At 49.4% G+C, this 60,706-nt stretch overlaps 1 protein-coding gene across 2 annotated transcripts; it reads left to right on the forward strand.

Moving 5' to 3' along the window:
* Positions 1 to 241: 241 nt before the first annotated feature.
* On the forward strand, positions 242 to 38,906 carry NTN4 (netrin 4). Of its 2 annotated transcripts, none has more exons than XM_035551744.2 (10): positions 242 to 402; positions 3,355 to 3,884; positions 16,717 to 16,989; positions 24,726 to 24,852; positions 25,769 to 25,957; positions 29,676 to 29,892; positions 30,509 to 30,624; positions 31,499 to 31,567; positions 33,390 to 33,560; positions 37,235 to 38,906. In XM_035551744.2, exons 1-10 carry the CDS (start codon positions 285 to 287, stop codon positions 37,369 to 37,371), a joined length of 1,947 nt encoding a protein of 648 aa, XP_035407637.1. In that variant the 5' UTR covers positions 242 to 284; the 3' UTR covers positions 37,372 to 38,906. The 2 variants fall into 2 exon arrangements, with proteins under 2 accessions (XP_035407637.1, XP_035407638.1); XM_035551745.2 differs by having other exon boundaries at positions 243 to 402; positions 30,512 to 30,624.
* Positions 38,907 to 60,706: the final 21,800 nt, after the last annotated feature.

Genomic DNA, 60,706 nt, shown 5'->3' on the forward strand with positions numbered 1-60,706 from the left:
CGCTCCGCGGGGGCGGGCAGGGCCGGGGCGCTGCCGAGCCCCCCCCCCCCCCCCCCCCGCGGCTGGGCCGGGATGGGATCGGACGGGATCGGACGGGATCGGACGGGCGCGGGGCGGAGCGGCGCGGGGCGGAGCGGGGCGGCGGCGGCGGGGCGCGGGGCGGCGGCGGGCGGCGGAGCGCGGCGGGCGGCGGCGGGGCCGCGCGGGGCCCCCGCTGATGCCGCGCAGGGCCCGGAGCGCCGCGGGGCGGCGGGGCGGGCGGCGCCGCGGCCGGGGGCTCGGAGATGGGGCTCGGGACGCGGCGGCTGCTGCTGCTGGTGGTGCTGGTGGTGCTGGTGGTGCTGGTGGTGCTGGCGCCGGTCCTGCCGGCGGTGCTGGTGCCGGGCGGCGCTGCTGCTGCAGGTGGGTCGCGACCCCCCGGGAAAGCCCCGTCGGAAAGGAGGGGAATGGGGAGAGGGGAGAGGGACCCCGGGGGAGAGGGGTCCCCGCCTGGCAGGATCCCCTGCCGCTCGGACGGGGAGATTGGGTGCAGGTTTGTGCTGCGATCCCTGGGGTGTCGGCAAGCCGAGCACCAGTACTCTTCCTCACAAGGAGAAACCCAGCTGGGAAGCGGGCGCTTGGTCGGGCTCGGGGCGCAAGTGGAACATCACAAGGCAAGTGTTGCTAAAATGCTTAAGCGGGAAGCATATGATTTTCCGTGGATGTTTTACAGGTGAGTCATGGTATTCGCTGCGTGCTCTTGCTCCTTACGGAAGATCCCAGTCCAGCAGCACGCACAGGACAGAGAACGGGGTATTTAGTTGGGCAGATGCTTTTAGTGCAAGTAAGGAAAAGCACTGCGCCGGGGCTGTGGCAGAGCAGTCATGAGCTCGTGGCTCACAACGTGGAAACCTTTACGCTCTCATCTGTCTTTCTGCCAATTCCTCTTGCATGCAGCACTAAACTGGAAAGCTGTCACTTTCCATAGCATGCGGTGCTCTGCGTCCGTCACGCGACTCTAATTCAAGTGAAAACAAACACCCTTTAGAGGGGGTTTCCTTTCCCCCCTTCCTGCCCCGGTGATGAGCAGCAGGGTCTGCGTGCCAGCAGCCTTCCCCAAATCCTGCTGAAGCCGAGGTCCCTGGCCCCAAATCTGGCCGCAGGTGAGGAAGGGACCCTCCCTCTGTGCCTGGCCCGAAGGCGGCTCCAGTCAGTGACCGGGGCCGGAGGGTACCAGGAGCTGAATGCTGCTGGGGGCAGCCGAGTACCTTCAGCTCCCAGCGTCTTGCATGGGAATTCGGTAGCCAGCCCCCCTGGCACAGCCTTGCCCCTGCCCTGGGGACAGCCACCACAGGGACAGCCACCCACAGGGACAGCCACCCTGAGCCCTGGCACCACCAGGGGCCCCAGGGACCCTCCCACTAGCCAGGTCCTCCCCACTGCCTCCTCGGGACAGTAATTGGTGCTTGTCGAACTCAAGCAATAACCTGGACCTGGCTCAGGGTGCTGGCTGAGCCCTGCTGTGTTTGCCTCTTCCCGAGCCCACCTTACGATCCCACGGCTCGGGGAACCGCAGCAAAAGCTCACCTATTTGTTTAGCGGCTAGCTGTGCTGCGTTACGTGTAGCCAAAGAATCTAGGAAAGCAGCCAAACACATAAATTAGGCCAACTTGCGGCAAGCCTGATAACATGATAATAGCACACACTTGCCTAACCCTCCGGAGAGCTGTGTAGGTTAGTTAGTGTTTACACGAGGCTTTGAAAAGTGTCTTCGGGAGATGTAAGGGACATTACGTGAATTTTACAGTTACGCTTGTGTACTTTTCTGGAGTAGGTGTGTGCTGCACAGTTAATACAGATCATCTCAGATACACTTCTACACGTGGCGCTTCTGTCTCTGTAGGAAGCTAACTTCACTGAGCCTTTTCTGCTCACTAAAAACTTCCCGAGACTTTTTACCTGGTGAAGTCCAGAGACTGTAATCAGGATTGCTTTGTGATGGGTGCATAACAAGCAGCGGTCCACATCTGTTCTGAATAATCGGCACAGAAAACCTGTATAGATCGATGGTGGTAAAAATGTGTTGTTTCCAGGGTGTTTCTTCTTAAGGAGCAGAAGGAGCAGGGAAATCTGTCAGGCTCTGAAGGCTTAGTCTTTGCTAGTGCATAATATAGCTTAATTGCAACTATGACACTGTAGACAAAGGCTGAATAAAGCCCGAATAAAGGATTTATTGGATGCTAAACTGAAACGACCTTTGGACATAACAAAAATGCCAAGAAGAAGCCATAGTAATTGGTGCACAAAGCTGATTATGTATGATTGGCCCAGTGATAAAGAAGACATTATGCACTTCAGATGTTTTGGCCTGCCTGCATCCAAGTCATCAGAGCTTCTTCTTCTTCTTCTTTTTTTTTTGAATATATTAAACAGTTGTGGTTCATAAAATAAAGCCTTGGCCTCCTGCTACATTTATTAATGAAGAGGTGGAGAGCCCCTCATCAAGCGTTCCCGAACCAGGAGGGTTGCTGTGCAGAGGGTTTCACTCCGAACCCCACAGTGATTTTGTTTTCCTTCGACTCTCTGACTGTGATCTTTAAACCGACAAGGCTTCCAGAGAAACCTGAACACAGCCCACAGAGACTCAGCTGCGAGGCAGCTTGCCAGCATCATTTCAACCAAAGATTTATTCCTCCCCCCCCCCCCAAGTCCTGCTTTACACACATTGGTGACAGGCTTCCCAAACTTCAGCAGCGTGTCGATTCAACCTGTGCAGCAGACTGGGGCTGTAGGGAGATCTGGGGTAGGAAAGGAGGGGAGGGAAATGGGGGTGAGGATTTGGGGTCACCGTTTAAAGGAGATGCTCGCAGCAGCTCCCGTGCCCCGACACCTGATGTGCCATGGTGAGATGGGGCACAACACGTGCAGCAGAAGCGTGCCACCTTTCTTCTGCCTTGCTCCCCATCCCCAGCACCGCCTGGGTCCCCTCCAGGGCCTTGGTGACGGGTGGCTGCTGTCCCTGAGGGCCTCCTCCCTGTCCCTGCCCAGCTGCCTGAGACAGGAGGGTGAGGTGCAGGCGTCCTCCTCCCGCCCTCTCTCTCTCCCTTCTCATCCCTTTACAATTCTTGCTAGGGATTTTCCCAAGCACAGGGAAGCCCTGAGGGTGGGGTTGCATTTTTTTTTTTTGCTTTGTTTTGCTGTTTTAGATGTGCTAAGCTGCAAGGAGAGTGCTATGTGGTGGTGCATCTCCTGTGGGGTTGATGGGCACCAGGGACGTAGCTGTGCCCGGGTGGCGGGTGGTTGAGTGCGGCACAGCCTCGGGGTGGGTGGCAGGGCCCCAAAAGACATCCCACGGTCACTTCGTTTTCCTTCCAGGCCTGGGCAATACAGCCGGGGCGGGCAGCCCGTGCGAGAAGGCATGCAACCCCCGGATGGGCAACCTGGCCCACGGGCGGGCGCTGCGGACGGAGACGGCCTGCGGGCGCCATGCCACCGAGTCCTTCTGCGCCTACACCGAGGACGCCGCGCGTCGCTGCAAGCCCCCCGCCTGCGGTCGCTGCAGCGGGGCCCACGCGGGGCTGGCGCACCCCCCCGCTGCCATGGCCGACTCCTCCTTCCACCGGCCCCGCACGTGGTGGCAGGCGGCCGCGGACGCCCCGCAGGAGACCATCCGGCTGGACCTGGAGGCCGCCTTCTACTTCACGCACTTAATCCTGGTCTTCAAGTCGCCCCGGCCGGAGGCCATGGTGCTGGAGCGCTCGCAGGACTTCGGCAAGACCTGGAAGCCCTACAAGTACTTTGCTGCCAACTGCTCCGCGGCCTTCGGGCTGGAGGACGACGTGGCGCGGAAGGGAGCCCTGTGCACCTCCAGATACTCCAGCCCCTTCCCCTGCACCGGAGGAGAGGTGAGTCTGCAGGGACAGCCCTCTGCTCTGCTTGGGGCTTGTGTTGCTCATTTTGCTGCACCAGGCTCCCCGTAACCCCATTTATTTCACAATGTGTGTTCCAGGTAATGTAAGCACACTCCTGCCCCTCACTTCTCCGGGCTCCTAGTCCCGCTGTTTTTCCCAAAAAGCTTCTCATCCCTCACCTGGTGAATGAACATGGACACGGTGGGGGCTTGGGAACTGAAAAGGTCCAAAGACGTGTTCACTAGCTTCACACTTACTCCCGTGTGGAAATAATATGAAAAAAAAAATTGCTAAGAGAAAAAATACACATGAAAAACGAGATATTATCAGTAGCAGAGACAGCAGGTAATAAATGGCACACCTGGAGGTGCTACAAGCAGAACCCTTCCCCATCCTGCTGGGAGTTACTTGTAATGTCACTCCGGGCTGGACACCCAGCCTGGCCGCTGCTCCGTGGGGTCCCCACCTGGGCAGGGTCCCCCAGGACCAGCGCTGGCCGCCAGGGCTGCTCCCTCTAGTGGCCTCATCCCACGGACTGGGCTGAACGGTGAAGGAAAACCTCGCTCTGATGCCATGCAGAGAGAGGAGCAAGCCTGATTCGTGAATTAGGGTGTCGGTTTTCCACTGATTGTTGCTGATAAATGCTGTTATTGCGTTTTCCACTGATAACGTGTTTTGAGGTGAATATCCTGTCCTTGGAGATCAGCATCCACATCTGAGAAGAATCCCCCATTCACAGCTTCCCACCCTACCCCCATCTATTAGGGTCACCTTCGCCGTGCTCGGAGCATCTCTCTGCAGAAACACAAGGAGCTGCTCACCAAATTGCATCTCTCAGCTGCATCTCAGGACGCGGCCGACATCCTGCTCTAGGAGAAGCTGAGTCGTGCCCTTGTCAGCTCAGAAACAAGGATCTCCAGACGTGCCAGACTGGCCCACTGTTGTTCCATTCGACTAGCAAAGGGTTTAACTCACGTGGTGTGCAGGAGAATCATAGAATCATAGAATATCCTGAGTTTGAAGGGACCCACAAGAGAAAGTGATATCTTCTCTTCTTCTCCCTCCATCCTCTCCTGCCCCCAAAAAGCAGGCTAAATAGAAGAATGTATCAGCACCCAGAATGAGGGCTGTGTCTGGCAACAACCTGTGCAAATCCTGGCCTTGCGAATCCCTCTGCAGGTTGGTGCAACGTGAGGGCACAGCAGGACTGAGGCTCTTGTATATCAAAACCATTGCCTACTTCAGGAAGGACAGAAATCTGGTATTGTTTGGTGTGTCTGCGGTAGCCTGCTGCAAAACAGGCTATGTACCGAGCTTGTTCCTGCAGGATCCCTTCTTCTGGCATTGCCTTAGTTTGTGTTATCACAGAGAAGCTGTAAAAGTCAAGATCATTTAATTATTCCAGGATTTAAACAAAAGTTGAGTCCAAAAGGCTGGAGCTTATAAGATTTTATTTACATGGCACACTTCAGTTCCCTGCACTTAAAAACCACTTCTATTTACCTGCAGAGTAATAACAGCAACTTTCTGGTGACCAGATGGCAAGCGTGCATGCTTAGCAAATATCGCATTTAATTTATTACAGTGTGCTACATTCCAGCAATTACTCCTAACTGCCAATAGCAACATGTATCTCACCTAAAGAAACATCGGAGTTTTGTGTTCTGTTCAGAGTTATGCAGTGCTTTACTCCCACTTCTGGCAGTACCTAATTCCAGACATATGGAAACAGTAATTTCACTTGAAACAGTGGTTTTAAATACGCATTCATCTGAAATGTCCAAGGGTATTATTTAATTGCAGCTCAGTTCCCACAGTTTTCTTTAAAGCACAAACATAAATTCCATAAGTGCTACTGGATTTCTTTTTAAACTTTCGCTTTTTAGTGCGATGTAACAACTACAACCCATGATCCAGACTGTGTATCACACCATCTATATACCACTTTCTCCCACTTCAAACATATCAACACCACATGTGCATTTCCAGGCACGGAGTCAGGGCCTGCAGGATCTGGCAGCGTTTTGTGGGATGGAGGGGTTTCTGCCTGCTGCTGGCAGCTCAGTCGCTGCTGCCCATCCCTTGGGATGAGTAATTTGCAAAGCTCAGGGGCGGCCTCAGGAGGTGGCTGCTCACCCCAAAAGAGCATCAGAGCTCAGCAGACCTGGGCTGGTGGTCCCTGCTTTTCACTGTCTGCAAGGTGCAGGCAGCCCAGGGAGGTGGTGGCGTCACTGTCCCTGGGGGAGTCCAAGGAAAGGTTGGACCTGGTACTTAGGGACATGGTTTGGTGGGTGACATTGGTGGAAGGGTGATGGTTGGACCAGATGATCTTGAAGGTCTCTTCCAACCTTTATGATTCTATGATCCACATTTCTGGTGCCTGCAAGACCCATTTCAGGGCAGCAGAGGCAGAATCTCATTGTACTCAGGGGGTTGTGGCCTCTTTTTAGCAAGTCCTATGTGTTAATTTGGAGCAAAGGTATATCTGCTTCATTTTTTACTGTGTGCTTCTTTAAGAAAAGAAAAATCAGACCTTTTGCATTTCCTCTGCCCTCCAAGGACTTGGCAGTTCCTTTCAGGAACCCAAAGCCCTGGTTTTGGGTCTTAAAGGTTTTGTCATTGGAAGTAAGCACGTGCTTACAGGTAAGCGTGTACTCAGAGCTCCTGTGGTTCCACACATACGGCCAGGCTGTCCCCTTCCCACATGGGCAGGAAGGAGGAGAAAACCCCATTATAGCCAGCCCGGGTATCCAGCAAGCCTCAGGCACCTGCCAGGCAGAGGGGTCAGGCTTGCACCACTGTGAAAGGGAAAACAAACTCCTTCCCTGTCAGGGAATAATTTTGGATCAGCTGCATGCAGAGAGGTCGCTGAAGACTCTCGCCATGCTCAATTTAGTGAATTGTTTCACAGCAGTGGCTCATTTAACCTAGGCAGGAACCTCTAAATGCCGACCTTACATTATCAGTGTTTTAAGAGAAAGGCTAAGGCCAAGTTTTAGCCTGGATCTTACAAATGTGCCACAAACCCAGGGTATTTTTGTGGTTTTCCAGGGTGTAACCCTTCAGCCACATTACTGCAAAAGAAATCAGAACTGATTCACCAGCCAAATATAATCTGATCTAAGTAAACAAGATGCAGAAATAAACTCTTTCAGCGTTGTGCTCAGACAGGAATGCCATTTTTATTAGCACGTGTAAAAGGCCATCTTCCCTCCCATATTTTGGATCATATTAATATTTCTTCCTTTACAAGCTAATCTTAAAACTCTCCTGGACTAGGGATCAGTGTTAAAAGCTCATCTAGAAGGGGCCCTTAGCAGATGTTGGTTCTTTAACTGAGAGTGAGGGTGACTGTCCACTCTGCAATGCAATTATCTCATTCACTTTAAATTCCCATCTGTGGTCAATTCAGATTAGCTCGCCTGAGTGTCCCCATTTAGACAAGCTCCGGGATAAAAGGACCTACTGAAGCAGAGTCTCCTTGACAAGATTTTAGTAAATTAGTAACTTATTTGAGTGTTCATCTATTCAGAATACGGCTAATAAATCACTTTGAGACTTCAGCCATTGTTGCTATTTGCTATTAATAGGAGAGGTGTATTTGCAGCTCGACTGTTTTCCAGCAACAAACTCTACCACTCTGCTGACATTTGAAACATCTCATACCACTCTTTTACTGTGGGGTGTGCGTGTGTGTGTCTTACTGAGCATTTTATTGATCTCATGTGCTTTCTGTAGCAGAGAAACCTTCCAGTGCCTTGCCTTGCACTGTTACTGCATGCAGCCCGCCTCTGTTCCCCAACGGTTTGCACACCAGCCCTACTGGTTCTACCTGAAATTAACTCTGTAGACCAAAACTTAAGTATTGTCTTGCTCCTCACAAGTTTGACCCTGACAGACAGCGAGCAATTTTAACACTTGGTGACACAAACAGGAGTTAAAGGTACTCAGTGGATTTTGTTTTGGTACCCTAATTTTGGGTGGTAGGAACAATTTGCTGTAGCCTAGGAGCTTTTGCCCACTTTTTGCCTTTTAGGCCTAAATAAGCTTGGTTTTAAACTTACCATTGGCATCATTAACTGAAGGTAAATCTACATTGCTCTGGTCCTGGCTGGTCCTGTTCAGTAGTGCACGGGACAGGTGAGGGCACAGTTGCAGAAGTACATTTTCATACCTTGTCCCATCTCTACAATTTGTAGAAGTACATTTTGAAGGAAGAAGAAAAAAAAAAAACACTCTTTAACAGCATCTTCCTGATCACTTTGTCCTTGGGAAAATGCTCCTTACTGGGCTCTCTGCAAAGGTGCTGCATGTGAAGGAGAGCCTGTTTACCCAGGGAGTGATGGGGGTGATGGCCAGACGCAGCACAGCTCTTTGCATTGTGTCCATGAATTTTGTAAAATACGGGGGGCCTTATTTCATAAGCACAAAAATGAGGATTTCTAGGGAAAATATAATGACACAAAGTAAATTAAGTCAGGGCAGAGTCAATGATATGATGTAGGAACCTAAAAATCCCAGGTTTTGGTGGCTGATAGTTCAGTGTGGCGTGGATTCAGGTAAAAATGGGAAACCTGAGCTTAGGTTTTACTTGTGCCCAAGAGAATGCAGGACAAGGACAGCTCCAAGCACATGCAGAGATGAACCTTTGATAACCAGGGAATTTTACCATGAAAGACACCTGCCCTCCAGAGTTTGGGCACCACCAGGGGTGAGCAATAGAACAGTTTTCTGGGCACCGACACCTGCTTGTAAAGTTTTCCACACGTGGAGGACCAGGGATGATCCTGCCGGGTCTCTGGGCCAGGCTGGGACTACTGCAGACTGCAGCTCTCCTGGAGCAGTGATGAGTCCCTTTTCTGGGCCTCCTGGGGAGCTCAGCGCTGCTGGTGGACCAGGGACCAAGGCAAGAAGCTTGTCCCACCTGCCCAGCGATCCTCCGCTCGATTCCCCCTTTGCAGCCAGCCCGCAGGAAGGCCTCATCGTCTCCTTTTCTCCCTGGCTGTCCCAGGGTTCTTGGCACTTGGAGTTTGGCCCTCGGCTTGGCCAGCTATTGAAATGCAGCCACCTCTGGGATGGAGCATAGCCAGTGTTTAATAGTGCGTGCCGGCAGTCCCCTGTTTAAAACAGCAAGTTTCTAACTACTGCAGATCAGGGCTTCAAGATCGGCCTCCAATTATGGCTAAAACAAATTATTCCTAGGAGCGAGCTTGACCAGCCTGTGAAAGGGGATATATTGTATATTGTCGGCTGCCAGCAAGAGGAGGAGTGGGCTCCAGGGCTCCAGGAGACCCTTTCCAAACTTAGGTTCTCATGTAGGAAGTAAAGAGCACCATACCCGCATGAAACAAGAGGAATTTGGGTAGGGAGAATTTAATTCTCTAAATTGGCATCTGGCCTTGTTAGCAGGGTTATTGCTTCCCTTGAGAAAAGGGCCGCAGGATTTTAGCGGTGAAGCCGGAGCCTCTCTTCCAGCACTGCACCCCACTGCTTCACTTCACTGCTCCTTGCTGGCATGAAGGGAAGACTGGATCACTTGTTCAGCTCCCAGCTAGCTGGCTGTAAAGTGGGGCTGCCATATTTCTCTTTGGAGAAATCGCATGGATACAAATGGCCACGTGAGAAGCAGGTAACCTAAAGCAGTGAATCGCCGCATCTCACAAGTCTTGGATCAAAAGCTGATCGGGACTTAATCTGAGATGAATCGACATGCACTACAGGTACTGGCATGAGGTCTCCAGTCTACAGGCATTCAACATCCCACACAAATGTCAAAGACCTCAAATTCTGCCTGGACAACATTTCCAGGAAGAAAAGAAGTTAATGTCCAAAGGAAACTTACCAGAGACACAAGCCATGGCTCTCCTCTCTATAACCAGTCTCTGTGCTGCATCCCCCATGTCCCATTGCCATTGTCAAAATCTATAGCTGTGGGCTGAAAGGGGGATGCTGTTTCTCACGGCCTTTTTGGCTGTGCATATTTGCATACAATTCAGCCAGATGTTCTTCATCCCCAAATTAACTGTAGCTCCTGGGCACTGAATGGCTTCCACTGCAATAATAAGCAGCCAGCTCTGCAGACACAAAGCCTTTTCTCTGTAGACAAAAGGAGTTGAAAAATATTCATGAAATTGACTTACGCTTAGGCTGGAAGCAATCGCCTGGATCCCTAGCACTGTTGCAGGCATTCATGCCGTCAGGCTAACCTGCTGCCTTGCAGGCTTTTGCAGCAACACAACGTGCTCAGAAGCTGCGAGGGGCTGTCCTGCGGCCCTGGGGAGCCAGCCAGCTGGACGAGCACGTCCAGTTCTTTCTCTGCCTCTTTGGATGTAGCTCCAGGTTTTCTTGGTCTTCCATACCCAAAGCAGGTACTGCTGGCAGGCCAAGGCAGAGCACATAAATCTTTGTAGGGATAGGAGGTGATCTTCTGGATGGAAGAAAATTGCAGTACCGTCTTTCTTGCTCATCAGTCAAAGGACTTCATATGGCCAGCTGAAAGGTGCTGGTTTGCTTTCCCAGGCAGGATAGCACAGCCTTGAAAACAGGATTCCGAAGATGAGAAAAAAGCAGTAATTCTTTTCCCTGATTGCGCATTGCCAATGATATCGTGCATCTGAAGCGTTTTGTGAGCCAAGAAATGGAGCATTGCTACCTGGCTGATGAGTGGGAGTGGTGATGAGGCAAAATAAAGCAGTTGTGGAATAATTTACCAGTTCATGGAGAAGCACTGTTAGCTGTGTTGAAGAAATCAAAATGTTTTGAGCTGATTGCACTGGAGAGAGATTTTGGTGACGAAAAACGTTACTTTTGTGATCATCACCTGAAAGAAGACAAGCATGACCTCACAGGGTTTCCTTTTCATCTGATAAAATTGTGCAGCGGGATCTTGAATGGAAGCTGAGAAGATGGCCCTTGCCTGACTGATTATTGCCAGAGAAGTAAAGGATTCTGGAGGAGTACTGGGGCTCTTGCCCAGTTCTCCCTGTGCCATTTTCACTCCATCACCAGATGGATGCCATGTAGGAGTAGGAGCTTTTCCCGCACAGCTTCTCGCTTTTGAGAATGGCAGAGCAATGCCTTGAGTTTTCCAAAAGACAAAAATTGCATTGGTATAAGTTAACTTGTTAAGGCTCCCGCAGGGGACAGTTATTTGAAATAGCTGGATTTTCTTTTGGAAGTCTCTGTAAGATCCTGTAACTCTTGGGTGGTGAGGCAAGGGGTTATTTTCCTCATTTTATGTGCTGCAAAAGATTGCAGAAGGGCTGTAGGCACAGGCCAAATGTTCCGCTTTGTCAAAGTGTATGAAATGTCCATAACTGCAGGAGTGCCATTTCTCCAGCATCTCTAGGGGCTCAGCGGACTGCTGTTGGTGGTGCACAGCAGGTTTCCGTGGCCATCGCCTGGGGATGTGGACAGAGCGCTTGACACTGTGGTCCGAAAGGCTAGTCCCACTGCTCAGTGCCATCTTAGTTTCTCTGACAGTCCCCTCTCTGCTGTGGCAAGACAGGTCCCCCAGTTTCTCTGACTCTTTTGTCTCACCCAGGTGATGCTGAAGCGCCTGCAGTGAATGTGCTTGTGCAGGGGGTGGCCAGACCTTTCCCCAAGAAACAGAGAGGCTCTTTCTCCCTGCAGCCCACGTGGTCCCACAGGCAGAAAAGCAAAGCTGTATGCTGGAGGAGCTGGTGGGTGCCACCTGCCTGGTTTAGGCTGATCAACTTCCCACATCATTTGAATTATTTACAGCACCTGCAAAGAGTCTTTTTTTTTAGCCTCAGGTCATTGAAATGAGCACAGCACATCACAGATATGTGTGGGTTTTTCTCTTACTAGCTCTTTTTCTTGTTGTGGGGGTAATACACTGAATAATAGAGGGTCCCAGCACTAGGGTCCTAATGGCCTTCACAGAGAGAGGAGTCCACCAGGTTTGATTCTGTGGAGGACCAAGACTGTTTCTGTAAAGCTTGTAAGAGCTTAATGCTTTTAAGATATCTGTCAAGTATGGTTGAAGTTAGCTAGTAGTTTCAAAATTTTTTAGAGCAGACTGATAAGCAGCTGCATGGATACACAGATGGAGTAATGGCATAAAGCCTATTTCAGTAGGAAGCTAACCTAAAAGATACAAGGAGGCTTCTACTGCTCTGCAGACACAGCTCTCCCCTCTGGGAACAGCCAAGGAAGGAACATGGCAGATGTCTCAGGTTGCAACAGGGGAGGTTTAGATTGGACGTTAAGGCGAATTTCTTCACCCATGAAGAAAAATGTTGGAAAGAAACCACAGACCACTTCATGCAGTGTCACTGTTTTGGGTTTTACAACCAAATAAAAGTGTGGTGATGTTTTTAATATTTGTTCATTGCTTTTATTTATACTGTTTTACTTGTTTGTTGGCTTGTTTCCACGCTCGTTGACTCCCCCATCCACTTACCCCTTCTGCGTTATTTACTGCTGTTGTTTATTGCTGTTTGCAAACCATCTCCTGATGCCTTCCAGGCTCGGGGTGATGGGTTTGGGTCAAGGCCTTTGGGAAGCGCAGTGCACAGGGACAGGGCATGCACGCAGAGCTGTGGGTCCCTGCACCCTGCCTCTTCAGGTGCCTGTTTCTCCTATAGGTGTCTCTTAAACCTCAGGGGCGTTTCTGACCCGAAGAGCCCCCTTTATCGCTGCAGCCATGTGCATCTCAACAAAGGCCTGTGGCGGGTGGAGGCTCTGGTGGCCTGAGATGTGCCCGTGACTCATGTGGATGGCTTTGCTGGCGGCCAGCCTTGCATTGGTTTTGTTGACTTCCTTGGGTCTCTATGACTTCAGAGCCTATTTTGTTGTTCTCAGCATCATTCATTAGCATTTTCCTTCCCACTGTGGATATATATATAAAGATGCCCTTTCATTGCCTTTCGAGTGCAAACATAGTAGGGTACTTCTTGCAAAGGGACTTTTATGTATTTATAAATCAAGGTCATTGTGGTGCAAGTGGTTACTTGAGTGCAGCATGCTCGTAGCCACCGTTTTATTTATATTCAGGGCTACATTTTTGCATCTGGGGAATGGAAAGAAGCTAAAGCTTCTTGCGCCACTTGAGCAAAAAAATCTGAAATAATCAACAGATGAAGAGCTGCTCACGACAGAGCTTCCCTGTGAGGAAATTGAAATGCTGTGAAAATTAATTAGGGGGTGTCAATGTTTCTGTGTGCCCAAACGACAGGCAGCCTGGCTGAAGAGCAGCACGTTTCCAGCCCACTGTGTGCATGGGGTGCTCCCGGCCACCCCATAGAGCCCCGGCCATCCCACTGGGAGCCGGGCACTGCTGTGGGGCTGGCTGGGATGCAGCCCCCAGGACATGGGGAGAGGGGCAGCACCTGGCCGGGGCTGGCAGCGGTCTCTGGGCACCACACTGCGGCGGCTGGCACCGGGACACATTGCAGGGTCATGGCCTAATGCGGGGACTTCAGTCTGCATTTCCATTTTTTATTGAAAGCATTGCCTTTTCCTCAGACGTTTTTCATGGGGATGAGGATTCCTCAGCACCCTATCTGGCTATGCAGAGACACTTCTCCCCCCACGCAGATATCCTTGTGCAAGTCTTAAATCACACCTCTATTGACATTGCTTCTTGCAAACATCACATTTATGGACATGGGATACAGCAGCACAATTCCACTTAGCTTCAAAGGAACATTACCCTGAAAATCACTTGGTATTTTGTTTTGAAGACAGTATTCATTTTGTTTCCCTCCTAGTTAGTGACATTTGCTCCTCAGATACAACCTATTGCTAGATACTTATTTTTAAATGGAAGCTGAGACAAAGATTTGGTTCCTGGGAATGTGCTTAAGAAGAATCCCAAACATCAAAAGATTTATAATGAGCTCGCAGCACTGAAAATGAAAATACCTTTCTGATAGGATGTATTATGGCATGTGCAGCACAGAAGTGCTGTGAGTTTTCAATTTATCACTTCCTACTTGTTCTACAAAATAGAAATTTGTAGTAATGCACACACTGAACAGCTGCTGATGTAGAGGTCCAATCCTCCCACCTTTTACTATCATGTGTGGTGCTGACTGTCATGTGGGAGAAATCACACCATCTACCTAACATCATAACACTAATTTTTGGCACATTGTCAATAAAGCACTTACATGGAGGCAGGCAAGCCAGAGCTCTGGTCACCATGCGGTGCTTCCTGGTGAGGCTCATTGTGTGCAGAAAGCTAGATTTTGGTGCCATCACTCCCTTTGCTGAGTAGGTGCATTTCCCTGTGCACGGTGGAGCACCCTCCATCCCTCCAAGGCAGGGGCCTTGCTCTGTGAAAACAGAAATGGCATCATTTATCAAAAAGGATGCTGTCCTGTACCTCGCTGAGCTATGTATCTTCTTTGTGTAATCACAACATGGCTCTCTTTGGCAGGAGTCTCAGGCACGACTTCTTCCAGTGTTTTTGCAATATGAAGAGTAGCAGACACAATGGCTTTGAAGGCAGAGACACCCCATCCAGGCAGCAGGAGGGAGGTGGCACCAGGGGAACAAAGGGCTTGCAGCACCCCAAGGCCAGATGTACATGCACGTAGGCAGTGCACTCACCTCAAATCCTGCCTAAACGCTTCCTCTGTGCCATTAAAACTATTTTGGTTCAGGAGGCCTCTGGCTTCTGGCAGAGCTGTAGGTGTGAAAACCTGGTCAGGTGTGCTGTGCAAGCCATGGTTCGTTCATACACGGGATGCTGCAGCCCAGGGCCTGTCCTCTCGGTGGGAGAGTTGGGCAGAAAAGTCCTAGGAGAGGTGAGAGCAGGAAGCCAGCCCCCATGTGCAGGTGTATGTGGGGCTGGGGTGCTGGGCAGCACAGGGGTGAGGGCCCACTGCAGCTGCATGAGGACGGTGTCACCCCCGTGATGTGCTGGGATTACTCCAGAGACAGGCTGGGATGAATCAGCAGGGTTAACAGCTGAACAGGGAAATCCTGCTGGGAAACACGTCCTTGATCTTATTGTGCAGCCTCTAGGGGCTCCAACTCAATCGGCTGGGACAGAGCAGAGAATTGCTATTTGTGTGGCGACTTACGTGTTATAATGACCGTTTTGTATTTTATTAAAACAGACCCACTGGCATTGGAGGGTGGGGAGTGGGGGTGTTTACTGCAGTGGCAGGGCTGAGACCAGGCTCCCCCGTTGTTTTGTGCTGCTCGCCGCTCCGCTGAGCCCGGCTGGAACGATACGGGGCAGCCGGGGCAGAAGCTGAGAGACCACTCTTTGCAGCCCCTGGGGACTGCAGATATGGCTCATGTTTAGCATCACTGTTTTCAAGCAGCCATAAAAAGACATGTTTGTAACAATTTAGGGCCAGAGCTGAAATACTGGCTTCATGGAAATCAGTGGCCTAACTCCCCCTGAATTCCGCACTGGCATGATTTAACTTCTTCAGCGCGAAGGCGCTCAGGATTATTGATTTCATCTCTGTATTGCCTTTACTAGGGTTACAGGCATCAGTCGCAGGTATTAAAATGGGACTGATAAACAAACAAACAAACAAAAAATAATCAGAAGAAAGTCTGTAGCTGCATCTAGCATAACTTGTTCCTGTTTTTGTATTTCCTTCACCACTCCCATCTGAATCAGGACAAACAAAGAGTTCTCTGAGATGCAATTTATGCTAGGAACCCAAAATGCTAGATTTTACAGAAAATTCTCAGCCAGGCATTTTCCATCATCTCCACTAAAAAGGAATCAATGTCTCCAGTGTGGACATTTTCCAGGGAATTTTCTTTCCATGTCTGAAAACATCTTGTGTTCACAAAGCCACTAGTGAGTATATGTGATCAGAAAGACACTGATGTACGTTTGGGTAAATAACAAGCCCTGGGGAGAGGCACAGAGCCTGATCGCTTGGTTCATTTGGGTTTCTGTTCATACTGGCTCAATATGTATTTTGGGATAGCAGGGAAAATGTCTATGCTCCTGAAAGAGAGGAAAAAGACACCTTTTGAAATGTGTTACTGTTCGGTAATGCCCCTCATCAGACTCATTGCTGCCGCACAAGGGGCACCACTACCCAGCCTTTTAGGTGGTTTTAAGCCACTTCTGGAAGCAGTGCCTCAGCCCACGAGGCTGTGTCACACTCAAACTATTGCCAAGAGCCTCATTTAACTGGTGCTTGCAAATACTGTAATTCATCACGCCTTCAGGAGCTAGTCAGCGGAGGGGTATTTAACTATTTAAAAAGCGCAAACCATAAATTAAAAGTTCTGGTGACTAATACATGTGTCATAAATGTGTCGTTTCGTGTGAATGGCAGCTGTATGGATCACATGCTGGTTCTGTGTCACACTGCAGGCAGCCAGCCCAACAAGTTTAAAATAAACCTCTTAACGAAAATTAGTTATTTTTATCTGGTGCTCTTGATTTTCAGTGTGAGACAATATTTACCTATTCAATCAGACTGAAGTTAAACTAAAGACTGACTGATAAGTATTTGTTTAAGCCTCTGGAGCTCCCAACTTTTCATTCTTTCTTATCTCGGTTTCCTCGACTATCAGCTTGCTGTCACTAATTGCCACACCGAATCACTTCTCCACTAGGAAGTGGCCTGGGACTGACAGGAGCCAAATATTTGGAAATCCAAGCTTTATTTGTTAAAAAATAAGCGGGGAGGGAAGGAGAGATGTCGGTGAAGACTCCCCAGCCTGATGACCACCCACAGAGCTGCGGTTTGTTAATGGCCAAATTTAAGTTGGTGACACCACAGGGACCAGACTTGGTGCACCCAGGGACACGGGGGGACAGGGGACATGTGTCCCAGGGACGGTCCCACACTGCTGACACCTCCTTTCTGCGCAGGTGATATACCGAGCCCTCTCGCCGCCCCTCGCTGCCCAGGACCCCTACAGCGCGGAAGCCCAGGCGCAGCTGAAGGTGACCAACCTGCGCGTGCGGCTGCTGGAGCGGCAGAGCTGCCCCTGCCTCCTGCCGGCCCCGCAGGCCCCGCCGGCCCCGCACTACGCCGTCTACGACTTCATCGTGAAGGGCAGCTGCTTCTGCAACGGCCACGCCGACCGCTGCGTCCCCGTCAGCGGGTTCCGGCCCGTCAAGGCGGCCGGCGTTTTCCAAGTGGTATGTACATGCACGCGGCAGTGGCTCCTTAAAATACTAATGTTTCTGGCTCCCTTCTCATCCTGGATGCTAACTAGGGACAGCACAATATCTGACTGGTACTAAATGAAGGGCATTTCGATGACAGGGGGAGCAGAGCTTCCCCGATGGCAGCAGGTCCCTTACGCTTGCCGTTGCTTCTGGAGCATCCTCAGAGATGGGGTTGGGTCCTTAGCTGAGGGGCGGGAGGGCTGGCTCTCGCTCCCAGGCTTTCCATTGCACTTTGCAATACCTTCTCTGGGTAAAAACCCTGTTTTCTGGTTTCCAGGGGACTCCCATCACAAGAGCTCAGAGCTGAAATCCCTTGGGACCGTCCAAGACACAAAGCCCAGACGTGGCAGGCCAATGTCAGTGCCTCCCCGAGCAGCAGCATGCCTGCACCCTGCCAGCCCGGGGACACCCCAATGCGCCGTGTCCTTTCTTTCCTTCTTGGCTGGCCCAAAAGGGACTGTCTGTGCTGGCAGAGAAGCTGTAGGGAAAGCCAGGGCCATTAAACATATTGCACTGAACAATGTGAAAAAGGGGAAGATCATAAAAATGTAAGCCAATTACTTGAGGTAAGGAGGTCTGGCATCTCTCCAGCTCTTCGGGGAACTCTCATTTGAGTTAAATTATGGTCTCAAACATGAAGCAGACATCATGTTTCCCTTCTAATAGAGCTAGTCTTGCAACATCTTGAAAATATACAAATTTGAAAGCATGCAGCGCTATGATTGATAAGCCTGTTTCAAGTAGCGCTGCTCTGGTTTTCCCAGATGTTCCCTGAGTGAAAGCCTTTGAAAGGAGCTGTTTACTTGGGATTATTTCAGTGTGATACAATTGCACGGGAGTGTGCCCCAGAGCACCGCTGAGAGTTACAGCAGAGACTGCAGCCAAATACGCTTCTAGTACAGCTATAGCCTATGGAAATCACAGTGCACAGGTAGCAGGCGGTGCTGTGGGAAGGAGCCGCTGCCAGAATCACGCTGAAAAACAAAGCAAGAAATAGCAGCAAGCCCTTGCACCAGCCCCAGGGGACTGGGAAAGTAAACTGCAGTTATAAATGTGGCAAGAGTCCCAACAGTGACGTGTGTGCAGTCAGGCTGACTCATTCTGCTGTGCCTCAGAGCTTACTCTGCATGGCCCACGAGGCACGGGGCAGCCTAAGGGTGACCTAGCCCCATGCTTTGCAGCAGGACCTGCTGGAGGGTCGGGGTGTGCTGAGGTGTCTCCTCAAGTGCCGAGGTGTTCCCTCTCCCGTTGCCCCTTTTTACACCCTAAGACCTCAGGACGCCTGAGGCTGAGCCCCAGCCGTGCCAGGGGCTGGCCAGCACGTTGCTCCAAGGTGGGAGCAGGGGATTGTGTTGTGTCCAAGATAGCAACATGACATGTGCACGCCTGTGTGTGAGCAGAAAGGTTGCAGGATCTGCAGCTGCTTAGCTAGAAGAAGTCAAATTTCTGAAAAGAGAGTAAGATTTCAGAAAGGGAGCATTTTTCGGCATTTCACCTGAAAAAGCCAGTTACATAAGTGACAGTTCTGAAGAATTATGGTCAGTCATTCAAGCGTGAGATGTCATCTGTATGTAACTGTATCTATGTGGGGTTTTAGCAGAACCTTCACTGTAAAACTGGGGACAGCAAAAGCTGGGAAACACATTACCATTTCCCAATGTGAATACGAAATCTGGCTCAGTTCTTGTGTGTGTTTTGACCAGAGCACTCCTGAAGGACATCCCCTAAATTAGACAGTTAGCATCAAATTTCATGAGAGTTTATGATTCCTCTTCTTCTCCAAAAAAAAAAGAAACTTTTCCCAAAAAAAGTATGCACTAGTTTTCTCAACCCCCACTTGTTCTTAGCCTAGAGGCAAAATCCTAGCTGCAGGCTTATTTTCAGAGCCTGCTTGGCCAGCAGAAGAAGCGGACGTGGTGTATTTGTGTTTCTGCTGGGCTGTAAGCCGGCGCATCCTGGTAGCACTAGGCATAGCTGCCAGGTCTCCTGAACCCTGAAGCATTTTGGCCACCTGCCCCGGCAGCGAGGGTGATAGAGTCTGACAAAGCCATGCAGGGATACGGAGACGCTGCTGGCTGCTGCCCGGGTGAGTTTAGGGCCAGGGTGCCCCGCTCAGCTCGAGACCTCGTCCCGGCCTGCTGCTGCGGCATTCCTCCCATCGTATGAATTTTTCCTCGGTGGCTGGGCCATCGTGTGCTGGGAATCTGACAGTTCTGAAGAAAAAATGTTCTGAATGGCCGAAGGGAGGCTAAAAGTCTGGCTTGGCCATGAGATAATACTGACCTAGGACATCCTTGGGTGCGGGGGTGGATGTGAACAGGGTAGCTCTGTGGATGAAGAACAGCTCATTTCACCCCAGCAGAAGCAGGTCCAGCTCTGTCCACTGGGGCGGGATAGGCTCCTCTGGGATCCCTCTGAGTCAGGTCAGAGAAAAGGTGGGCGTTGCAAACTCCTAATAGTTGCTGTAAGAAAAAACTATTTCACATTAGCCCCAACAGCAAAAAACAACAGCCAAGACTTGGCAAAAAAAGAGGTTTGTTTCTGTGCCCTGAACCCTGTCCAGCTGCAGACCCCTCTGTGACCCTCCTCTCTGCGTGGGCACCACGGAGCAGTTTGCCAGTGACCTCCCCATATCCGTCCTTCCCAGCCCAACTCCTCTCACAGCAAAGGTGATTGTGGCGGGCCTTATCCTGAATTCTTCTGCTTCTGTGTGGAAGCGGCTGGTGCCATCAGTGGATGCTTACGGCTCTCCATGGGATGTGCAGTTCCACCTGCTGGTGTGGGGGGGAGAGGCTCAGGCAGAAAGGCATACGTAGGGGTGCTTGTAGGTCTGCTGGATCTAAGTCCATGAGAAAGGATTTGTACAGGAAAGCCCTGGTGTGCAACTAACAGCTGTCAGGGTGGTACAGCTACTCTGCCTTCTCTTCCCGGCTCCTCCCTCATCATTTATTCAAAGGGTCACTACCCAAACCACCTTGCCAACATCCACCCAATGCATGCCAAGAAAAAAATATGCGTGGACAAACACACCTCACACCGTACCATGCAATGTAGTTGGATTAGCGTGTGAGCAGGATTGCATGGTGAAATGACAGTGCGAGTAGAGAAAAGGATTCACAGACACAGGAGATCCCCCCAATGTTCAGTGGCCAATAAAAGACAGGGTTTGGGGGCTGATCCATAGTGCAAGAGATGTGCACTGAGCTATTTCAGTGCCTACTTTATCAGCTAAAGCATCCCAATGGCCTGCTTGCAACTACAGCAAGGGTGGCGAAAGAGATCAGCCTGGAGTCAGGCAGGATCTTGCAAGGCAGGATTCTGAAGTGGGGAAAGCAAGCGCAGAAGTCCCTCACCTGGGCTTTGCAGTTCAGTCTCAAGGTGAGGGCAGGGCTTCATCTGCCTCGGAGACTTCCTGGCCCTTCCTGACTGCAAAGTCCTGCAGCACCCAGGTGGTTTGCATGGTTGGGCTGAGTTGTTGGTCTCAGAGGGCTGTGTCCTTGCTGGGGCCTCCTGCTTTTACCCCTTTTACGTGCTTTTACACAATACTGTAGCATCTTTGATCTGAAGAAAGGAAATGGGAAACTACAACCTAGGGAAGAAGAAGCTTCAACATGCTTAAGGAGTGCCTAAAGCAGTTTGGTGTGGTGCTGCTACCGTACCAAACTGGTACTGTTGCAAATATGCTTATACACTTCTTTAGTAGTCCAAGGCTGCTGTGCAAAAGCCCTTCTGCATAGCCAGGCAGCGGGAATACCCCTCTCCCTTCCCACGTGGCCAGCCTGTGGCTGCTGTAAATTGTTGTCGTGTTACTGACATCAAAAGATGCTGAAGGTCTTCCCCAGAGCCACTGACAGAAGCCTATTGTACAAGGAATAATAATAATAATAATAATAATAATAAAAGACAGCCCCCACACCCTGAACAACAAACTTTGTATTCTTTCACAAGAGCGAGATGGGATATGAGAATTTTCTCATGCATAAATTTGGTTGTCTGGTGCTTTAGGAGACAATACCTTCCTGCGGGCGGGCAACAGCCAGTAGGCAGAGTTTCTAAAATTGGCACGGTGGCTTGAGTGCAACACGGTTTAAAAGCCATTGTTAGAGACTCGGCATGAATGGCATGGTTTTCCTCTAGGCTAGTATCGTGCCCATTCTCCAAGAAAGTAAAAAATGATAATAATAACACATTTTTAACGGTTTCAAGAAAGCAAGTCTATTAAAAACTGTTGCCCCTCCCAGCTATTTAGCCTATTTAGACTATCAGGTCTTTGGGACGTTGATTTGCCTTTAGTGTGTGTCTGTTGGGCTCTCTGTGCAAGGCGTGAGTTCTCGTAATATGAATGAATCAGTAACAGGTGACTCGGTGCGTTTTTTCCTCAGCGCTGCGTCTCTTTCGCCCTGTGCAACATTTTGCAACGTGATAAATAGGGGGGGAGGCATTTTATAAGATCCGACCAAAAAGCCCATGTATTTGCAGTGTGAAAGGAAGCGCTGGAAGGTAATAATTCAGCAACAAAAGGCTATGGAAGGAAGCATGCCCTAGCAACTGTCTTTGTATATAGAAATCAGCCGCTCGTTTATCTTACAGAAGTCAACTTTTGTAACACTGTTTGCATTGTGCCCTCTAATGAGTGACGTTGCGACTGGGCTGTCAGGCTAAGAAGGGAAGCAGTGTGAAAGCGAGCGGGGATGTAAAGACCCCATGACAAAATGAAAAATGGTATGAAAAGGATTTTCTGCTTAAATGAGTCAAGAGCCGTGTGAATGCTTAAAGCGGTGAGACACACTGGGAATTGTGTTTGTGTACTTAGCAATGCTCCGTAATGACCCCAAATGGGTACGCCTTACAGTTAAATGTAAATCGCGGTGAATGAAAAGGGAGGAAAAATGTGCTCTTTCCACTGTCAGCCCGTGTGGGTCACATCCTGCCTTCTGAAAGATGCCGAGATGCCAGAGAAGTGCCCCGGGCCAGCACCGCTTTGTCAGGCTGCTTTCTCAGCCCTGGCTCACAGATGCTCAGGGATGCACAGGGCACCTCACCTGGCATCAGGCACTCGCACACCTCTTACCAGCGTGAATTTTCACCTGGTGTAAACAGCCTCTTGGACGTTTTTCACCTGCTGCCATTTCTCTTTTCCTTCTGCTGCCTCTTCTCCTCCTTTCTTCTGTCCTTAGCTGTCACAGTATTTCTTGAAAACTCAAAAAAATACCTGTCTGCCCATGGGTTACAAGAAAAGGCTTGCTAATATGCAGCTCTTTTGTTGTTTCCGATGCATAAAATCCTTTTCTGTCATGCTGGAATTATGTAGAAGAAAAAAGAGATTTTTTTTTTCAATGGGATAAAGCTAGGATGGAGAGGGTTTTAAAGCAGAGCTGTTTTGGGGGGTAATCATTATAATGCTATTGAAAGAGAATAAATACATCAGCCTGAGGCAAGGTTTTTGAAGTACTTAGGTCTGACTTTCATTACATTGCTGGAAAAAAAGGAATAGGGAAAAAAGGTATTAACTAAACAGTGTCAGGTTCTTAGAGAGCCCACTTGCCTACCCTCCACACCCCCGAGCCCATAAAACTGCCCTTGCAGTGGCAGGATGAAGCACCCCACCACAGACTGTTGGTCTTTTTTTAATTATTATTTTTTACATCTGCACATCCTCTCCCATGCCTCTCTTGCTTTGGCCTCACTCTCACCAAAGCACCGAGGGACCACCTGATTTTGACTGCAGCAACCTCTGGCAGCCTCAGGGTGCCTTCCCCTCCTGATCACGCACGTCCCGGCCCTGGTGGGTGCCTCTGCCCAAGCAGCAGGGCACGCTGGTGAGGAGCACGCTGCAGGATTTGTCTGGCCTCAGATGTGCTTCAGGCTAGCATGGCAGGGTTAGCACTAACCGCAGGCAATACTGGTTTAACAGATTTCCGTTTCCATGCAGCTAGATGCTTTTGAAGTGTGTGTAAAGTAGCTTGTAACGTTGGCTTGGACTTTACCCGAAGCAGATATGAGAGAGAAGTTTTGTGGAGGGGTGTAAATTCAGGGCAGTGAGAGTTTGAAGAAGGATGTTTAGAAGTGGTGGCAAAAATGAAAATGTAAAAACACGAGACACACTTTGAGAATTAAATATTCCATCGGCAAATACGTTTTGTTTCCTTTCTATATTTGCTTCTCATTCTTTTCACACGTTATCACACGTTTAAGCGTGTAGGTGACCTCACTTGGATAAGCCAGACAGACCAATGAATATCTGCAGTGAGGCCAAAATAGCACAGAAAGCAGTGTTATCTTAGCATTTGCCACTTTAGCTCAGACACTTTTGCGTTCTGTCAAATTCTGTCTGTATCTGTGCGTTGCTTACGCCGTCTAGTCGCTATACTGTATTTTACTTGTCCCTGCTTCAATGATCCAGGTATTTTAATAAGGCAGGAAAGGACCACTTGAAAGGTTTTCAAAAGGTTTCACTATTTGCGTTGCTGCTGAAAAGTCTTTCAAGGACTTTCAAGGCCAGTTTTGGAGTGTTATCTGTACTGGTTATTTCTGACCCCCGTGCAACGGGAGCTGAAATCTGTTCATGAAAAGAGAACAGCCACAAAGTCATCATTAGCCAAGAGCACGTGTGGCGTGCATGCGTGTGCACCTACGCAGCGAGCAGGGGTTGTTTACTGGGTGCTCAAGGTCCTCTCCTCTGCTGTTTGCTGTTAGGGTTTCTCACAGGAGTGTGTTCGGGGTGGGTCTCAGCAGCAGCCTGTAGGTTTAGGAACAGCACGCCAGACCACGGGTCGGACAGCGTGGCAGGCAGCGTTTTGCAGCAGCAGGGGAAGCGGAGCCCTTTGCTGCATCCCCTTGGCTGTGGTGTTCCCCGCAGCTGGTGAAGGGGCAGCGGGGTGGTGAGGCAACGGGCAGCAGAGGGGCTCTGAGTGAAACTGCACTGAGAAGCAAACCTCTTCTGGGGGGAGGTCAGGGCTCGGCAGGCTGGGAGTGCTGAGCCGCCCCGGGCTCCGTGCCGTCACGTCTGGGGGCTGCCGGCCGCTCTTGCCCTCTGGCTGCGTCCTGTTTTCTTTGCATTTGCCAGCAGCGTGATGAATGCCAGCGGCTGACCGGGCAGCTGGCACCCGGCTTGCTATGCTGGCTTTTCATCTCTAATTACCCCCTTGCACTGCGCTCTCTAGCTGGTCAGTTGCCTGTCTGTCATGAAGGTATCTGAGTATAGTCCCTCACGGTCTCTGTGCTGTCTCCAGTTCTTCCCCGTGGGGCAAGGGCGAGTAGGTATCTATGTTCCTGGGGTTTTCATTTCTTTTTTCTTGTGCTTGTTGGTGTTGGCAATCGGTGTCGAGATGGTGAGCACTGCTGCTGCAGCATTGCAAAGGTGTCTCGCTGTTTGGGAGGGAGAAAAAGAGGAAGGTTTGACAGTGTTTCCCAAGGATACTTTGGACCTTGGCTTCTTTTAATCTCTCCTGGAAACTCGTACTGCAGCTGGAAACTCTGCTGGTGATCTATTTAGATCAAAAAAGGATTACACGATAGTATGACACACAAACACACAAGTACTAATCTAACCGAAAGTATAACTGCAGAACTGCCTCTGGGCACCAGGACAGGCTCTGTGCTCGCCCCCGTCCCTGTGACACGGCTCCCCCCGTGCCCGGGCGCTGCCGGTGCCCAGGGACGCGCCGGGCGCTGCCGCGGGTGACCTCGCTCTGTTTCCCCCCCAGGTCCACGGGAAGTGCATGTGCAAGCACAACACGGCGGGGCCGCACTGCCAGCACTGTGCCCCGCTCTACAACGACCGCCCTTGGCAGGCTGCCGACGGCAAAACCGGAGCCCCCAGGGAGTGCCAGTGTAAGTGGCCGGCCGGGAGCGGTGTCCCTGAGCTTCTGCAGGAGTGAAACGCTTCCTCCTGTGCTTCCTTACACGTTTCCCAGAGAGCAGATGCTCGGGTGGTGAAGGGGCAGGGGGAGAGCCCATGCCACCGTGCGTTTGTGGGGTGGGGCGGCCCTGTTTGCTGGGACATCCTCACGTGACAGTGTTGCGCGTTTGCTCGACCTCAAGCACAACTCCTCGAGATGTGGTCTTCTGTCGCGGGCAGACTGCCCCTCACATGGGTGCTTTGGTGCCCATGGGGAGCCAGCCTTGTGGCAGGCACGTTTTGGGGAGGTATGGCCTCCTGGTGCTGGGCTGCAGTCGCACCTCGCTGCAGTTCCCCAGGGCAGTGGCAGTGCAGCCCTTACTTCCAGAAGCAGCATTTGCTGCAGGGGGGTGCAGTATGTCCCACTTGGCTTCTGACTTCAGGCGTGTGGGCATCTGAATGTCCATCACTGGCAGCGAAGGGAAAAGGGGTGCTCACCCCCCCTCACACCTCCCCTCCACCTGTCTCTGCCCTCCATCAGCTGCAGGGCACCTCCTGATGGCACGCAGGTGGTGGAAGTTGCATGGGGCACTGCTGATTTCTCAGGTGGGGTGAGAAGGATCCCCCCTAGCAGTACCAGTGAGCATGGGAGGTTCTCCCTGCGCTGGTCTGACCACCCTACTGCCCTCATATTGGGAAACAAGAGTTGAAGACATTCGTTTTTCTTGCATGTCATTTCTAGGGGGTGAATGAAAATGCGAAGATACTTCACGTATGTGAATGAATAACAGGTTCATAGGCCACGTCTGCCATTCCAAAACATGGTTCAGGTTTTTGCGTCTCTCTTCTATGAACCAACATCTCTCACTGCCTTAACAAGTCTTTCTGTTCCCTCTGGCTTCGTCCCAGCGTGCAAGTGTAACGGGCATGCCGACACCTGTCATTTTGACATGGATGCATGGCTGGCATCGGGCAACCGCAGTGGCGGCGTCTGCGACAACTGTCAGCACAACACGGAAGGGCAGCACTGCCAGCGCTGCAAGCCGGGCTTCTACCGGGACCTGAGAAAGCCCTTCTCCGCCCCCGATGCCTGCAAACGTAAGTCGGCAACCTTTTGGTAGTGAATTGCTTCTGCTAAGTAGGGTGTCAAAGGAAAGGTGAGATCTTCCTGCTCCCACTTGGAGGAGCCTTCTTGTTTCAGTGAGGGTTGGGGAGCTCTCAGGATCTGAATTCCTTTTTGATGATGTCTGCAAAAAGCAATGGAGAAGTTTGCAGGACAAAAGCCTGCAGATGCTGTTGATAAATCCCTCCTGAGGATCCCTGTAGCTTGGGGGTGGAGGGAAGAAAGATGATTCATTGGCTCTCCTGCTATTTTTGGAGAGCAAGAGCTGCCTCATGTTTGCGTGCCTCCTTGTTCGGTGCTGCCGCGACCCCTGAAGCGGGGTGCAGCTGACGAGTAGCATCGCCCACACGGCAGCAGGTGGGTATGGAGGGAGACACGGGAACACAAGCGAAGAGGCATTGCAGAAGGAATCACGTCGGTCTTCATTACTTTTGTAAATAATTGTTTCACTGCTGCATTATGTACACAAATTTGTTTTTTTAGACCGTGAATGTCATTACTTTTTCAAGTCTCTTTACCTACTTGTGTACACTGAAGTCCCGCATCTCCATATCTGAAACATCAGATACTTTCCCTCAGCAATTATTGTCAGAACTTATGCAAAGAATTTTTATTTTGGAATCTCATTAGTAAAAACGACATTTAAATCCTACACTTAAACTCAAAGCTTGAGGGATGTTTTCAAGTACATCTACCTTGTTCCTCTTCTTTTTTTTTTTTGACAATTTACAGAGCATAAAGTACTCAAGCATTTCAGGGAGGCAACTTGCCCCAGCATAAACTGTTTCTGTGAAAATGCAGGGAATATCTGGATGCTGTCCCTTCAAAGATCATATTACTTACAAACACACAGATCATTTCTCTCTGGGCTTCTGAACCCGTCACAGATGTTCTCCTCCCTAAGACCCTTTTCAGTTTCCCTCCTGGACTCCCACTGGCTGATTTAGGGCTGCCAGGAGGGTCCTGTTGCATCCATCCTGGTGCATGCTGCATGCTGCCTGCGAGCCCTCTCACCCCTTGGGCTGCCCTGGCCAGACTGCAGGGCAGTGGTGGTTTTTTCTCCCACCACGGCATTTTCCAAACCCTGTAGCAGGTTAGGGCTATTTACCGTAGCTCCAGCTGAACAGCGAATGACTAATGACTGTTAAATTAAATTATATGACTGATTACAGCCCTCGGCTGGAACATTTCCAAGGACCGTGCCGTGGTTTGCAATAACAAGGGACAAGGGAGATGCCCAGTTATTCTTTCAGGGAAGGCCACGGCGTTGCTTACTTGCTTCTGGCTCAAACCCCTGTTATTGCTCAACCGTGGAGTAGCGATGAAAATTTTAAAATACCAAGGTCAAAGTAAATAAAGGAGTTGTTAAGCCATAATCTCTAAGGATACTTTAAAGATTCTTGTAGGCAAAGAGTGTATATAATATTTGCTCAGGAGTAGGTGTGTACCAGATAGAACAAGACGTTCTGCTGTTTAAAAGAGCAATCAGATGACTCTTTCCCCCTGCCATACCTATCGGTCCTTTTCTTTATGTCCCCCATGAATTTTTAAGCCTCAGCTACAGTATGATTACAGACAATAAATCAGCTTTTATAGCTGCTGAGTTTATTTTTGCTTTTAAACTGTAGGTTTTTGAGGGTAAATATTTGTCATTTCCAAAGGCAAGCTGACAGCTCGAGAAACCACACCAGTATCAGCAGTCGGGGGGCAAAAGCCACCCCTGCAGGAATCCCTCTCGCCACCTCTCAGTCCCCATCGGGGAGCAGGGATGGGCAGTTTTCCGTTCACATGGGCACGGAGGTCTCGTGCCACATGTATTGCAGCGGGGAAAAGTGCCATTTTAATGCTGCTGCTGCTTATGAATGGAAAGGAAAGCGACCAGACGGAGCTTGTGCAGGTTTTCCCTAGTCCCAGCCCAGTGATGCCCACCCCGGAGGGGTGCCAGCAGTGTGCATGTGGGCACTGTTTCCAAGCCTCGTGCTGGCACTCGTGCTCTGTGCCCGTGCATCCTCTCAGTGTCATCCGGACCAAAAAGCCCTAGCTCCCGGCAGCCCATGGACAGTGGGTGCATTTTCCATAGGGACTGCATTTTTCATAAGGACTTTTGTAAATTTAATGTTCTTTCCTCGCCATGGTGTTGTCATTGCCATTAAATTTTCCATTAGAGAAAAAAAAAAATATATGAAAAAGTGACGCCTGAAACATAAAAAGCACCAACACTAATAGGGCTGGGAGTGAAACTCAGCTGAAACTCAACCAAGACAGGACTGGATTCCCTCTCTCCAAGCACTGGCAGCATGGGGACAGGAGAGTGTCAAGGCTCAGCATTTCCCCTGGAGGGGCTGAGGAATGCCATAAATACCCACTGCATCTAGGAGGAAAACAGAGCATTTAGATACATGTGTCAGGTGTAAAAAACTTCACAGACTTCAGGAGAAAGGTATGCGACTCTCGCTGAGCGCTGTTGAAAACTATACTATTAAAGGTACCAGAGTTCACTGCCTGCAGCTAGTTATGCAGTTTGTAGAGAGGCTTTCTAATCTTTTAATTTTATATAATTATATTTGTTTGGGAATGGAAAGGGTGGGGAAAATTTGGGGATTACTATGGCAAAGGTTTTGGAATTGCAGTCTCCTCTAAGTTGACTGCCAATATTAACTCATCCTTTAATATTTTGAAACTGCACTCCAGATATGTCAAAGCCCTGAAACCACAGACATGTCATCAGATCAAAACTAGATATATGTGCACAGCAGTAAGTAGTTTAAAAGAAAACGGGGTTGTGTCACACGCAGTGGCCTTTCTGCTTAATTGCCTTCACAGTTGCAAAATAAAAATATTTTTAGAATTTGGTGAAAATTTTCCCTCCAAATGAAATTTCCTCAGGAAATCCATTTTTTTTATGTACATAGAGATTTAGACAAAAGTATTCTAGTATTCCACAGGGGATTTTTATTTTTATTTCATCTTTTGGGTCACCAAAATTTAATGATTTTCGAACACACAGCAATGCCAGAGGTTTCATGGAGCTGTGGTTTGTGTGCTCTGTGCGGCTGCTCCCCTGCCCAGAGAGGTTTTTCCAGCTGGGCCCTTTGTCATCACACAAGGGGCTGACCATCGGGTGCCGTGGTCAGAGACCTGGCCCGGCTGCAGGATGATGCCACAAGCCTCCCCGCGTTGGGCTTGCATTTTTGATAACCGTATTTCTGATTTTTAAAAAGATTAATATCTTAGGGGAGAAAACAGTTCTAGTTTTGCAATGGATATGAATTATGCTTCTGCTGAAAAAAAAATGAGAATCAGGCAAGGAAAATTTCAAACCACCTATTTTAGGGTATCCTTTCTGACTGGTGAGTGTGGTCATTTCTTCCAGCACATCCCAGTGCATTCCCAGTTCATCTCTCTGCGGTCAGGGCCGCAGGGGAGGACAGGAGAGCAGTGGGCACTGTTCTGAGGGAGAAGCTGGTCACACGTGCTCTGCAGACCCGTGCCCCATGCCTCAGAGCGTGCACAAAAGCGCATCTTTGGGCTGCCGGTGTCCTCATCCTTTTTCCTTTAATATTTTGAAATGATGGCTTTTAAAGAATATCAGACTTTAATTAAAATGACTGTTGGGCATGGGTTTCTTAACCTCCTGGCAGCCAGGGAGCCGCTGGTACTCGATGACTGATTCCCCCCGCGGTGTCCCCGCAGCCTGCTCCTGCCACCCGCTGGGATCGGCCGCGCTGCCCCTGGGTCCCCGCACCTTCTGCGACCCCAGCACCGGCGACTGCCCCTGCAAGCCCGGCGTGGCGGGGCCCCGCTGCGACCGCTGCCTGCCCGGCTACTGGGGCTTCGGCACCGACGGCTGCCGGCCCTGCGACTGCGCCCGCAGCTGCCACCCTCGCACCGGCGACTGCCGCAGCAGCAGGTGAGTGGGGGGTCCCGGCCGCCCCCTGGCACAAGGCAGGCTCCTGCCCGGCTCATGTGCCATCTGAGGAATACCCGCTGTGCGAAATAACCACATCTGGAGCTGTCTGGGGTTGGGGGTGGAGGGGGCGTTGGTGCTGTGGTTCTTCTGGGTGGTGGGCACTGCTGTGGTGGTGTTGTTGGCGCTTGGTGCTGGTGTGAATGTAGTGGGTGCTTCCCGTACCCTTCATAGTTTCTTCCTTTTCATGAGCTTCAGGGAGACCTGAGCACACGGAGACCAAAGGCTCGATATTGTTGCTGTTGCAACTCAGCTTGCATCGACTGCTCTGGGTGGTCGAGCTCTGATTTCTAGAAGGCAGTGTGTTTGAATGATAGCCCGCTGCCTGGATCTCATAGCACGCTTTTCTACCATACTGGTGATATTTATAGCATGGAAATACCTGTAGCAGATTTTAAACCAAAACTGGATTCATGGCCCACTCTGACAACCCTCAGTCATCCCTTTCGCTTGTGTGCGTTTATCACCACCAAGACGTACAGCAAAGCTGCACGGGCTGTTAGTTACACTGCTTTCTGCTGGCAGCAGGAGGATGGCTGACCCTCTCCCTTTCCCCCAGCAGCGCAGACACCAGCTGGCACCAGGAAGCGCTTCCCTTCCCACCGGCGTTCAACGAGAGCGAGCCCGCCTGGGGCTGGGAGGACGAGCAGGGCTTCTCGGCGCTGCGGCACTCCGGTAGGACCAGGGCCCCGCCTGCCCCTGCCCCATCCCTCCGCCAGCAGCCAGCTTGTGCCCAGCGCCCCGCTAGGCCCCGCTTTGGCATGGGTTGTGCTGAGGGTGCGAGTCGCCATTGCCCGGTATTCCAGGTGCAGATCCAGCTGGGGAGGCTCCTGCCCCATGCCCTGCTGGGCTGGTCGAGGTGATGCCATGGCCTGGTGGCTGCTGATGGCCTCGGCCTCCCACGAAACAACCAAGCAGGCAGGTGTAATTTCCTGCGTTTGCTGAGAGTGGCATGATAAAATCTTACAGATACAATAATCGAGTTAACTGGGGAGAGAGCTCCATCATTTGTCCAGGCAACTTAATTTGAAGCATAAATAAGTATGTCATGTTATTCTTTGTTCTAAGATCACGGAAGTCATTAATCTGCCTTAACCTCTGCGACGTTTCCTTCTAAAATCGTGTCTGGTACATTACAGTGTGGAAAATACCACAGGGAAAGACATGCATGTTATTTGCATCCTGAGGCCACATAATAAGGCCTTTGTTTCCCTTCTCTTCAAATTGTAAACAAGGAATGATTGCCCTCGGACCAAGGCTGTGTGTTCAGCCTGGATCTGAAAACAGGGCTTTTTGCAGGGGGTTGTGGACCGCATGAAAACCCCTGACAGGTCCTGGTGATGTGGCCAAGCCCCTTCTGTAGCATGGGGGCTGTGTCTGTGATCCTGCGCATCACAGCGGCCACTTCCGACACCTCCTTTTCTCCCCAGCCAGGCCCACATAACTCACCACTGGTGGTGGCAGAGGTCTCCTACCTGCTCATGACCCCTGAGAAGCTCCCTGCTGGGAGGCATGATTCACAGCCATTTGCTTCATCTTCTTCCCACAGGTAAATGCGAATGTAAAGAGCAAGTTTTGGGCAATCCCAAGGTCTTCTGTGGGATGAAGTACACCTACGGTGAGTTGTGGTGAGGTGGTGTGGGCCTACAGGGAGGTCCTGCAGAAGTATGGCATGGTATGGACCAAACCTCTATCTGCAGCTGGCCAGAGGGGAGCAGCATCCCCTGAGAGCAAACTCCAGCATACAGACACAGTCTGGCACTTATCACTGTACGGGGGATAATGGAGGCAGTGTCCCAAGCCCCTGTATCCCCTGACATCTCTGCACGCACTCAGCAACAGAGCATGTCAGCCCTGCAGTCCCATGGGGACAGATCTTTGTCCTTCCCAAGGAATATAGATACCGTGGTGCCTAGTCAAGCTGGGTGAAGCACCTTGCTCTGTTCAGTGCCCCTCTTGCTACCAAAGTACCCTTGTGCCGAAATCATGGGAAGGCAAGAGCTGGAAGGGCCCTGAGCACTGTTAACAAAAATGAGTCATTGAAAATCTCTGTATAGACCAGGTGCCCCACACATGGTCTAGAAACCACTAAATCTGACTTACACTGAGTGGAAGGAGAGACAGGGATCACCACAGAAGACAACACAGAGAAGACAGCTCTGGCAGCCACTGGGAGCTTCACCCTGTCAGCAGAGCTCAGCTGATGCAGTGGGGTGGCGTGGGCATTGCACGTTGGATCTGAATGAATGAGAGGAGGCACGTTGTTTCCCAAGACCTCTCTGGTCTGTGCCAGTGAACCACCTCCCTCATACTGCTGCAGAGCAAGGAATGTTTTGTGCAGCACTCCCTCCGGTCAAAGCCTTCCAGAGGTTTCTTGCACCTGTTTCGTCTTGCACTAAAGTTGAAAATGTGCAGGGAGATAATCCACACCTCTGCAGGCTGCGGAGCAGCCCACAAAGGGAAGTTCAAGGGGCCGCGAGTTGTTGAAATATAGCTCTGGCTTAGTGATATTAGAAAAAATCTGATTTTGCTTTGCTTTGCTTCCTGGCTGCGATAGTGACTGTGTTTAATCTTGAAAAAGATAAGAAATGAAAAAAAAGGCACAAAAAACCCAAGTTCATAAATCTTATCTAAAGTGCACTCAGGCTTCCCACCCTTTCATCACTCAACATGCAAAGGTGTCAGCTCAGCTGGAGAGACAGATGAATTATGGGGCTCATCACGAGTTCCAGGAGGCCATACCATAGGAGGAAAGGTTTTCCCGTGCTTCATAATGTGCAGTGCTGAATAAAGCGCCACTGGAGGCATCAGTGTGGTCCAGGGCTGGCTGATGTGTGGGACCTGGGCCCTGAGCCTCCACCACATGGGGACTGCTGGCAGTCACGGGGTGCCCCGCTTTTAACCCCACCCCACAGGGGATACCAAATGACTGGGGTGTGCCTGTGGGTATCCGTGAGCAAAAAATGCTCCATGATTTGCCTCAGTCCCCACCAACATCTCAGTCTCTGCATTTGGATGTGGCGGTTCTTCAAAGCAGGAGGACCAAGGCAGGATGGGGACAGCCCTTCACATCCCTGCCTGCTGCCTCATCTGCCTGGCCAGAGCCCTGCAAAGCCTCAAGGCCCATCCCTAAAACCAGGGCTTGCTCTGGGGGAAATCTTGGCCCTCACAAGTTTTGAAAATGAGGTCATGGGACCTCTCCCGCTGCCTGCGTGGCAAGTCCAGGGGCCGTGGCCAGACCAGCGGGCGGTGTCCTTGCCCACAGGTGTGGGGACGTGGGCATCCCCCTTGCAGCTGTGCTCCCCAGCCAGGGGCATCCTGCTAACGCCAGTGTAACAAAGTCATTTGTCTGACCGTTTCACCCGGACCTGCACTAGACACAAAAAAAGACCACTGTAAATTATTTATATATTGCTGTTTTTTAATTCCTATCTTCTCAGTGATAAAGACGAAGATCTTGTCAGCGCATGACAAGGGCTCCCATGCTGAAGTCAATGTGAAGATCAAGAAAGTCTTGAAATCTACAAAGCTGAAGATCCTGCGGGGCAAGAGGATGCTCTACCCTGAGTCCTGGACTAACAGAGGCTGCACTTGTCCAATTCTCAATCCCGGTAGGTTTGAATCCCTAGGAAGTACATCCCCACTGTATTCACACAGATTTCATCTTCAACCCTCAGTTCCCTCATGCCAATGAGTTTAAAACTGCAACCCAGTGCTCATTAAAGTATTGGCTTCTAAATCATTTGGATTTCAACAGCAATCTCTGTCAAATTGGAATTTTGTAGAGAAAACCTTGGTTCATTCTGCAGACTTTTGCAAGTACAATTGCTTTTCCTGAAGCATAGTAACAGCATTACAGCTGTACCAGTCTCAGTGTGTTCCCACAGGGAGGTAGATGGATGTTGCACCATGACTATATGTCATATCTTTCCAAAACTAATGCTAATTTGAATCCATAAAAGCACAGTTAAATCTAATCTGTGTCATTATATTGTACTGAAGATAGAGTCTAATCTCAAGGGAAGATGTCTCTTTCAAACTAACATTAATTAGCATCTGCAAAGTTCAGAAGAGCCTCTCTTATGCAGTGCAAGGGGAGCTTTGGCTTCATAGTTTTTTCTCATCTTTCACTGAAATGAAGTATAATCAGTTCTGGTTAAGCAGTGCATGCAGTCTCCGGTAGAAGGGGAAATCCATAGTCAGGGTTTTCTTCAACAGAGCAAAACTAAGATATGGTTGACACAGCTTTCTTTACAGCGCCAAGATAAACCAAGAGTTACAAACTCAGATAAAGGATTTTCTTTCTCTAAGGTGCAGACATAGCTTGGCAATCACTGATCAAAGCGTTGACTTCAGTACTGAGATTTCTTCTACATGTGCAGCATTAGGAGCTTCCTTCAGGGGGAAGGTGCTGTCTGCAAGGCTGAATCACACAGAAAGGTTACTCATTGATGAGCCATTTGCAGTCTTCTTTCATGTCCACCGGAGTATTTTGCTTTGAAGGCAGCCTGCCCTGATAGCACGGCTGCAGTTGGTCAGGTGCAAGGGTCAGATGGATCAGCAGCATTAGGCAGGACTTCACTGTTTAAGCACAGCAAGACTTTGGATAGTGGTAAAACACCATAAATCTGTAATGAAATAGATAAAGATGTTTTAATTTTCTGTATGCAATGCAAACCCAAGTGAAAAACCCCCAGTGCGGCTGCCTTAATACAAACGTGGAGGAAAGCAACATAAGCTTTCAGACACTGACTGCACAGGGCAGCCCCGCACCTGACACCCAGCTTTGTGAGTCTGTAAGCTTCAGGGAGCTTCCCTGATTTCCCCCAGCAGAGGAGAAGAGAGCAGCGAACACAGAGTCCATTAAGATCGCTGCTGCTTAGACACCAGCAGAGGAGTGGGGCTGCGACTGTCTTTATGTGTCTGACACATCGGGAGTTATCCCCTTCCTGGCCACTCACAACATCGCTGCCACACCACACAACCATCACCTCCATGACATTTTAGGTTTCTGCAAAGTGTCCACTGAGCTCTCTCCACTGCAGGCCGTTGCATTTTAGTGGACCAGCCTCTCCCCATGGTGCAGCAGAGGAGCCTGTTTCTCTCTGCCAGCTGCAGAAGGAGTCGCAGCAGCTGGTTCAGGGCAGCGGTGCACGCTGCTTGGGTCCCATCCCAAACAGGGAGCCCATTCCAGTATCTGCAATGTTGCCAGCTCTCACAACTTACATCACAAAGCTTGATGTTTTCTTGAAATGCAGCTGCTGGAGTCCCATCAGCATAAAGTTATCGCAGCTTTCATGTTAAAAAGCAGCTGTGAAGTTTGGAATATCTCTTGGTCCTGGTAGGAAACTTGAAAACATCAGCTGAGCGCACCGTAAAGAATCAATCAATCAATCACTTCAAAATGAAAAAAAAAAAAAGGATCCCAAGTATTTTTTACAATCTCATGATTACCTTTAGCTACCACATTCATTTCTGGGTGGTTTGCAATACCATATTAGCAGATTTAACCCTCTCTCAGAGTAGAGCGTGTGACCTCTGGATGAGTAAAGCACCACCAGCAGGATAAAAAGCCAAGCTGACATAAAGCAATTTCCTGACATATAGCTGTAATGAAGATCACATCTCCTAAAAACATAGAGGAGATTAAAAAATATATAAAAGCAGAAGAAAGAAAAACAAATTTTTGTTGTGTTTCACAGTGCTGAAGTGATACCAAATGGAGGATAGGCTCTTAAAGGTTCTGACACGAAATAAAACCTCCCTGCATTTATCACAACTCCACGGGCTGTTTCAAGATGATAAATGTGCTGAGGTTCCTGTGAGAGGGTGTTCGCCACACTGGCACACCTTCCCTCGCACACAGGCTCACTGGGACAGGCTGGGTTTCTGGGAGGACAGAAAGATGCCAACATCTCAGCTGTCTGCGGGGAGCAGGAGCCCGTCCAAATCTCAGCTCTGCCACACACACGCACGAGCAGAGCGCTTCCTGCTAGCAACACAGGCAAAGCTCACAGCCTCTAGTGCTGGCTTGTGGCACCTCAGTTGTTCATTTTGTTTTGGTTTTACACTTCTGTAAAGTCAAATTGACAATCTAGGAGGCTGAATCTTCCTACAGAAAGAGAATCAGCAGCCAAAGCAATATTAGCTTTCTCTCTGAGAGCGTGTGCCACATTTTTCTCTCAAGGGAGTAGATTTAGGAGCCCTTGAAAAGCGATGTTTACAACAGCAGGATTGACATGGCCAAAATGTCTCACAAAGGCTATTCCTGCCATGCACATATCCTGTGTTTACTTGGCAGAAGAGAGGATGTGTGTGCCCAGAAGCTCAGATGGAGTAGATAACGAATTGTATTGAATTAAAGAAAACATGCTTGACCTTTAACTAGAGGACACTGTCCCCCCGCCACAGCCTTCCCTTACAAGCAGCAAAACAAAAACCCAAGAAAACACGAGCAGACTGCCTGCTGCGGCCGGGCTGGAGCTGGGTGACTGGAAGGGCCCTGGGCCCCCACCTGCCCCAGGGCGGCCTCACCCCGTCCTCCCCCAGGCAACCTCTGCATGGCTCCAAGTGCCCCGTGAGCCGTGCCCCAGAGCCAGGAGCACCTTTCCACCCTCCCACCAGCATCCAGCTGGAAAACTGGGCTGGTGCATTACATCCCAGCAGTGCCAGGGTGCAGGGAGGATGCTCGTGTGCCACTCAGTATATACACATGCAGACAAATGTTCCAAACAACCACGATGGAAATCACTGGGAATGTCATTTCTGAGAAAATGCAACGTACTTTTACAAGGAGGTTGAAAGGAAAGTTTTTCCTCCCCTCTAAGTTCCATTTACCCCATAGCATCAGGAGGATTTTTGAGCAGTACACAAGCATGGGGCCATCCCGCACGGTCACTGCTGGAATGAGTTCAACTGACCAACTTCCAGGTATTAAGGGAGGTCTGAGGCAGGTGGCTGCCAAATGAGTGCAACATCAGTTCGTAAACGAGGTATAGAAACTTGTCCTGCCAGCCCCAAGACCTCAACGTCTATTCATATTTAGATGCTGGCAAAATCAAAGCTTGCATATGGCATCTCTGTGACAGCTGCACCTCTGGGATTGTTTTTGCATAGGTACAGATGGAGGTGTAGATATACAGATACAGTTGAAAGTCGTAAGTGTAAATATTTATCCATATAAGTGCTTTTTTACTCAGGACTAGATAGTTCAGACTGTTTGCCACATTAGTAGCCCCCCTGAACACAGCACTGTGCAGTCTCTGACCACTTTGCTGGTTTGCAGGCTTGGAGTACCTGGTGGCAGGACACGAGGATGTGCGGACGGGCAGGCTTATCGTCAACATGAAAAGCTTTGTCCACCAGTGGAAGTCAGCTCTTGGAAGAAAGGTCCTGGAGATTTTAAAAAGAGACTGCAACTAGATGTGCGCGACCCCTAGGGCATTTCTTCATGCACAAAATGCAAAGCCTTCACAGAGGGAAGATCTCTAGGATGAAAACTGGAACGTAAGAAAATAGTGCCAAAACGCGTAGCGAGGCGTTATGATTTGTAGGCGCTGTCTAATTTAACCCTTCCTGGTCAATGCCCTTTCACTCGCCTGTAGCTTCCTTGCGAGGCGCTCCCTGAGCCCGGCTCTTTGTTGCGTTGAGGGGAACAGAAGGAAGGGGGGCCTCTGGTCTGGCTCCAGGGCAGCGCCAGAGCAACACCCACGAAGCCACCCATCACCCTGACCTACATTTCCACCTACCAGGGGGAAAACCTGCCTGTGATCTGCAGCTGGGAAGTGAAGTATCGCTGCCAGTGCCACCAGCATGGATCTGGAGTCACTCCCAGAGGCTCCCAGAGGGAGCTGCAGGGCAGGCAGGGCTGGCGGCAGGCGCCCATGGCAGAGGGTTGGGTGCTGCCTGCTCCTCACCTCGCCATCCCACTGGAGGTTGCAGGGGATCAACCCCCTGCTCGTGCTCGTGCGGGCAGACCTGCCAGGTGGCGTGAATTCCTCTGCCCTCGTGCACGTGTGATGCAGGGCGGGTGCTGGCTCTCTGCCTTTGCTGTGGAGAAGAGTCGGCTCCGCGGGGCACGGCGTCTCTGAGCTCTTGTCCTTGAAGTGTTAAAATATGAACCCAGCCCCTTGTAAATATTTCATTGTATAAAGCACTTTACTACCTGCCACTTCACGGTGTGGAAGGCCGGATTGTGTTGGGGAACGAAGAGGCTGAAGGTGGCACTTGAGAAAACCTTCTTGAAACAGAAGCACCCCTGAAGACACCCCAGCTGGACAGCATTGACGGCATAAAGGGAACAGTCAGCCTGGCACTGGCCGCTCAGAGCATCCCAGGGTGCAGTCTGAAAGATAGTAAGCATTTGCACTGAAGTCCCAGCTTCAGACCAGCGCTCGGACTCCATGGGCAGGACTCCAGCAAGACTTGGCAAGCAGTACGAAAAGAAGAGACTTTGGAATAAAAATGCAATTGCCGGAGAAGGAATCTCTGTCTGCAGGAGAAGGAGTGGATCCGGAGAATGGAAAGGACTCCCATTCACATATCCTTACCCAGTGATTCACGATGGGCCTGGAGTTTATTTTATTTTTATGTTAGTATTTAAAACTGAATGTTTGATTTGTTTTCTTCTGTGTTATTGTTTGCAATATATATGGCCATTATACTTCCTCATTAACACCAGTATGGAATATAGCACAGTTTACTGCAGTTTTCAGCACTAAAGTATATCTTTTCTGTAAAGCATCTTTAAACCACCTTGCATAGAGTGTATTTTGTTCAGGAGCATGAGAGGAAAGAAAAGGCAGACTTACAACATCATAAAAGCTACAAGTCTACCAATCTGCTTTACATATGTATTTTTCTTTCAAGGTCCTGTGGACTCACAAAAAAAAATGATACCATTTTGGTAATTTGTTTTTATATCTCATCTATGTAATAAATATATTATGATTTCAACATCTTCGTCTCCTGCTCCTGCTTATGCCACTGGCATTGTGGTCTTCATGCTACTGAAGAGCACAGCTAAGTGTGAAGAGAAGCTGCTGTGGGGCATATGTTCCTCCCTGGGGGTAACATTTGCCATATGGTAAAAAGCCAAGTCACATGGATGGCTCACAGAAAGCTAGCTTCAGGTCTCTTTGAGGAGTCTTAATCATAGGCCCTTCTCAAAAGAGGGGGAATTGCTACCTAAATATTTTCAGTGCTGGCTGGATCCTTGCATCCGTACAAACCTGGTGGCTGATCTGCAGAGCAGTAACAGATAAACACCAAGTCAAGGACAGCTGAAATCAGGCTCGCTGCCTACATTTGAAATATTTGAAACTGTAAAGAAAAAAGAAAAAAAACGCTGTAGGAAGCAAACGCTGTGGCAAAATGTGTTCAAGAGCACTGCCGAATGAAATCACAACAGGGCTAAGTCATGGACTTGGCACACTACTGCAGAAAGGCTGACTGTACCTGCAGCGAAGGACGGAGTTGAGCCATCAGCAAAGCAGGAAAGCAACCTGACATCAGTAGTTGCCTCCATTCATGTGAGATAACCTCACAGCAGCAAGGTGGCCAGGCAAGCCCTTCCCAGCCAGAAAAGCATATTGGGACATAAATCTTCACAACTCAGTGAGTTTATCATAGAATAAATAGAATCATAGAGAATCATAGAGTGGCTTGGGTTGGAAAGAACCTCAAAGACCATCTAGTTCCAACCCCCTGCCATAAGCAAGGATGCCACCCACTAGATCAGGTTGCCCAAGGCCCCGTTCAGTCTGTTCTTGAACACCTCCAGGGATGGGGCATCCACAGCTTCTCCAGGCAACCTGTTCCAGTGCCTCACCACCCTCAGAGTGAAGAATTTTCTCCTAACATCTGATCTAAATCTCTGCCACTGAAGGGAGCCTTGTGTTGCCTCCAAGTGTCACTGTTTCCAACACAGGACTAGAAGTAAGCAGGGCTGAGGTTGGCTGCCACAGGTGCCCTGCTCCCATTCCCTGTCAGCATTGCAGGGATGACTCTCAGCTGGCAACACACGCTTGGGTTGCAGGAGGTAAAGCAGGTGTTTTGGAGCCAGCTGCCACTACAGCACAGACACAAAGCAGACACAGCAAACCCGGCCCACCCAGCGTGTCCAGATATGACCCAAACCTAAATTTTCCCAAGATACACACAGGAGACCTCTTTGCTCTTTCTGGTGTGTTCACCCATAAGCTCTTCAGAGAAGGGAGACACCCAGCCCTGCCAGCACGTGTTTACAGGATTTCAGTCCCTCCTTCCAGCGTGCATCTCCAAGCCCAAATTCCGTGACATGAGGGTTGTCAGGACAACGTACTAAACTAAATAATCTGCTGAGCACGTGGATATTTCTCCGCTGTTGTCTGCCATCACTGCTACCTGTAGAAAAAAAGCAGGATGAGCCACCCAGATTTGCCCATTAGTTTTCACTAATGTGACGCTTGGTGCTTGGAGAAGGCCGTACCCCCATGTCCCTGAGGCACCCCATGTCCTCCCTCAGGGACATGACGTTACACCCACAGTCTCTTGCTAAGTAAAAGCCTGCCAGCAGGGTGAGTTTTCCCCCGGCTCTGCAGGGCCTCCTGTGATGGGTGCTTCTGCAGGAAACACCAGGCGGTGGGGCAGAAACGTTTCACCTAACCACCTCTGATGTTATACCGTGAGCCTGCACCTTTCTGTCAGGACCACCCCACCAGACACCACCATGCCTACAAGCTGCGAGCACGAGGAGGAATGGGGGACAAGCTGCCTCCGGCCCCGGCCACATCCTGCCCTGCCACAGCAGCTGCCTGAGGGGGGGCCTGCACAAGGCGTTCCCCCACCTCCCAGGCACTGCTGCCAAGCCTCCCACGTCCTTGTCACCTCCCAGCCCAAGCACCGGTGAGCTGCAGAGCCACTGTCCCCTCCTGCCACCACCAGAGCCGTGCAGGGCTAGGGGCTGGGCTGGTGGCGTGTGCGCTGGGCCCGTCCTGGCCAGCCGTCGCTCGCCGCAGAGGAAGGCGCTCCTCCAGCCGCGGTGGAAAGTTACAGGCGTGTTTAATATAGATGTGCTGCGGGGCGAAACCTTCTGGGATGCGACCGTGCTGCTGAACGTGACTGAACATCTGGTACTACCAGACCGCCCAAATGGAGAGCAGGGCCAGTACGGGTAAACATAACAACTTGGGAACAAATTGCTGCAGTGTTGTTGTGTTGTTGGGTTTGCTTTTTTGTTTTTGTTTTGTTTTATTATTTTTTTTAATCTCTATTTTTAGTTATTGTATTGACTTTCAGTATCAACAGTGGATAGAATAAACATCTCAGAAATGTCCAGTGGCTGCTGCCCCAGCATCCAGAGGAGCACTGGCTCTGGTACGGCAGGAGGAGGTCGGCTGCCTGTGGCCCTCCTGGACGGATGTGTTGATTTTTCGATGACGGTGTTTCCAAAGCATGCCTTTACCCAGGGGTCACCGCTTCTTGCCGCTCTTTTCCCACAGTTCAGCATGGAAACATTACGAATGCCTTTTGTTGATGCAAGGGAGGGCAGTGAGGCCTCGGCAAGACTCACAAGCTGGGAAATGTACTATATATGGAAAACTTGTTGGCTTATTGCAAATGTTAGCGTGGTCAAGAGGGTAACGTGCAGCACCAGGCACTGGGGAGATGCTCCACGTGCCCAGCCCAGCTCCAGGCTGTGCCCAGCCCCTCACTGCTCTGTCCCTCCAGTGGCTTGTTTAGAGCAAGAACAATGCTGGATGCTCACAGATGTGATGTGTGCACAGACGTGTTGTACTCATGGATGTGATGTGCTCATGGATGTAATGTGCTCAGAGATGAAATATGCTCACAGGTGTGCTGTACTGATGGAGGTGATGTGCCCACAGAGGTGATGTGCTCACAGATATGTTGAAGTCCCACTGATGCACATAGGCCAGAGAAGATGTTGGCATGCCCAAGTCTTGTTCCCTGCAATGTGACCTGCAGTTCAAGGCATCTCCAAGCTCTATGGGGACACTTTCTGAGCAGTAGGAGAGGCGTACAAGAAGGCTCCTGGGAGGGGGTGTAAGTGTGGGTGTAGGTGGGTGCCGTGCATCCCCACAGGATCCTTGCTGCTGCATTTCCCAGGTATCTTTTCTGTGCTCACATTTCTGAGCTCGCTGGCCTGGGCAGGCTGCTTGCACTGCCAACATTTCTTCCTTTTTTCTGTTCTCTCAGTGTTATGCGTAGACTTCATGTGCACTCACTGAACACAGGACCTACATTCTAAGTCATCTGGAAAACAGGGCTGGCAAAAGGCCCTTGGATCTGTATGAAAATTAATGAGAAGAATAAAATTGCTTCCTAAAACATTAGTGACGTTTCCCTGAACTGATTTGCTGTGGATGTGCACCTCTTTCAGCAGGTGCAAAATCCAGTCCAGCTTCAGGCATGGGACACATGCTGAGGTACTGAAACAAAGTAAAAAGAGATTAAAATCAGGCATCCATCCATAAGTCTGGCATTAACCTCTAAGGACAGGCGTAAGGATCTTTCATCACTGTATTTCCCATGCCTGTATTTCCCATGCTGGATTCACACATCTTCTCTACGTGGTTCAGTAGGAGATATCTTTAACATCATAACCTTAAAATGTATAGCTGTAGAAATGCAGTTGCTCTGTTTCTGCTCTTCATAACAGCTGGTTCTCCTCTCCTTTGTTTGCATCAGGTGTAACTCGTGCTTGGACCTCAAGTGTTTGTATGGCCTCCGTGTGGTCACATCTGCTGCATAACCTTTATGTGGGCTTTCCTAACACCTGCAGAAGATAAGCAAACTTCATTCCACATACAAGGACAGGGACCAGAGCTTTGCCCCCCTGACATGAGGTGGCAGTGGCAGGTGCCAGTCACACAAGAATCCCCTGCACCCACCGGAGCTGTAGAGAGACCCAGGAGCGTGCCAAGAGGGGTGTTACAGCTGCCCAGTTCCCCCTGCAGGGGCAGGTCTGCAGGTCAGAAGACACAAATTTGCTTTGGTAGCTCAAAAAGTGCCACCAAGGGCACTGAGAAAGCAGAGCAGGGGGCTGAATCCACCCTCGCAGGGGCAGGGATGTTAAACAGAGCTGAAGCACAAGTGGGGACATCAGCAGGTGCCCGCACTGCTGCAGGCAGGCGCAGGGACGTGGGACCCCAGCCATGGCTGCCCTCGCCCCTTATGCTCCCAGGGCTGAGAGCTGCAGGAGGGCTTCCTGGCCAGCGAAGCGGGGAGGCCACAAGCTGGTGGCTGGTCACTGACGTGCACATGGCAGGCGGCCAGCCACAGGCTCTAGCAGGCTCGGCCGCTCAGCACCCAGCGGCCCCCCTGCACCGCCAAAGGCCCTCGGCCTCCGGAGCAGCCGGGCTGTGCTGGGGCATTTCAGGAATGACCCCGCGGTGGCCGTGCTGACCATTTCATGGTATGGCGGATCACGTGCCAGCCACCGGAAAATTTCCTGAAAGCCATGCAGCTGATCCGCGTGTCCATGCCTCCAGACAAGCAGCACATCCTGCCCCACGCCTTGGCTCTGGCCGTGGCTAATAGCTCCACAGGCAGGAGGAAAAAAACAACAACAACAAGAAAACAGAAGCCAAGTTATGCGGCCAAGGGGACAAAAATATTTTCCTGGTCACGGCGGGTGACCGGCAGAAACCCTGAAACGTGGTGTAAACACCATTCAACGTGACACGGAGGCGGCTGCCTGCAGCAGGCTGGTCTCAGTGCTGGTCTCCCCCTTTTTTGGGGGGCCTGGGGCTGTCCCAGCTGGTGCATGGGGTCCAGACCCCTCACCCTGCCAGCAAGGTGGGGTGGCCAGCACTGCCAGTCCTTCTCGGGGACGTAAACAGGACGCCCCACCCTGGCTGATACCGATCAGATGGACATTACAGAGCGGGGAAAAGGTTGGGCCTCACCGCCGCCACGCCGGGTTTTGTCAGCCCAGGTCTGTTCCCTTGCCCTCGCTCTGTGCTGGTGACTATTTAACTTTGACACATTAAAAGCAATAACTACCGAATGCTTCTGAGCAAAAAGCACTTATAATTGGATAATGGCCACAGAGCATCAGTTGCTCGGTTGCCTAACGCCTGAAGGAAAGCACGAGAATTTTTTTCCACCCACAACCCTATTATGAAGCTGACAAGGTCCTGCTCCCTGCAATTCCCATTAATTTTACTGCTGGGCTTAGAGATTTATGACAGCTTTGTCTGACATTCGTGAGCCAGACAGGTATTGTTACATGCCGATATAACCCCGGCAGCAGCCAGGAGTTCTCCACAAATGACTGCGTCCCAGGCAGGCAGCAGCAGCGCTGGAAAGCTCCCGGCTTTTGTACAGGGAAATACTAAATAAATGAGAACCGCCCTGAATTGCAGTCTCCCTTCCCACCCCCAAGGAAGCCCTACGCATGCCAGAGAACAGAAATCGCTGCTCATCCTGTGTTCAAACACTAAGCAAGCTTAAATCCTTAGAAATCCTTGAATAGCTGGCAGATGATGACATGCACCAAGGACATACCATACATGTCATTTAAACCCGCTGTGATTTGGAAAAAGTCAAACACGCACCAGTTATACTACCCAGGAACAGAGGAGGAACAACCAGCTGGCACTCTCAAACTTCTCCTTCCAGCACTCAGTTCTCTATAGATTCAAGGATTCTTTTTTTCTTTATATAATGTCCAAAATACAGAGAAAATAAACAGAACTAATATAGCAGCAGTACAAGAGAAAATACCATTGGGGTTCCTGTTCACAAGGCTATCCTGGCATTCATCTGAAGCTGTTGACATATTTAAGAGCTACCCAGGCCCTGCCAGCTGGATGCCAGTGTTAAGCTCAAATACACAACCGAGAAAACTTGGTGCTTCATTCTGCAGTTTGCGTGTGAGGTAGCAGCAGAGCGTATTCTGGGGCACGGCTCTTCCAACCAGCAGCACTCTCATGGTGAGGGCACCGCCGCACTCGCTCACTGCCAGCTTGACACAGGCTTTGTAGGATGCTTGAAAGTCAGCTGGGGTCACCTATGGAAAACCAAGGGTGCTGTGTGGTCTTACTTGTTGTGGCCAAGTGATTTTGTCCTAATGACTGGCGTGCTGCTGAGCACGACCTCCAATCCCATTCTGTCCTTTCTGCTACCTGAATGAGCGCAATCTTAATAATAATGAGCCACAAAGGTTACTGGCTCATCCTTTCTTTTTCGGTTAAGGAAATGAATTAGTCAATCATCTTAAGCATTACATAAAAAAATAAAATAAAATAAAAAATAAAAAAATAATTTAAAAAATCCTGTCAAGGGATCCACTGCATTGCCCATTATGGGCCGAGAAACAAACCTCAGGTATTAGTACCCAGACTTTTTTAATGTGAGGGGTACACAATAAAATCCATTTTGACTCCCTATCATGTTCTGTGACAACAGAAGAGAGAACAAGCACAGATAGTTGCCCTTACAGTGCAAACAGCAACAAAATAACACAGTTTGTACATTTTTCCCTCAGCTTTGCCTCCCTCACGTTCCCAGCCTTGGAGCCCTCTGGTATCTTTACCCGCTGATACAGTGGCAGCTCTGCACCCCGGGGAGGTGCCTCCTGGCACCGGCTGCTGGTGCGTCCTTCCCGCAGGACCACCAGCAGAGGTCCTTGGAGCCGTCCATCTGGGACATTCGCACGGCAGCGGTGGTGATGGGGACACCCTGACAGGCACCCGGGCCTTCATCATCCTGCTGCCGAGCAGGGGGACACACGGCTCTCGCTGGGCATCAGGGTGCTGCAATGGGGACACGAAGGTGGCCTGAACTCCTCCTGCTGCTGGGGCTCTTCTCCAGCCTGGGACTATCGAAAACGACAGGGCAGGAGATGAGACATCCGAATGGACAGAGCTGATTGCCTCAGGCAGAGACATCCCCCCTGTATGTGTGAACAGCCTGCGGGGCATTGTAAGCTTCTTAGAAGAGAGAGTGTAAAAATTTGCCTTTAAAAAGAGAAGAAAAGTGATAGCCATCGGCTGGCAATGAGGAAGAATCTATAGAAGTAAATCAAATACAGAGGAAAAAAAATAAAGGAAGCATGCAAAACAGACAACCACTTGAAAAAACAACTGTCATCATCTCGCAGGAGCAGCATCCACGGGCTTGGGCACCTGAACGAGCTGAACACCCCACGCGGGGCTGGGGGCTGGCTGGCTCCTGGCCGGCCCTGCTGCGGGCAGCCGAGGGCAGCGCAGGGCTCCCAGTGCTGGGTGCCAGCTGGGGGCCCGCGGGGCGAGCAGCAGGCGCTGCCCACGCTCCCTGGGGGGTAGGGGATGTGCGGCCATCGGCCCGCAATTTGCGTTTAAAGAATTCATAAAAATTCCAGCTTCTGCAGAGTTTATAACCTTGACATTTTTTTATCACCCCCTGGCTTGTTTCTTTTTCCCTTTGTGACCCAGCAAACCCGTACAAATTAGTATTCGAAAGTATGCAATTAGCAAGCTGCTCCTGCAGCTATGTGGCTCTCCTGCCACCCGGTTTCCCAACGGTGGAAATCAACAATAAAGAACAAAGAAAAGAATTTGCTGCCTCATATTAATGACTGCTTTTGAGGACAGCATTTGTATTTTAAATGAATAGCTTGCTGAGGACAAAAAGGTCAGAACTGCAGTTTACAGTGGCGATAGAGGAGCAGGAGGGCAGAAGAAAGGCAAAAGCTGCAAGCAGACAGGCAGAACAACATGCTTTGCTTGCTGGAGAGGCTGAGACCAGCAGCCAGCCACTCTGAGGCCATGCGTTTAGGGATCAAAATATGGGCAGGGTCCCATGAAGTGCTGTGGAGGGTGGTGGGAGTGGAGCACGCTCACCTCCCAGTCAAATGAATGAGCCCTGTGGCACACGGCATGGTTTGGAAACACTCAGCACAAAGGTGATCCCCTCAAAATCCTTTCCCTATACAAAGCCATCGACCTACACGTAGAAATTTTTTATCACCACTCATCTCTGATGCCCTGAACGTGCTCTGTCCCCTGAGACATTGTCTGTGGATGTGTCATAAAGACCCTGCCAAGATCCAGCAAGAAAGTCAGTGCCTACACGTTGAGTACAGCTACCTGGGAATGTGTCCTTTACTACCTTAACTTCTTCATATTTTCTAAGGGTAAGGTGAACTGAGAAACCCAAATGAAACATGGTTCTGGTTCAAGTTATACCACAAAAAACAGCCCTCCTCTGTGGGCATCCATCAGGAGATGACCTCAACCTGCTGGCTCTTGAAATGTGCAAGCTGAAGATGATCCAGCATGGGAAGATTTTAACCTATAATATACAATGAGAACGCAACAGCCACAACACACATGGTGGCAAAGTCAGCTGTAGAGGAAAGCTGAAGTCTCTGAATGGGCCCCGGGATGCCCCGAGGTGGACACCCGTTGTGGTGGGTGCAGGCTGTGCAGCCAAGGCCAGCTGATCACCAGCTTCTGCAAAGGTGCAGAGAGGACCGTGTGGCTTCTCCAAGTGCAAGGGGTTGTGCCACTCATCTTTCCACAGCACTCCAGGATAAAGCAGGCCCATGACCCCCCAGGCCACAGGGACTGGCTGGATGTCTGCAACAGGGCCATGAAGCTCTAGTGAGGGCTGGACCATCAGCAAAAGCACCCTGGTGCACTGCTGGGGAGAGGGCAAAATCCACCCATCTTGGGCCACCCTTGGAGGACAGAGGTCCCTTTTGTCGCAGGCTCACTCCAGCACTGGCTCCAGGGCAAAGCTTTTCAGGAAAAATTAGGATATGCTAAAGCTGACTGACTGCTGAGCTCTCTTATTTACTATAATAAGAAGTAGAATAACATTTAATTAAGTGCATGTTTCTGCCAATCCAACAAGCCCCTACCTGTGACTGTGTGTGAAGCACAGATGGCCTGAAGGCATAGTACCTGAAGGAGAAATTCCAGTCCCTTGAATAACATATTAACATTTTTAGCATACATTCAAAGCATTTAATGCAGTAGGAAAAACGTGTTCTGGTCTCAGTGTCCTTGATAAGAGACAAGAAGGAAGACTGTAGCTTTCAACCAGTACATTCTTGGTCCACATCCCTTTTTGAAATGTTAGAGCCAAGAAAGCAAGCAGAAAATCAGCTTGAAAATGAGGCTGGCCAAGCAAAGAAATGCACCTTTCAAACCAGACCAGTTCTGGACTTACTCCTGGAAAGAGCGATTGCAAAACTGCGAGCCAGATGAAACCAGCCCTCTGCCACCCTGACCCCCATCCCAGTGCTGCTGCTGCAGCTGAATCACCCAGTGGCTCAGAGCTTCTGGCACCAGGCTTGAGAGTCTCCCCTGGCCTCTTTCTAGGCATTTGGGCACTATCTGAAAAAATCTTTGGCTAGGAAAAGGAGTAGCTAAATAAGTACCTCTTTAAATAGGTGTTCTCAAGGTACAGATTAGTCCTTGTCTTGAGCAGAGCTGGCAAATAATCCTGCATGGAGACGTGGGAAGAGAAAAATTATTTCAGGAACCATCTGGTAGGACTGGCCATTTGTATTGTAGGTGTGATGGAGCTGGAAAGAAAAGGGTGCTTGGAATTGGACAGGGTGCAGGAGCACAGAAGGTGGCAGTCCCCCACTGCTTTGTCCTCTCTCAGTGGCATCCAACATGCTGAGCAGAGCCCTGACCAGGATGCACCCACCTGAGCAGCCAAACAGCTCTCACAGCATCAGCAGCATTTGCTGGGTGTCCCCAGGTGTGGGGGACCACAGACAGGCAGGCATGTCCTGAGGGCAGGTTCCTCGCCTCTCTTCTGGTTGCTGGAGCCCCCTGAGAACAGGCAGCATCCTCTCACAGAGCACTCCTTTCCTCCCCTTGCCCTGCCACAGGCTTCAGGAAACAAAATATTCCTGTTTTGGCCCTGCTTTTTAAATTCACGCAACCTTAAAATCACGACTCATTTCAGACATGCACAAATCAGTAGGAGCAAGGTGCATTGGTACAGTTAAACCACCTGCAGAGTGCAACTTGCAGAGATGACTTAGAGTTTTTGCCTTTTTTTCTGTGCTTGTACCAAGGTTTTGCCAAGCTACAGCCCAAATGCCTGACCGTAACCCCTCTAAATACTCTGCATAAACTGTGTTGAAGTTCAGCAAAACAAATTTGCCTGGCACAAACAGGAGAAGGGAGGCAGGAATTCTTGAAAAGGCCAATAATGTCTCAGACTTGAGCTATTTTTGCCCTTCTAGCTGGGAAATCATTCTGCTTAAAAAAGTACAGGCAGAGAGATGATGAAGAATTTTTTTATCAGCCTAGGAAACAGTGGATGTGCATAAATTTTGTTCTGCTTCGGTGGCTTAGAAAACCCATTTAGCCCTTTTTTGTGTGTGTGTGTGTAGGTGAGCTTTACACTTTGCAGATTGGAAAATAAAAAGGTTGCTGGCCTCTGCTTGCACCATGAGACCCGGTAGTGTTATGGAGATGGAGACACCTGGCCTGCACCAGTTTTACTCCGTGTTGCAGTAATGTGAACGATACACATTTGCAGTGTATAAATAGTGGATTTAGTGCTCCCACTCTGCTTGCATGAATAAGTCTTTTAAGCTCCCCTGCCCTTTCTGCCCCACAGCTGCATAGAGGAATAAAGAAAAGGCCTGATTATATTTGTGGTGGCTAAAATTAGAGGTCCGTGCTAAACCTGGTAAACTAAGCCTTCACACTTGTTCCCTATCACTTTCAGCTCCTTAAATCCTTCAGCTGAGGCTCAGCAACCTAATGGGAGAAGACTTTTGGGAGAGTGTCAAACAGCAGCGGGGTGTTTGCCAGATGTGGTGCCAAAAGCCAACCGAGCCTCCCCTCTCCTGCCCCCGCTGGAGGTCCCCCCCTCCAACCCCTTCCACCCACCCCGGAGCTCTCCACGTCTTCTCCTCAGCTCACCCTTATTCCCCCTCCCTGGGTGTTTTGGGGAACGTGTCCCTTGTCCCCTCCCTCCCTTGCTTTGTCCCCAGCAGGGAATGCAAGGCCTGGGCACAGCCTGACACAGTGAAAGACACGCTCAGAGGGGTACTGGCAGCCATGTTCAGGAAGGCCACGCAGGCCAGCCCTGAGCTGAGGAAGGCATGTGGCCTCCCTCAACTGTGGCCAGGAGCAACAACTGAAATACAGAAAAAAAAATGCATTCAGCAAACTTGAGTACTTTAATGCCGGCTGTCTTCAATGGAGAATGAGGCCTTCACTGTACATTTCATGATCGGTTTCCAACCGTTAATAACTTACTGGCCATGGCTATGTAGGTGGGTGAAAGTCCTGCACACCAGGGGACTGGCATCCTCTGACACTGGGGGAGATCTTGGCCTGAGGGCTCTTTAAAAAAGCCCAGCTATGTAGGTTTTCATCAGAGCCTGTCCTTGCTGCCAAGACACACTCCTACATCTTCCCTGCAGCTTCCAAAAAGGACAGTACTGGAGCTGGCCTGAGGGAATGGGTCCATGGGGCAGTGTCCGACTCAGAGCTGCACCTTATCTACAGACATCCCACCTGCGAGGCTGATGCCTCTGGGCTTCACAGCAAAGATCGAGGCTCACTGAGACCTGTGGTCCCAGAGCTGTGAAACCCCAGCTTACGGCCATGTGTGTCTTTCAGGCAGCTCTGCAGCACCGTGGTCACTACTGGGTGGAGCTTGAGCTTCCAGGGGACACAGAGCTGGAGCTGGGATGTCCAAAGTCCCATATCGCTATCACCTGCCTATGTAAGATCTTGCTTCTCACTTGTCCTGTCCTCCCTGTAACCGCCTGGACTTCTTTGTGCTGTACCCATCCTCTCCCCAGGAGATTGCTTTGATTTCTGTTGTGGGGTGGGAGAAACAGCAGGGGATGGACCTACAGCTTGGTGTCCTCAGTCACCCATAAAGTCAAGAGAGTCAAAATAAGAGTCAAAGCTAACCATAAGAGTCAAAATTAGAGCTGAAGGGCACAGCAGGGAAGGTGCTGGAAGGGAGTGGGATGGACACCCTTAGCATGCCTCTGAAACTCTCAGAAACACACAGCTTCCACAGCTTGCTTCAAACTCCAGTGTTAAGAGATTTAGACACCTAATGGCTAATTGAGCTCTTTGCAGCTTTGACAGGTGCCCAGTGCTGCCATCTGCATCTTTCCCCCACAACTCCTCCAAATACTTCTCAGTTTAGTGCCTGATTCCAGCATATCCATCTGCCTCATAAACCTTTCCTTTTGCAAACTCAAAGGAGTCAGAAGTTTCTGTAGACACCTGGTCAGTAGCACACTCCTGGCCACAAGCCTTAGCATGACTCTGAGGTGCTCAGTTCCCTGTCAGAGGAGCACAAAATAAGTTCAGCCCAATTTTTTATGTTACCCCATTAATTCCTTGGAAGATGAGACTATCTCAGTGGGTGGGCAAAGACCCAACACTAACACAATGCTGCTTCATCTTTTCGATGCTTACTGTCATTACAGCAGAAATTTTCCTGCTTTGCTAAAGGGATTAAAAATATCAGTACCCAGGCACTAAGAATTAAGAAAATACGGGTTAAAAATGCCATGCAGTTGGGTTTTCTTTTGAAATGTCTGTACAAACATACAAATGATTAGCATATAGAGATCAAAACTTCAACAGTAGTAAATAAGAAAATGGACTTGGCACTTTTTCTTAAACTAAAATGTTATGAATGTAATGAAGTTTATTTGTAAGCAAAGACATTATCATAAAAATAAATAAATAAATAAAATAAACTTTTAAACCAGCCAGATATCTGGAATCATAATTTTGTCTTTCCTTGTTAACAAACATCAGCAAATATGTGATGTAGCCGTCAGTATCGGGAAGTGTTGGGTACAGTGGCTTCTTTGTGAATGAATGTGCTTTCTCTGAGAACTGGACCACTGGTAATTAATTATCTCAGCGTCTTTGATCTATTTACTCCGCACATATTTCATCTGTTTTGGTTTGTTACTTGCATTTCAATGATCTCACATTAAGGACCAATTCCTTCAGTTGGGAAAATTGCTTTTCCCTTTCCCATGGGAGCGTGCCAGTGAACTAGCTGCTCCTCCGAGATGACAGATCCATTTTTTACTTCTGTGAGCATGACTGCACTGATTTAAGGAATCTGCCCGTATACAGCTGAGGAATGCCGTTTGCTCTTAGGAAGCCTCTGCGTGCATTTATAGCAAACTGCAGACTCCCATTTGACTGTGAATCTATTGGCTCACTCTCTCACTTTGAATCTCGATTTTAAAGGTAAAATGGCAGACAGAGGTGACAAAGAACCACTGTCATTAAAGATTGTTTTTTGCTCATCAAAAGCAAGATCACCTCTATTTCTAACTATTGGCTAAACCTTAGTTGTATTTAAGATGAGTAATAATTACAGTAAGACTCAGTACATATTTGTCTGACCTCAGATTTTTCACAAGAACAATTTTATTAAATATTTCATGTTGTGTCTTTGAGCTCCAAATAAAAGAATTGCACTTTTTTTTTTCTTGCCATGGTAGACAAAAAAAAATGCTGATGGCATGGGGGTCAAATATCATTTTCCTTCTATCTCCTACCCTCCCAAAAATCTTGAAATCCATGTAGAGTATTTTTCAGAGTATTAGTGTCAGAAGAGGCTGTGACATTTTTGATTCCTTCCTCCCACAGGCAGTTATTTCTGTGTATCTGGTGTTTTATCTTTAATAATTTATGTTATTACATTATATGTGATAGTAAAAGTAAACTAAGGAGGGAATATTGATTTTTTTGTTTGTTTCTGTTCTTGAAAAAAACACATTGAAGAAGGCACAGCAAAAAAAACCTGAACTGGAGCTACCAAAACCAAATCATAGCTAATTTTGTGTCAGAAAACTATGGCAGAGCCCAGCTCTATCTGTCTATAACCCTGCCTGTTTCTGTATTAAACTTCTGCCTCATCTCACACAAAGTTAGCTCCAGGTTGAACTAGAGTGGAGAGACTGAGTCCAAGACAAAGAAAAACTAAGGGCATGTTAACAGAAGAGAGGTTTTTCATCCTGTCACTGCAAGAGAGGGACTGCTGGACTCTGCAGACGATGCTGATGCGCAGGGTGAGCGAGGACAGGGAGCAGTGCGCTCGCGAGGCAGGCATACCCTGTGCAGGAAACACCATCGGGCTTCACATACTTCCATGCCTGAGCAGCTGGGCGGGAAACACAGCTCAGAAGTTCATCACCAAATATTGGTAAGACAGGACAAACCCAGAATCAGCAGCTTAAACTGGAATTGGGCCTGACTCATAGTTCCTTTCTGCTTTTTGTGATGCACTAAGCCAGATTTCACTGCCCTGGCTAAAGGACATCATTTATATATGCAGTGGCACTTATCTAGCAAACACACATCTAAGGTTGCAGTGATTGTGTCAGATTCAACAGAGCTTTATTTTCTTGAAACCTGAATTATACCCTAAGTGGTTCTGCAGTATTTTAGGTGCACACGTATTGTTCTCCAATATCAGGGGTCAAACCCTCCCAGTGCATGCTCAAACTTCCTTGCTCAGTAGGTTCAATAACATCACAAGGAGCTATTGCAGCTTTCCCAGTCTGATGGTCTGTTTTAGCACAGCCCAGAGGGCACAGCATTTTTGATTTCTATGAGATCAATTCATGTCCTGGAGCTGGAGGCCAAAGCTTTGGTCTCCTGCCCTTGAGCGCTACTGTGGTTTGAACATTGAACCTGCTTCTGTGCTCCAGCATCAGTGTCACCAGCTGGCTCTAGTGTTGTCTCCCTTAGTTGTTCTTCTAGCAGAAGAGGCTGAGAAGGATTATTTTTACTCTCCAGGGTGCTACTGGGACACAAACAACGTTTGCTCTCTCTTCATTTTTTATTGAACGAACAGCTGCCCTTAAGCTGTGCTATGAAGCAAATGTATTTGTTTGAGCTAACAAAAGCATGAAATGTACCCTGTATTTGATAAAGAGCATAGAGAAAGGATGCTTTTGCCTCTGAAAGTTTTGGGTTTTGGCTGAGCCACCATGATGCTCAAGCAAAAGACAGAGGAAGACGTGATATCACACCAGGACTCACAGCTCTAGAGCTGAAGCTCAGGGTTGCTGAAGCCAGCTTCAGGGTTGTGCTCTCTGCTGGCTGCCCCACCAGTCTCTCAGCAGCACCTAGGGAGGCAGCAGCCTCCACAGCTCTAATCTTTTCCCTTGGATTTACCTACATTTTGTGCCAGGGAATTGGGCAAGAATGGCAACCAAGGGCTGAATTGTATTATGTATCTGACTGAAAGAGCGGCATCATCAATTTAAGGCGCCCTGTGAGAGGTAGCCAGTGAACGACGCTGTGGGAAGTATCCAGCATCCATTTATCAGAGGCTTATGCTTAGGGGGGGCAAGTGTCTTGCCCAGCTCCACAGGAAAACAAGTCTGGAGTTAAGTAGGATGAGATTTTCTCTTCCAGACCCCAGCAATCAGCCTAGCAGCAGGCAGCCTTTCAAAGCCCTGCACCAGGCTGAGTTTTTCTTTTCCGACATCAGAGATTATGTGCACTGGGAAAAACTCAGCAGGAACTAGCAGGCTAGTGGTTGCCAGTCTGCTTTTGGCAGGACTCAGCCTCCTTGCCAGGGAGCAAGACCTGAGAGATCCTTACAAACGTTTCTCTGAAGATGCCACAGCAGACCACATAGTTTTTCCTGTGAAGAGACAATTCCAGCCCCATGTTCCTAGTATGAGAATATGACTGTACAAAGTTGAATCTCTTTCCTCTGACTCCCGAGCTCAAGACTCAGACATCACTTTATTTCTCTTCCAGGAAAGCAGGAACTCATTGTATTTACTGTAAATGCTCCCCTTTCACAATCATTCTATGCAACCAATTACAAAAATTCCCTCTAAAGTTAAAGATAAGGCTTTGTTTTGAGATAAATCTTTTATTTCTCTCTTTTTTCTCTCTTTTTTTTTTAATAAGAAAAAATTGTCTGCCCAAGATAACTTATTGTGTGGTTATCCCAGGCTGCCCTCTTATGGCAGAATGTTAAACTGTAGGCTTTCTTATTTTTTTCAAAGGTTTTGCAAGTTTGGTTGTTGAAAACTCTTGTCTTAAAAACTACTGAACAATTACTGAACGTTGGAGAAGGCCTGACCACAAAAGTGCATCTCTCATTTAGGAAGAATGTGACTGATGGTCTCCAAACTCTGCAGGACTTTCTCAAAGCCCAGGGACAGCTGCTGATGAAGCTTTGCTGAAGCTGTGGACAAACTCTCCCCTCCTGCAGAAAGCCCCAGCAAACCAGGGCAGCAATATTGCTGGCCACTGAGATGATTCTAGCAGCTGTCTCACCTGGCTGCAGATAAGCCTGTGGCTGTGAGAGAGCTCAGCACGCGTTAGCAACCCCAGGGCAGCCTGCAGCCTCTTCCCCAGCCCCACAAAGCTGCTCAGCCCACTTGGGTCCTGGCTGCTCCTCCCCAGGCACCCATCGCTCCCCCACACGTGGGGCTGGGATGGGGCTGCAAGTGAGGGTGACGATACAAAGCAGTTTTTCATCATTTTAGTGCAGGGGGAAGGAATTGATCTAATCTGTGGCTGCTTGATGTCCATTCGATGTGCAAACACTTTAAAAAATAAAAATTAAAAAAAAGTGATCCCTTAGTTGAAACACTCTCTGAACCACAAATGGTAGAGAGAAGACTGAAGACCATGCTTTTGCCATCACCTAAGCCCTCACGGTCCATGCTGTGGTGTCTGCCTGGACACATGGAGCCTTGCAATGGTGGCACTCCTCACACCTCACGTTCTTCAGCTCTGAGGGCTGTTACTCTTGACTTTGAAGCATTCCCATCAGAGATGAAGTCTTGCAGCATCTCCCGGCTTTTCTGAACCCACCCACTAGAGGACAACAGGATCGCAACGTAGCCAGCTGTTTGTCACAGCCAGGCATCTATGGCTAGTGCACTCGTGTGTATAAATACATCAAAAAGAGAAGAAAGTGGCCTGTATGTGTGACTGCAAGTAACTGGTGACATTTTGGCAGTAAGGCCTGGCTCAGAGCTGCCCCAGGAAAATGCAGTTCTTTTGCTGGTTTGGGGCTTACTGTGTAATGAAGAAAAAAAAAATACTTTTTAGGACAAAAAAAAAACCCTCTTTTAGGACAGTGCCCTAGGTCTTCTGTAGGTGCATGACTATGAAAAGGGCCAAGGACTTTGCCTGTAGCATACAGACCCAAGCAAAATGCTCAAACACCCAGGCCCGTAGGGGCAGAGTTACTTGTGATACCAGTGACCTGGAGGAAAACCCTGTCTTCCATTTCCAACACATCAGAGCCATAGGTTATTTAATGTACAGATATATTTACATCCTCCCAGAGACCAAAAGACTGACGTAGAGCAACAACTTCTGCACTGATGAAGGGACATCTATCGACTGCATGGCAGTACAACCCGCTGGAAAGAGTTATTCCCTCTCACAGATGATTTATAGATAGCAATAGGTGGAGCAGGTGAACACGTATTTTAGTCATTGCCATATTTTGCAGTCCCGTTTGGCTCCTGGCTCTAAGTGTACATTGCCTTGCCTGAGTTATGAAGTCTTGACATGACTGCTTTTATTTAATTAGCAATCTGGAAAAGCAATATCTTAGACTTTTGATTTCCAAACCAGGAGTAGCATCTGGTTTATGCATTTCAGTCCTGCAAGGAGTGAGGAAGGAGAGCATTTATACCACCAAACAACAATTTAAAACTTTTCTAAGGATTTGGCGTGAGAAACAGTTATATTGCATAAATGTCAGCAGAACATCTTCCTTTGAAATTAAAAGAGTATAAACAAGAAACCACTGAGTTGCCAGGAGGCCAAAATTCCAAGTATTAAACCACTAAGGAAGCAAAATAAATAAAGGTCTGGTTCCTTTTTAATGAGGAGGTGCCCTGCTGCGAGAGCTGTCCCCACCAGCAGATACCTGCTCTCCTGCTCATTCCTCAGCCGGGGAAATGGGTGGGTGCACTGCCAACATGCAACCCGCAGGGACCTGCAGTCGGTCGTTTCTCTTCCCCAGCCGTCTGTTTTCCTGTGCACAAGGTGGAGATGATAGTCATTACTTTTACTGCCTTTATCCATCTTGGATGATGGATTGAACGAGCATGGGGGCTTTTATGGGCTCTGCTCTGCTTGTGCAGGGAATATAACATTTCAGCCTCTGCTTTCCAGGCCACCAGCTTCAGGATGTGCAGTCCAGGCTCCAGCCCCACCAGGCACCCCAGAACCAGCAGCAGGTTTGAACAGGACGTTGCCCCTGGGAGCCTTTCAAAAGCTCCGATGCCACCCTGGGGCTCCTGCAGGTACAGTGGCGGAGGTGCAGGCTCTGTGTCGTGACTTTCCCCAGCTGCTTTCTTCCCCCGTGGCAGCATGATGTGATGTCTCTCTCCCTTTCCCCTTGACAGAGTAGCTGGCAGCTCTCGGTGGTGCCCAGGCAGAGCCCCACGCCTGCCTGCTTCTCCGCGGAAGGGACCCCACATAAAGATAGCCAAACAAGGTTTTTAAATCACTGAAAATGTGAAATACGTGACATTGTTCCTTGGTTTCCATTCTCTTCCTGGTATCAGTGACCCACATCTCGCACTTTTGACGCTAACATCCCAGGCTGGAAAGAATCACGAAGCCAGCGAAGCAGCACGCAAGCACACGCTTGAAAGGAAAGGTGTTACCTCACTTCTCAGAAACCGTTTCCAAGTGGAGCCTGTCCAAACCTATCCCAAAGCTCAAAGAGAGCACGGGGCAGGCAGAATAGCCCCAGGAATAACCCCTAAATTCAAGACAGGCCAACTCAGTGTAGTGCAATTGCTGCTTGCAGCTTGCCCTTGTTCCAGGCTAACCTCTCCTCTGGTACGGGCCTGGTCCAGGCCCAGCCTCACCCACCAATGCTCAGGGATGTGCAGCCTTCTCATTCACGCCAACTTTTACATTAACCAACATTAACCAAAAAGACAGTGTTGTTTCCCCATGAAATTAAAAGATTAAAAACCCTGCTCGACCTGCACCGAAGGAAGCCTGCAGACCTCGCCCGGCAGCACGCACCAGGGAGCAGGAACAGTAGCTGCAGCTGAGGGCCCATAGGGGTCAGTTCATACCAGAAAAAAAGGGCGAAGTCAGGATTTCATAAAGAATGCTGGCTGGTGTTTAACAAAATTGCATGGGAAAAAAAAAAAAGATAATCACAAGTATTTTTAAATTTAAAAATAGTGCTGTTAACTGAGGACACCGTCTAAAAAAAGTGGATGTATTTGCAGTCACATTGACTCCTTTGTTTCCCATACAACAGCCTGGATGTCTTTGCAAATGCCCACAGACTCCTGCTGTTTTACCTTTCACTTTAAATGACTTCATTTTAAACCTCCTCACTGTGGTTGCCTTCCTCCCACCACAAAAAAAAAACAAAAAAACTTACAGTGGTCACCACTGGAAAGCCCCAGCACTTATCAGCAGTTACCACACCATTTAAGGCCCAGTACACTGCAATTCACTGTGTGGGAGAAAATCAGCAAGTCTGTGTGATGTCGTGTCCCCCCCACACCCCGGATCATGCCCAAGATACCACAGCATCTATAATTGGAGCAGGAAATGCCTGTGGCATTGCCCTGGTGAGCACCACAAACAATTTCCTTTCTACTGCTGCTTGCAGAAGCTGTGCTGACATACCCAAGGAATTAGGTTTTCTTTTTGGGCCTAGTTGGTTTGCAAGAGCAGTGTTTTCTCCTCAATCTTTCTCCCTATTTTGCTGCTTGAACTGTTTTTTGTTTTGGTTTGGTTTGGTTGTTTTTTGTTGTTTTTGTTTTGTTTTCTTGTTTTTCTTTTAGTTTGAATGTCTCATTGGAGGGACCATCCTTTCGTCCTACAGGTGCAGTACCTATGGCCATGGGGCACCAGTCCCTGGTGGACACAAAGGCAAGATAACTGCCCTGGGTTAGCAGTGTCCATCCTGCCCATGAGGCTGAAGAGCAAGCACTGACCACCCAACACAGCACTGCAAACCCGCTCACCATCAGGCTGGTTCTGCAAGTCACTCAGGTTAAAGCTGACTTGTGAGGAGGCCTCCAGTGCACATCACTGAGGCCTGAGCTGATAGCAATGGTGTGGAAGGCATAGGTTATACAGGAGAACGACCTCATAGTTTAGGAATTATCCCTCTATTTCCTAGTTTAAGCTCTAGGAAAAGAGGTTTGTTTGTTTGTTTGTTTAATATCCCCAAAGATGTCCTTTTCATAAAGATTAAGCCCCTGCAATGTAAGATAAAAGTAACACTGTCTTGTTCTTGCCCCAGATTGCACCATCAGGTTCACAACATTGGCTTTCATGAGCCAGACTGCAGAGACGATCATGCAATCGCAGGCCCCTGTGACCACTTTGGGGAGCAGTCAAGCCACAAGCAGAGGTGTGAGCAGAATCCCAGCCCCTGACTCCCAGGGCCCCAAGGGAGAAATGGAGAACAGCAGGACTAGATGGGCCCCCAGGAAATCCTGAACAGAGGCAGGGGTAAACCACTACTAGATCTGCTCTGATACAAATTAATCTTTTTTTAATTTTATTTTTTTTTATTTTTTAATTCAGTGGCAACAAGTCCATAACCAGTCACTACATTGCACCTCCTTAGCTAGCACTGGTTTGGCCAGCTTGGAGGGAGACACAAGTCTCATCTGTCTCTGCCCCATGAGAAGAGGTTCAGGGACCTGGGATGGTGCCTACGAGGGTGTTATTGAGGAGAGGGAGCCAGGCTGCTCACAGCCTGATGGGAGGCAATGGGCAGAAGGTTGAAACACAAAAGTTTCACATGTAGGATATAAGGAACATATTTTACCTTGTGAGGACAGGCAAACAGGGCTGCCCAGAATGGCTGTCCAGTCTCCGTCCTTGGAGGTTTTCAAGACTCAGCTGGATGAGATCCTGAGCAACCCAATCTCACAGCTGCTCCTGCTTTGAGCAGGAGGTTGTACTGGATGCTTTGAGCTCCAGGGAGGCTGGACTGGAGACCTCCTCACGTCCCTCCCAACATGAACTAACCTGTGTTTCTGTGAGGCTGTGATCCTCCATGTGACAGAAACAGATAGATACGCTGTATAAGCCATTCTTCATTGAGAGTAAATCTCTGAAGTAGAAATATGTTTGAAAATAGGACTCCTAAGGGTAGAGGAGGACCCTCTGGTTCAGTGCTTTATTCCCAGATCTGCGTACTCTTCAAAGAAAGGTCTAATAAAGAAACTCGATATTGGTGAAAAGCCTGGCAAATCAGAAAGATGCAATTACTTTGAAATCTAGTCAATTGAAAATAAAAAATCAAAGTGATTTCAAAGGTCTTGCGTGTCAAATGCCCTTTGCCACCGTAAGTGGTTTCACAATCCCATTTTATTGCATTACTTTCTCACTTTTATTGCACGGAAGTCTCACCCGTTTGGTGGAGAACCAAAAAAAAAAATGAACAATTAGAGAAAGGAGACAAGCAGTGAACTTCCCTAAACCCAGCGTGTCGTTGAGGGTTTAAAGTAAACAAACGGGAAAGATGTTTCCTTGAATTGCTCAAGTTATAGTACACCGAGGAGGCGGCTGTTGCCGTATTAGGTGAAATATTTTCAGAACTGCATTTCCAACTGGTATTTCTTAAAGTGACATCTCAAGTCTCTCCCTGCTGCTGCCTCCAAACAGCACAGCAGTCTGTAATGAGCTCTGGTTCCTGAGCCGCTTGGCAGCAGAACCACGACAATTGCAGCACCACCCCCTCCACGTAAACCACAGTGTCTCATCTGTTTTGTAATTGCAGCTTTCGTGAAACCTTGCAGCAACAGGACTGA

Source organism: Cygnus atratus, chromosome 1, assembly GCF_013377495.2.
Source record: "Cygnus atratus isolate AKBS03 ecotype Queensland, Australia chromosome 1, CAtr_DNAZoo_HiC_assembly, whole genome shotgun sequence".
In the NCBI taxonomy this organism is placed as follows: domain Eukaryota; kingdom Metazoa; phylum Chordata; class Aves; order Anseriformes; family Anatidae; genus Cygnus; species Cygnus atratus.

Excerpts from the sequence above, each read along its gene's own strand:
- NTN4 (XM_035551744.2), top strand. The coding sequence starts at position 285 with ATGGGGCTCGGGACGCGGCGGCTGCTGCTGCTGGTGGTGCTGGTGGTG. Across the intron at positions 16,990-24,725 it reads CGGCCGGCGTTTTCCAAGTG|GTCCACGGGAAGTGCATGTG; the intron begins GTATGTACATGC and ends TTTCCCCCCCAG. Across the intron at positions 31,568-33,389 it reads TGGGATGAAGTACACCTACG|TGATAAAGACGAAGATCTTG; the intron begins GTGAGTTGTGGT and ends CTATCTTCTCAG.